At 40.8% G+C, this 70,994-nt stretch overlaps 6 protein-coding genes across 6 annotated transcripts; 2 read left to right on the top strand and 4 right to left on the bottom strand.

The window, feature by feature from the left end:
- Positions 1–11,969: 11,969 nt before the first annotated feature.
- On the top strand, positions 11,970–16,485 carry LOC4345074 (probable receptor-like serine/threonine-protein kinase At5g57670). Its single transcript, XM_015793452.3, has 11 exons — positions 11,970–12,610; positions 12,776–12,867; positions 13,632–13,750; positions 13,965–14,086; positions 14,168–14,569; positions 14,761–15,015; positions 15,104–15,261; positions 15,378–15,457; positions 15,590–15,725; positions 15,822–15,971; positions 16,092–16,485. Exons 1-11 carry the CDS (start codon positions 12,439–12,441, stop codon positions 16,209–16,211), a joined length of 1,806 nt encoding a protein of 601 aa, XP_015648938.1. The 5' UTR covers positions 11,970–12,438; the 3' UTR covers positions 16,212–16,485.
- A 1,350-nt stretch (positions 16,486–17,835) lies between these two features.
- On the bottom strand, positions 17,836–19,231 carry LOC4345073 (zinc finger protein CONSTANS-LIKE 3). The gene has a single exon (XM_015793232.3). It carries the CDS (start codon positions 19,108–19,110, stop codon positions 18,199–18,201), a length of 912 nt encoding a protein of 303 aa, XP_015648718.1. The 5' UTR covers positions 19,111–19,231; the 3' UTR covers positions 17,836–18,198.
- Positions 19,232–31,246: 12,015 nt separating this feature from the next.
- LOC4345072 (ADP-ribosylation factor 3) lies at positions 31,247–36,150 on the bottom strand. The gene is made up of 8 exons (XM_015795194.3): positions 35,862–36,150; positions 35,729–35,767; positions 35,567–35,629; positions 34,192–34,210; positions 33,035–33,146; positions 32,424–32,471; positions 31,871–32,001; positions 31,247–31,597 (listed from the first exon to the last, which is right to left on the bottom strand). Exons 1-8 carry the CDS (start codon positions 35,962–35,964, stop codon positions 31,564–31,566), a joined length of 549 nt encoding a protein of 182 aa, XP_015650680.1. The 5' UTR covers positions 35,965–36,150; the 3' UTR covers positions 31,247–31,563.
- A 5,682-nt stretch (positions 36,151–41,832) lies between these two features.
- Positions 41,833–46,077, top strand: LOC4345071 (aspartate carbamoyltransferase, chloroplastic-like). Its single transcript, NM_001422511.1, has 5 exons — positions 41,833–42,327; positions 43,707–43,846; positions 44,529–44,702; positions 44,807–45,043; positions 45,693–46,077. Exons 1-5 carry the CDS (start codon positions 41,895–41,897, stop codon positions 45,798–45,800), a joined length of 1,092 nt encoding a protein of 363 aa, NP_001409440.1. The 5' UTR covers positions 41,833–41,894; the 3' UTR covers positions 45,801–46,077.
- A 967-nt stretch (positions 46,078–47,044) lies between these two features.
- Positions 47,045–48,634, bottom strand: LOC4345070 (transcription factor MYB36). Its single transcript, NM_001422512.1, has 3 exons — positions 48,379–48,634; positions 48,040–48,169; positions 47,045–47,949 (listed from the first exon to the last, which is right to left on the bottom strand). The coding sequence occupies exons 1-3, from the start codon at positions 48,512–48,514 to the stop codon at positions 47,265–47,267; spliced, it is 951 nt and encodes a 316-aa protein (NP_001409441.1). The 5' UTR covers positions 48,515–48,634; the 3' UTR covers positions 47,045–47,264.
- Positions 48,635–57,558: 8,924 nt separating this feature from the next.
- Positions 57,559–67,656, bottom strand: LOC4345067 (protein Rf1, mitochondrial). The gene is made up of 5 exons (XM_015795593.3): positions 65,883–67,656; positions 59,237–60,173; positions 58,803–58,857; positions 58,394–58,713; positions 57,559–57,779 (listed from the first exon to the last, which is right to left on the bottom strand). The coding sequence occupies exons 1-2, from the start codon at positions 67,422–67,424 to the stop codon at positions 59,310–59,312; spliced, it is 2,406 nt and encodes an 801-aa protein (XP_015651079.1). The 5' UTR covers positions 67,425–67,656; the 3' UTR covers positions 57,559–57,779; positions 58,394–58,713; positions 58,803–58,857; positions 59,237–59,309.
- Positions 67,657–70,994: the final 3,338 nt, after the last annotated feature.

The raw sequence follows: 70,994 nt of genomic DNA, 5'->3' as shown, positions 1-70,994 counted from the left end.
CACACATAGGAAGAACATCATTTGCATCCAACACCATCATCTCTTTGCGTCCCATACAAAGAGAGGCAAATCAGGGTTTTTAGAAGTAGATGTTTGCTCGCAACATATTCATTGTTCTTCTTCACGACCTACGCGTTGTGACCGTTTTCTCCTCGAACTCGACTCTACTTCACGTATCGTCAGAGCACTCCTAGGTAAGTGATTTTAGTGGTTTGACTTCTAGCATTATTACTATGCCATTTGTGGTTTCAGCGATTTGACTTCAAACTTTGTTTGTTGTGTTGATCGTGTTGTTAGTGCTATGCAACTGTCTTGGTTAGTTATCACCTTACTAGAATAGAAATTATTCAGGGAGCAGGCCTTTTTAGTTTTGTTTTCAATTTTTGGTTCAATTTTATGTATGTGATGATTTGAAAACAAATCTCTAAAGCTAACTGCATATGATAATTTTGATATTGTATTAATTGTAATCAATCTGTTCCCCGAACATTACTAGTGTATTTCTCCTCTCGCTATATTAACCTACTTCTTAAGTCTGTGTTTCTAGGTTATTCCTCCTTAGTGCGTGCCACACATAGGGAGATCATTATCTCCATCCAATGCTATCATCTTTGTGCGTTATACACAGAAAGAAGTAAATCGGGTCTTTTAGCCATACATATTTGCTCATGACATCTTCATTGTCTTCATTCGCAACCTACGAGCCAAAACCATGTACCCTCGTTGATTTAAGCTCTACTTCAAACATCGTTAGAGCACTCCTTGGTATGTGATTTTAGTTATTCGACTTCTAGCATTATTAATATGCCATTTACGGTTTTAGGATTTGATTTCAAACTCTATTGGTTGTGTTGATCATGTTGTTAGTGCTATGCAGCCATATCATTATTTATCACTTTATTAGAATCGAAATTATCCTAGAAGAAGGCTTTTTTTACACATTTTTTCGATTCAATTGTGTATGTGATAATTTGGAAACAAATCTCTAGAGTTTATTTTATATGGTAATTTTGGTACTATATTAAAGATAGTCAATGTTTTCCCCAAATATTATGAATAAAATTCGAATATATACTTTTATTTTTAACGTTTTGCTTTTATATACATGCATGGAAAAGAATTGTGAAAATATACCTCTACCGCAGAATGGAGATGCGGGACCGAGGCAGTGCCGCTCGCTCCCGCGTAGCGTCTGCACGGCACCGTCGCTCCCGCGGAACGTCCACGCGGAACCGTTGCTCCCGCACGCAATGCCTAGCTCCCGCGCGCCACATACGCGCGACCGGCGCGGTCCGGTGCAGCGGGGACGCGTGACAGGCGCGGTCCCACGCGCTAACGACGCGCGACCGGCGCAGCAAAGCAAGCAGCCCATGCAGCGCATGCATTCACGTTGCATGCATTCAACGGCGCGGCGGTTCCGCGTTTCCAGGCTGTGGGATCGATCGGTCCCGCACTGCTGTTTTGCGCGACTGCCGGTTCCGCGGAATGGTGGTGCGGGACCGAGACAGTTCCGCATGACCCCTATGCAGTAGAGCTATATTTTTGCAAAATTTCATTGCATTGGTATATAAACGCAAAATAACGAAGAAAAAAAATATATTTTCAATTTTTTTTTTCGTTTGTCCTCTCTCTAGATTAGACCACTTCTTATTACATCCTTCTTCTTAGCGTGCACCTCACGTAGGGAGAGCATCATCTCCATCCAATGTCATCGTCTCTTTGCATGTTTTATAAAGAGAGGTAAATCGGGTATTTTAGCAATACATGTTTGCAAGCGACAACTCCATCAATTGTCTTCATCCACAACCTATGCGCTATGGTTGTTTTCTCGTCGAACTCAAACTCTTGTTTAAACATCGTCAGGGCACTCCTAGTTAAGTGCTTTTAGTGATTCGACTTCTAGCCTTATTAAAATGCCATTTGTGATTTTAGTGATTTGACTTCAAACTCGGTTTGTTGTGTTGATTATGTTGTTAATGCTACGCAACCATGTCATTAGTTATAATCTTTTGAATTCAAATTATCTAAGAAGTAGGCCCTTTTAGTCTTTTAACACTTTTTGGGTTCAATTGGGTATCTGATAATCTAGAAACGAATCTCTAGAGCTTTTGGCATATGGTAATTTTGGTATTGTATTTATTATAATCAATATGTTCTCAAATGCTACTAGTGTCTTTCTCTCCTCATTAGATTAACTCACTTCTTGTGTCTAGGTTTCTTTGGTACTCTGTCCCTCTGCTTAGCGTGCACCACACTTAGGATGAGCAGCATATCCATCCAACACCATTGCCTCTTTGCGTCTTTTACAAATAGAGGCAAATAGAGTCTTTTAAAAACATGTGTTTGCTCATGACATCTTCATTGTTTTTGTCCACGACCTATGCACTATGACAATTTTCTCCTCGAACTCAAATTCTACTTCAAACATCGTCAGAGCACTCCTTGGTAAGTGATTTTAGTGGTTCGACTTCTATTATTATTACCGTGGCATTTACGGTTTTAGCGATTTGGCTTCAAACTATGTTTACTACGTTGATCACCTTGATACTTCTATGTAATAGTCTCATCCTTTATCACCTTACCGGAATTGATATTATCCAAGAAGTAGGCCTTTAAAGGTTTTTTTTTACACCTTTTCTAGTTCTTAGTGAGTATTTGGTAATTTGGAAACAAATCTCTAGAGCTAAGTGCATATGGAAATTTTAGTGCTATTAGTTATAATTAACATGTTTCCTAAAATGTAACTATTGTCTTTCCATCTCTTTTCTTAGCGTGCACCACACATAGAGAGAACATCATATGCATCCAACATCATCTTCTCCTTACGTCCCATAGAGAGGCAAATCGAGGTTTTTTAGAAGTACATGTTTACTCGCAACATCTTCATTGTTCTTGTTCGTGACCTGCGCGCTACATCCATTTTTTCCTCGAACTCAAACTCTACTTCAAATATCGGCAAACCACTCCTAAGTGAGTGATTTTAGTGGTTCAACTTCTAGCACTATTACTATGCCATTTGCAATTTTAGCGATTTGACTTCAATTTAGTGAATTGACTTCAAACTTTGTTTGTAGTTTTGATCATGTTGTTAGTGTTATGTAACCATCTTGTTAGTTATCACCTTATCAGAATTGAAATTATCCAAGAAATAGGCAATTTTAGTGTTTTTTTACACTTTTTTCGGTTCAATTGTGTATGTGCTACTTTGGGACAAATATCCGGAGCTAATTGCATATGGTAATTTTGGTAATATATTCATTATGATCAATATGTTCCCCAAATGTTAATGCATTTTTCTCTCCTCGCTAACCTACTACTTCTTGAGTCTACGTTTCTATGTTATTCCATCCCTCCAATTAGCGTGCACCAAACATAGAGAGATGATCATCTCATCCAATGCTAGTGTCTTTGCATCCCATAAAAAGAGAGGCAAATTGTTTTTTTTAGAAATACATGTTTGCTTGTGACATTTTCATTGGTTTCATCTGTGACCTACGCGCTAAGATTGTTAACTCGTCGAACTCAAACTTTACTTCAAACATCGTTAGGGCACTCCTAGGTAAGTGATTTTAGTGGTTCGGCTTCTAGCATTTTTAATATGCCATATGCAGTTTTAGTGATTTGACTTCAAATTTTGTTTGTTATGTGTATCATGTTGTTAGTGCTAGGCAACTATCTTGTTAGTTATCACCTTATTAGAGTTGAAATTATTCGAAAAGTAATAATTTTTCTAGCAATAACAGTTAAGTGGCAATGGGATGAGAAATGGAGAGATGAGAGAGATATGATAAGGAAGAAGAAAGGATGGGTTGATGACATGTGTGCCTGTTGCTTTTCTTTTTGCTAGGTTTGTTTGGTCGCCATATGGTCCGCACACTTTGTCATCAAGATGAAAATGGGCCTGTGCGGCTGCCCAGGCTGCACCCGGCACGAATAGTGCCGCACTCACTGTGCGCAGCCGCAATTGTCGGCCTGCCAAACGTGCCCAATATAAGTCTGCCCCTACTTTAATTGGGTAAAGCTAATGATTTTGAACTTGAAGGGTAAGTCTGGTAGGGGTCAAGCTCGAGCACGACCAAGCCTGACTAGTATGCTTTTTCCTAGGCCTAAGCCTGGCCCAAGTAAAACATCGACACTGCCTAATTTCAAATAGGAAAAAAAAATCTTTGATGTGAAAAGAGATGAATGTGAAATAAGGGTTAGGTAGAACTCACCCACCGGTGACAACATGGTTGGACTCCTAGTCAGAGACTTCGTGATGGGCGACGGTGAGAGGTGATTGGCATTGAAGGAATATGCTGCGCGTGTGGCCGTCGCATGCAGACTACACTAAGCCAAAGCGGAGTCGAGGGCGAGGCATCTGATTTCTGATCAGCTAATGTACGTGCAAGAAGTTGAGGCATCAATCAACGGCCTTGTATGATTCCATTGTCTCTGATGGGTTGAGTAGGCTTCTATCATTAGGGGGGTTTCCCTGGGATTGAAGGAATGACAATTTTTTTTTAAATTCCCCTTCCCAATCATTTCTAAAACTCCTATGTTTACCAACCAAACAAAACGCGTCATCATCATTCCTCAAACTCTCATTCCTTCTTAACAATTCTCTCCAATCAAACGCGCCGTGAGAGTCAAAGGCAGGGCAGATCACGGACTATTTGACTCTCATTCATTTTTTTCTTAAAACAAACTCCTTCCGTGATTACATGTAGTTGTTTCAACTGGATTTTTTGGGGGGCCGGGTTTTGACGTCTTCTGAAATTGAAAGGAGCTGTGTTCGTGATTGCAATCACGGGAGATCGAGTTGGACATTTAATTACATATCGTTGTTGTTTGCAGCTAACCATCAACCTCTTCGATCTGCCTGTGCTGCAAGCCACATCACCGTCGAGTTGACTAAAAACCAAAGATATTTTTGCCATCTGGTATTCCCACAAGTACATACACAAAGCCTCTGATTATTTTCATTGTAACACAAGTTCTCTTGCATTAATGAAATGTATCTGCTACATTTTGCTCTCTTTTTAATTTTTTTATGGTTTTCTACTTAAAGATGCATATTATGGACAAAATATGCACACTGCATTTATAGAAACACACTCAAACCCCCCCCCCCCACCCCCCCCAACTCCCAAATAAAAAAAAACCTTATATCCACCTAATAATAAAACTAGGAACTAGACACATACTGATGAATATTGCAAATCTTGAAGCCAAACATCTCAACCATTTTCCTTCACAAAATAAGTAAATGTGTGCACCACGCAAATTAAAATATCATGTATATATCCTTCCTCTAACTTCAAATACAAGTCATGTTATGTAAAACAGTACAATTAAGGAAACGACTCAAATAATTTTATCGCCCTAATACATTAAAAAGTGACTTATTTATTTATTTATTTATTTGTAAGAGTGACACCATTTATTTGGTAAGAACAAACCAAAGCAAAATGATGAAAGATTGAAGGTTCTATTTTTTTATGAGAGGTTGTAAAACTAATTAACTTAAATTTTGGAAAATAAGACGTAAAGTAGGATTAAAAATTACATTTATAAGCAAAGAAAATACTACACAATTACACATTACCACAAAACAGAGGACAGTACTAAATCCTCTATTTCTATTTAAAGAGAAAATGAAAAATAACTGGTCGATCCGCTCTAAAGAATTTCTCTCTACAATACAAAAATCATGGCTCTTATTACAACTAATAGTAATGCTACACATACTTAAAACTTCCTTACAAACTTATAACAAAAATCTCATTATAGAAGATTCAACCATAATGTGACAAATCCGTATTTGTAAAAAGTTTATAAAAAAAATAGTACACGTATATCGTTTCCCTACTGCTAATTAACCCTCTATAAATGCATGCCTCTCACCACTCTCCCTCCATTGCCATTTCCCCTACTCTCTCTCTCTCTCTCAACTCTCAAGCCAAGAATTGTCAGGGACACGTAGCCATGAGGACGATGGTTGCGGCGCCGCCGCCGTCGCCGGCGATGGCTGTCTCGCCGTGGCACTCGCCGGTGCCGTACCTGTTCGGCGGGCTGGCCGCCATGCTGGGGCTCATCACGCTCGCGCTCCTCATCCTCGCCTGCTCCTACTGGAAGCTCAACAGCTACCTCGGCACCGGCCACTCTTCCTCCGCCGCCGCCGCCGCCGCCGCCGGAGATGGAGGCGACGGCGATGGCGGCTCGAAGTCGCCGGCGACCGCGGTGGCCGCGTTTCCGGTGGTGTACGGGGACCTCGTCGCCGTCGTCATGGCAGGGGAGAGGATGCCCACGTTCTTGGCCGCGCCGATCGTCCGTCGACCGCCGTCCACTGACACCTCCTCCTCCGCCGTTGCCGAGGTGGCCTCGCCGGAGAACGGATGCGACGCGGCGGAGGGAGGCGCGGCCAGCCGGCCACCTCCGCAGCCGGTGGCGGCGAGGCAAGCCGTACAGCTAGCTCAGCTCTGAACTTCCAACTGTAAAAAGGAGAATTTGTGGGGGCCTTTTCTGATAATTTTTTTGTCTCCTTTTTTCCAAATCGTACTCTTTTTTTTTCCTATTTTCATCTCTACTAGGATTGTAAATAATATATTGGTGAGAATTCAGATGAAGAATAATTTAGTTGGAGATGAAAATATGATAGGAATGTTGTAGATTCTCGTCGAGCAAATATAATTAATCTTCGAACAACCAGCATAAAAAAAACACGACAGCATGACACTCCCACACAAACCATGCATATTCTACTATTCTAGGATATGTTATGCGCAGTGCTAATTGAGCATTCTAATTATGCAACCTCTAATTCTATCTATAAAACCTTCACGTACCTTGAAAATTATTTTCCTCACTATCGAAATATGAGTCGCGTCTAGGTTTTTTAAAAGGACGGTTTTACATGACTTCTATATAAAAAATTAAACGTATTCAAAAGTTACAGGCAAAATAAATCATGCAACTCTCATATATATACACTTATATGTTTGCTTAATTACCTTTTTCCCCCTTTTATGTGAACTTTAGACTGGATTTCATGGAAAAGATGTCCTAGCTTCATGTCCAAAGGAAAAACCGGGCGGGAAAGCTGGAGTCGGTTGCTTCCGGTGATAAAGTTGCTTATTTGGTTGGCAAAAGGACACCCTTTTGCTTTGTCACGTAGACAACTTTGTCTCATCAAATTGAAGAGGAAGCCCTCGTACTATAGATGTTGGGGATGTTCATATAAATGTTGGATTTTGATCAAATTTTGTTAGAAAGTTGTTTTTCTTTTTTTTTCCTTTTGGCAAATGGACACCTTTTGCTTTGTCACGAAGCTAACTCTGTCTCATCAAATTAAATAAGATGGCTCTAACTCATATCAATTCTGAAGCTTGGAGATGTTCATCTAAATATCGGATTTTGATCAAATTTTGTTAGTAATTTGTATTTCCTTTTCTTTTCAGATCTGATTAAGTTTGCAGTAACTAGCACAGGTTCGGTTGCTGACAATTGAGCTGTTTGTGGCTGATTAACATTGGGCCCTGTAGGCCCAGTACTAGTTCTTCTCTTGAATCACCAGAACCACAGAATTCAGATCGAATCCTGCCAAAGTGATGGTCGTTGTAAGCTGTGATGCATGAATAATAAATTAATAATCAAGTCATTTTTTTTAGGTATACATTGACCACAAGTAGCTCTCTACAGGTTATTAATGAAAACTATGTATATATGTTTGACTATACATTGAGAGAAAATGACTGCTACATGGCAAATGCAGAAGAAGAAAGTTATAGAGAAGATAAAAAGAAAATTAAAGGGAATATGTGTGTGTGAGAGAGAATTCAAGGAGGAAATTAAAGGGGACCGACCTAGCTACACGAGTGGGACAAATCCGATGGTACATGGGACTAACTGTACCTACACGTCGTCACATACATATGCGACACTGAGACGACATTGCAAAATGAGCTGTCTGTTTAACACCTGGTTTAAGTTCACAACCTACTCTTCTATTGGATTACATTACTCTCCATGGAGTGATTTTGGGACTGCTCGCTTGTGGCTGCCGCAGCCGCGTCCTACCGATCAGCGTCTTTAATTACCTTCTCTTTCAACGTATGGGGAAATATATAGATACCCTATTTTCATTGTAAGCTAGCTAGTGTATTAAGTAGCTCATTCGTGCGACTATAGTCATCAATCATGTTATAAATGGTGTGTAAGAAAATATATTAATGATAATATGAAATTAAATGATTAGTTATTCAAAACGTATAAAACATCTGAATTTGTTCGAAACTTAATTAGTTGATATAAATTAAATTAATTACATGTATATACACTTGTATAGATACACAACTTTGAGTATTCTTAAGATTAGGAATACTCATGTTTAATTGTAGAGTTTAGAGTACCATGTTTACACAGTTTTTACTTTGTAATTAATTATCTGAATTTAAAGATGTATTTGTAATATAAATATAGGCAAATGAATGATTTGTACATTATACAATTTACTATATTACTAAGTGCGAAAATAGAATCACATATCCTCTCTACATCAAGCTCCATGCGTCCACCTGTAATCACTTTGTCTCCTTATATACATTATGTTTTGATTAAGTAAGCGGTTATATCTCTATTTGTAAATAATAATACCTTTTTACCATCTCAAGCAAGTAGCTCTTCTATTGCCAGAGAAGGGTCACACCCTATGTTTGTTACTACTACTTTGAGTTTCATCCTATGGTCAAAATTGATTCTTGCTTTTAATCTGATGGCTAATATTCATTCGATGATGTGGCACACTCTAGTTGTATGTTGGGTTTTACTTTCATTAGATAACATTTGACGTACACCTTCTATTGTCGTAAGTATCACCAAATTTTACATTACCCTTTGATACTTTTAAGAACCACAATTCTTTTTTTTTCCCGCCTAACCCAATAGCGCACCGCCACTATTGAAGAAACATCGATAGTTGTGAAGATAAATTATTGGCTCTTTCAACATCAAAGATGGCTCTCGAGTACGGTTTTGGGAAGATAAATGGTTGGGGAATGCCTGTTTAAGAGAATAATATCCTTCTCTCTATAATGCTGTTAGGCATAAACATGTAACTATTTCAGAAATTTTACAGACCAGTCCTCTAAGCTTTTCTTGGCGCAGGGACCTTACTAGCTCTAAGTTAGTGGCGTGGAATCACCTTGTCTCACGCATCGCTATATTATATTATCTCACGACCAAGATGAGTTTAAATGGAATCTAACCACTGATGGCAGATTCTCAGTTAAATCTCTTTATCTTGCGTTGGTGCAGACCGATGTTCCCAATATAAACAAAAGAATCTAGAAGATCAAAGCTCCCCCTAAAGATTAATATCTTCTTATGGTACTTACGCCGTGGAGTAGTCTTAACAAAAGATAATCTGATTAAAAGGAATTGGAGAGGAAACAAGTCTTGTTCTTTCTACCTCAAAGATGAAACTATTAATCATTTGTTCTTTGATTGTCGTTTTGCCAGCGCGGTTTAGTCTTTAATCCAGATTGCTTCGAATATTAGTTTACCTAATAGTACAACTCATATGTTTGGGCATTGGATAAGAAGACAACCACGCATTTTGAGAACTTTGGTCTTATTAGAGGCAACTACCACTATTTGATCAATTTGGCTTTACAGAAATAATGTGGTTTTTGAAAGGAAAAGCATATCTTCTCCTTTGCAGGTTATCTTTTTGACTACACATTGGCTCTGCTCATAGGCTATCCTCCAGAAGATCAATTTGCGGGGTACTATCATTGCGGCTTGTCAACAATTGGAGCTAGTGACCATGGAGTTTTCTACCCCGGCACATGGGTGGCGCTCTAGGCTACGGTTAGAGAGCTCCTGAAGTTCTTTTTGTTCATGCTATTTTGGATGATGAGTTTATCTTTTGTTTCTTTCTTGTTGGCTGTGTGCACTCTTTGGGTGTAGAAGCCAGAGGTGCTCTCAGAATAATTGTATCACTTGATGAAATTTACTAAGATTAATAAAGCTTCCATTATCTAAAAACTATTGAAGAAACAATTGGCCTCCTCTCAAACACTATATTTGACCATTTAAATATGTGATGTTGTTAACTTTTTAATATGATATTTGATCTTTCATGTTATTTTAAAATTTTGTGCAAGTACAGAAAAATATAAGTATGCTTAAACAAAAGTACTTATTGTGAACCTTATTGAGAAGGTTAAAATATTTATGACCGGGAAGAATACATTATACTGATCTTATCCACATTGCATATGAGTACGTGATCCCTTCCCTAATCAAGGCGTCACACACTCCCAACAAACACCCCAACAGTAAGTGTGTGGAACATATATAGGCCCCCCACAAGATCGTTGTGCAAGTGCAGCTAATGATCATCTCCTTCTAAGTGAGAGAGAAGCTAAGAAACCTCTCTAAAAAGAGATGGATGATGAATCACACACAATCACCCCCAATAATCACCTGATCTGCTGATCCTACTATGTGGGAGCCAAGTGTCCCACTGCAACAGCAGAGTGTGATTAGATCAAACCAGATGCACTAGCTACATGGATGCATATGTGTTTGTGTGTTTGTGGATCTTGGCCATGATGGTAGGCTAAGCTAGACCTGTACCCTGCACTCATGTTTCCCCTGACTTCACTGCCAAGAGAGACTAGCAACACACAGGGGATCCCTACACTGCCTTTCTTTCTTTGCTTCCACCCTAAACAAGCCTCTGCTATGTATGCTACCTTCTCTTGGTCTCTACCAACCAGCATTACTGTCTCAACCAATGGCAGTTCCTTCAGTCACTAACTAATTGTCATCCTGGTTACAAGATTAGTGTGAATCTGAAACCTAATAATTGAACTTGTATGTTTTGTTGTAAATGGATATTGGATAGCATGCCTTGGTTTTAGTGACAGCATGTGTGTACTTGCAAGAAATGAGTTGGTTTTGGTCCTTGGAAAAGATCATCGATGATAGAAGATAAATGTCTTATTGGAGTAATTATTATTAGTTCACCGAGCTACAAATGGGAATTGATTCTTAATGTTGAGCTGAAAATTGGAGAGACCAATAAACCCCAATGGAGGGAAGTGGACACTGACAAATATGCTATGGTGATTTATAGTCAGTGAAAATCTTATTCAATTGATTCTTACGAATGATTGAGGAATTCAACAGGAAACTCCAGATGAATTCAGTAGGAAACAATTTTATTACCATGGAAATCATCCAATTCCTACATTGGTAATGCATGACCTGATTCACTATTAAGGTTGATTAAAAGCTGTTGATGTAACTCGTCTAACAACTAGATTTAACGGTTCATAACCGAAAAACGGTTGCTTTTCTAGAACATGTTGATTGCATCAAACCAGTCAAGATTCTTTTCAGTGGACAGCATCATATGCTTTACTACCAAACTACCAACTCAAAATTGACATAATAGAATGTACATGTTTCTGTACTAATCACTCGAGATAAAATTAAGGACCATGAATTAAAAGCAACTCTAATTTTGTGTGTACTACATCACAGGTTGCACTACTTCTAATGGTCCATGATTTGGCTAAAGCATCAATTCTACCTGTTTTTTCCCATTGTCATGTAGGTAGGTGCAGCACTGGAAACACAAACATGTATTGAAAACTAAAGACCAAAGGGCAGCAAAATTCAGCATCTAGGCCAAATTTCTTTGTAAATTCCAGATTTAGAAGTTGGGAAAAAAAAGTGAAAATCCATATATCATCAATCTTTTGCCACAACACTAACATTTTTATGGTTAAATTTCATTGAATTTGTTAACATGTAGATCCCTCAAAAGTTCTTTAAAAAAAAACTCTGCAAGATCAAACCGGGCAACAGTCAAGTACACCTGAAGGGTAACAATACTCTGCAAGATCCAATCAGAAGCAGCCACATTTCCTAGGTTGGCACTACTCTACAACTCCCATGCAAACTCTACCTATCTCTGTACCTTCACGCATCTTCAGTCCCAAGCAACCCCAATTTTTCCTCTCTTTTTTTTCTTCTTCTTTTTGGTAATGCATGCCATGGCCATTACCATTCTGCTGCTACTGCTCCTCTCCTTCCATGGTGGTCGCCCACATGGCATAGAGCTCACAAGCTCGATCAGCTAATGGCCATCACTACCTCCAACTAACTAACCACCTTTTCTCTCCACTGCACAGCAACTTCATCAGTCCCATATCTATCAAGGCTATCACCATGAGTGTGCAAAATATTCATCCGGCCATGCCTCCCCTACAAATACAATCCCTGTCCTTGTCGTGGCCGTCGACATCGCCGGAGTCGGAGCGAAAGAAAGAACAGTGCTGGCACTAGGCCACTAGCTAAGTAGCTAGCTAGCTAGCTAGTAGCAGTGGTAGCTGAAGAGGAGGAGCTAGTTGATCAGCTGAGCTGAGCTAGAGGTAGAAGAAGAAGATGGACACCATTGAGGAGTGCAGTGTGGACGATGGACGCCGGCTGATGCTGCTGGGGTCGAGGATACTGGTCGGCGTGCCCAACAACTCCCGGGGATGCTCCGAGCTGCTCTCGTGGGCGATCCGCGTCGTCGCGAGGCCCAACGATTCGGTTGTCGCCGTCCATGTTCTTGGTACGCACTTGAATTAATCTTTCTTTCCTGTGTTTGACTGTGTGTTTGTGATTTGAGTTGTTCTTCTCCTTTCTTTTTGTTTGCATTGATTGATTGTTTGATTGTTAATTGCTTGATTGGTTTGTTGTTTATGGTTGTGGTGATTGATGTTGTGGGTTGTGGCAGGAGGGAGGGGGAGGAAGAACAGGCTGCAGAAGGCGAACGCGTTTGTGATCTACATGCTCGGGGAGTTTGTGGAGACTTGTGAGGCTAAACAGGTGAGATTTGATTGAAATCAAAGCGAATGCAGTTTGGTTTGGATTTATTGAGTTGTATGCACTGACCAGTTCAACCCAAAAGCCTACACTGATAAGGAAAGACAGACAATTCACTTTATATTCTAACAGGATTGTGTTCTCTTTTTTATTTGTTCATGCATAGGCGGTCAGTTTCTGGTGAATTATTTTTTGGTGCATTGGCTATGCAAAGATGGTACTAGTGTTCTGTTCTTTCTTTTCTCGGTTTATATTAATCTTGAATACTTTTCTTTCTGTTGGCATTTCAAAAAGAAAATCTTTTCTTCTTCTTTTATGTTGATCTTGGATTCCTTTTCTTTTTGGCGAACACATTGCAGTGGGAACTTGAAAGCAAAGTCTGTGATCATTAGTGTTAGTTTGGTGCCCCTCTCTGTCAGGTTTGTCATGTCTCTTGTCAGCTGTTAGTGTTAGGTGAAGTTGTGACTACAGTCTAGTACAGGTCATGATTAGCACTGTGCTCTGAGTCTATCTCTTCTCTCTCTCTCTGATTTTGTTTTTTGAAAAACAATCTAGTTTCAATTTTCTCTGTCTCTGATTTTTCTTCATGTAGTTGTCAAGTCTTATCAGTTGGAATTTTGGGAAGATGTACTATCATTTGAACTTGTAGGATTACTTTTGAGTGAAGCTGAAACTAAGGGTTACAGTTATACTGAATACTGAATTTTTGGTCGTACTAATTATCTGAATCCCTATCATTTTGGTTTACCTTTTATTTATGCTGTCAGGTAAATTTGGAGGCCAAGGTGGTTTGCAGCCCAAGCATTTGGAGAGCACTTACCCAGGAAGCTACATTGACTGATGCAAACTTCCTCATTGTTGGGAGATCAGGAAATGCATATCGTAGGTAATCTCAGGAAGCTGCTTCTTTGTTCAGAAAATGAACTTGGATTTTCTTTTAGTTGATACTCTCATTAACGTAATCATGTATTATCTAGTTAGTATTCATCTCAAACGTAATTATGGATATTCTTTATCTTGATAGAAGTACTGTACAAAATATTTATCCCCACTGTTAATTAGGCCTAAAGCACTAAATGCTACAATTGTCATCATAACAGGAATCATTTTGAGGTTGCAAACTACTGCTACATGAATGCTCCAAGAAACTGTTCAGTGATTGCAGTTGGAAGGGATGGTCTACCACAGAGCGCCGCTCGATTCAAGTCTCGATCATTTGATGGTAAAAATGATCATTTTTTTCTAACTTTCATCACTAGCAAGTTTCATTTACAATGTACTAATTCTGAACCTGAAATTACAGACAGTAGTATCTTCTCAAGCTCAACATGGAGCAGGAGATTTCCACCACTTCAGAAGCTACTCAGATCAAACTCAGCGCGAAAACCGGCACAATCAACGGGTGAAGCCACAGAGGACAAGAGCTCACCAAGGGCAGTTCTTGATGGTCCAGAGGCAGGGGAGCAACATGTCACTGAAGAATGCTACAGCACAACATCTAGCAATGAGGTGAGCCGGCGTGGTCAAAATGGCATCTGGAGGAGGCTATCTGACATGAAGCTCTGGCTTCCATTCCTGCGGTCCATCGACGATGAAAACGTGAAAGGAGGTGATAATTCTTCGAATTATACTGAAGATCAGAAGCCTGCCTGGAGGTGTTTCAGCTACCAGGAGATTTCAGTTGCTACCAATGACTTCCATCCAGGTAAATATTTCCATCACTTAACTATGCATTTTTAATTTTAGTCACCTCGAAAATTTCTATTTCAGACATGAATTCTGTTAAAAAAAAGGTTGTGTTTGGTTTTATAAAAGTTAGTCTGAATTTGAGAAAAATACAAATGCAGAAGCAAGTTTAGTACTAAGATTTGCAATTCATTTGATGGTTTTTCATAGATAACATGGCTGGGAGAGGAGGCTATGCAGAAGTATACAAGGGTATCCTATCTGATGGACAATGTGTAGCTGTGAAGAGATTGGCACAAGGTAAGCCAACTGAACAGAAGGAAAAAGAGTTCCTGACAGAATTGGGAATCCAGGGACATGTCTGCCACCCAAACACAGCATACCTTCTTGGCTGCTGTGTTGAGAATGGACTCTATTTAGTATTCGAGTTCTGCGAAAACGGGACACTTGCATCGGCACTGCACGGTATTGAATTTGATACAGTAGTAATTTTCAAGTATGCGTTGAAATTTTTGTTGGTAAACATGTAACAGTAGGAGATGAACTTTTGCAGGGAAGAGTGCCAAAATCCTTGAGTGGCCTTTGAGGTACAAGATTGCGGTAGGTGTCGCGAGGGGCTTGCAGTATCTGCACATGTTCTGTAGGCACCGGATCATCCATCGCGACATCAAAGCCTCCAATGTGCTACTTGGTGATGATTTTGAGCCTCAGGTAGCCCCCCATTTTCATGCTGAAAAAATGGTTTTGGCCATGCGCTTTGCACAACAATGGAATCAAATTGGATCAAACATGTTAAGATTTAATAAGAACTGTGGCATCTGTAACAGATATCAGACTTCGGACTGGCAAAGTGGCTTCCCAAGCAGTGGACTCATCACTCTGTCATACCTATAGAGGGCACATTTGGGTGAGCACAGTGCTAATGTCTGAAGACGTACTATAAAAAATACAAAAACATGTGTCAATTAAGTACTATGAAGATAAAATTGCATTATGTCAACTGAATCTTTCCCTTAAATGAATTCAATGATTTGAGCAGGTATTTAGCACCAGAGTACTTCATGCATGGCATTGTCGATGAGAAGACCGACATTTTCGCATTCGGAGTTTTGCTGCTAGAGATTGTCACTGGAAGGAGGCCTATTGACTGCTCCAAGCTGAGCCTTCTTCAGTGGGTGAGTACTGAGTACCACTGCAACAATGCAAGTAGTGTAACAATTACTAGCACCTAACAAAGCATATATAGAACTCATTTTCTTCTACTGCTCCAGGCAAAGCCACTTCTTGAAGCTGGACAAGTGACTGAACTTGCAGACCCGAATCTCGGCGGCGATTATGACAAGGATCAGCTGAAGAGGATGGTCGCAGTCGCGTCACGCTGCATTATGCGACCGGCGATGTGGCGGCCCTCCATGGCTGAGGTAGAACAGTTCATCAATCCAGTGGTTGAGCAGATCAAACTATTACAACTTCTGAAACAAAAATGTTACCTATGAGCATATGACAAAATGTTCCCCCTACTGTGCATTGTCAAATTTCAGGTGCTGCATTTCCTGTCAACTGATGAGTGCCTGAAGGAGCCGGAGAAGTGGAACATTCCGGAAGACGAGGTCGACGACATGGATGATTGCACTATGTTTTCTGAATCTTTGTCTCCATGAAGACAGGCTCTGATATTATTTGGTCTTTGGCATGGCTGTTCTTCATGGTGATGTCAAGTGCTACCTTTTATGTTTCTTCTCTTGGTTTTGGAATGTTAGGTGCTTGGTATGTAATCATGCAATTTAGGGAGAAGATTTTGAAGATATGGTTCGAATTTATCTTTTTATGGATGAACATAAAAAGATCACATTTTCCTGTAAATTATTCATGAGAAAATTTGGTGCTGTTGAGCCAAGCATATATCATGTGCACTAATAAACAGCTCATTTGTAAGTATGTCTCCAAACAGGCGCTGACAAGTAGATCCACTTTTCGCCAAAATATTCATGCACATTTTAGGAGGAATGAATAATTTTGTATGTAGTAAAATCGTACAGCAAAAAATAAATAAATGGTGACAATCTTCAGAACCATACACACGTAGGACTGAAATAGTTTCATCGTAAAGGATGTAATGTGAGACCATTATAACCAGGTCAGAAACAACATGAATGTGTACAAATTATGGAATAAATGGTAAATGTGTCACATTATGCCCAGGGTTGTCTCTGGGCATAGCTAAAAACAGAATGAACATTCTGTAAATTGGAGAATGGGATTTATGCAGGCAAAGTTGTGCAAGAACTGCAAATACACAGGTTTGAAGTTGCATCCGAAAAGAGTGCTGCTCCACATCAGAGATATACATATTTCACTTCAGCAATACCGACTTATCTATAAATCCTCCAAAAAACATTTTTGAATTGGAAATATAAATAAATCAGGAAAAATCCTATAAATGTTATAACCATGGTTCTACGTCCTCTACTATGTGGCATCAAACCATAAATAAACAAGGGTCAAATTTATATGAATTCTGGCACTTCAAAACAATCAGATAACTAAAAAGAGAGAGAAAATTATTCTTTTATATTTTATTGCAATTGGAACGAAGTGGAGCATTCCACCAGAGAACCGAATAACTGAATATTCCCAACAAGGATTCCTGATAAGGAAAACATTCCACCGGCCCAAAACAGATAACTCCTGCATGCGTCATGCCATCACCACCCAAAAACCTAAACAAACCACCATGATCAGGCACCACCCTCAATGCTCAAAACCCATTGATTAAAAGAAAGCTGCAGTCATCATGCTATTATTAATAAGAAATGACATAGGATTTGTTATCTTAGCAATGATAATTGCACCATGAAAACTACAGGTGAACAACTATATACAAGCTACCTTTGCAATACATTAATCCGCTATAATTCGATGAAGGAGATGAGGATCTACCATTGGAAAGTAGAACGGGATCGCCGAATTCTGCCATGAATGTTGACTGCAACTATGACACTTTTTTTTTTTAGATAATGGGAATTTATAAAACCACAATAACTATGACGCATAACATAATTCTGCAACTACGACTTGTAAGATAGCATCAATAATTCATCATTTCATTAGCAAACAGTATAAAATGACCGCAGAAACTAAATTGACCTCTAATTCATTCATGGAAATGGAATTTTACCCAATGAAAACCTACATCATCAGTTAAAAACGACTACGGATCATCACCGTCGAATTTGGATTGCGAGTTATGTGATGACACACAATTGTTTGTGCTAGTACAACTCATAAGAGAAAAATCACATTGGATTTTTTTTATTATTTCAGCACTGAACCATAGAAATTAACTACATGAGTTATCTTACAAAAGTCACAATGCATTAATAATAATCCCCCTAATTTTAACCGATGGAATTTGGAATTCCACCCACCGAAAACCCGCATCAGCAGTTAAAAATAGTGATGCGGGTTTCCACCACGGAATCAGAAAGCGACGGCGAAGAAGACGACGACATGAACACCATGCGCCACCATTAGCATGACGGCGAGATTATGACATGTTGCCCTTTTCTTAATGTTTGTCTTAAGACGGGCAAACGCCATTGCCGTTGCCGCGTTGGCGCCCATTGGGAGAGGGGTTTCTGGAACTTTCTAGAAGGTTGGCACGACGCCGTAGGCCGCGGTGGCAGCGGTGGTGCTGTCCATGTAGAACCCTACGCCGTCGGCGCGGCCGTCGTCGGAGAAGGAGAGCCAGAACTTGGCCTCCTTCGTGGCGGCGGCGCCGGCGCCGCCGGCGCCGCTGACTCCGGCGGCGGCCGTGCTGTCGTCGTCCGATGACGAGGAGGCGGCGGCGGTGGTGGCGCGCTTGACGAAGCGGCCCTTGATCCTCGGCCGCGCCTCGGCGTAGGCCTTGCGTGAGGCGTAGCGGATGGTCTTCTGGAACTTGCGGTTCTTGCGCTTCTCCCGGTAGCGCCTCACCCTCTCCTCCCTCGCCGCCGCCGCCGCGGCGACCGCGCCGGCCGCCGAGGTCGGGACGACGACGGAGTCGGCCGGTGACCACGGCGTCAACGCGGCGAGCTGGCCTGGGTGCAGCCACAGCGGCGGCGCGGCGGCGCCGTCGAACGACGACGCGAGGCCGCCGCCGCCGCAGGACATGATGTCGACGTCGGAGAGCAGGTCAAAGAGGCTCCTCTCGGCGCCGCCGCCGCCGCCGCCGCCGGCGCTGTCGTTGGTGAAGCTCGACGAGCTGTCGTTGGGGCTCCCCTGCCCCTGCCCCTGCACCGCCGCCCCCGCCGCCGCGGCGGCAGCCCATGACGAGGCGGCGTCGTCGTCGGGCGCGAACAGGTGGTCGTACACCCCGGAGCTCGCCGCCGCCATGGCGACCGCGAGCGGCACGCGGTCGTGGCGCGACGCCAGCGGGTTGGCCGCGTGCACCGCGGCGTCGCACGGCACGCAGAGCGCCGCCGCGTCCGCCGCGCAGTACACCGTCGCCGCGCCGCCGCACACCCCGCACGCCGCGCCGCCGCAGCTGGCCGGGCTCGCGCTGCCGTCGCTTGCCATCATCTCCTCAACAAGATCTTGCTTGCTTAGTTAGCTTGGCTAATTAATGGCTTAATCTTAAGCTAATTTTAAGCTTGAGCTTGAGATCAAGTGGCTTAAGCTAAGCTAAATTGTGTGTGTTTGTGAGTGGGAGTGAGGGTGCTGAGCTGTATAAATAGGGGGAAGAAGAGACGCCAAGAGAGGTTAAGGGGAAGGTGGAGTTGGTGAAGTGCCTAAGAGGACACGTGGAGCGCTAATGGCCAAGAGAAACTTGGCATGAGAGAGAGGAGGCCAAGTGTGATTTCAGGAGAAAATGGTAGGTGTACTATGGTAGGTACCCTTGTTTCTCGGCCTAACCAAACTGTGCATATGTCTCGTTGTCTCGATATTACGCGATACAAGTAGATTCTGTAACAGGACGATTAAGATTATTTCGGTCCTGTACCATATCACATCGATTTTTCTCTAATCGGGACGCTTTTGACTTTTTAGTTTCAAATAAAATTCATGTAAATATTGTAACTAATCTTGCAAAATGTGTAAATATATGTTGTCTTTATGGTTCGATTAAGATACTTTAAATATAATTGGCATGTATAAAAACTAACAAAATCATAGGTGAGGTAAATAGGATACTTACTAAGATCGATGAAAATTAATATGAACTCAAGAGGATTGTTCACCATTTTTTTTCTAGAAATAACCATTGTAGGAGTATCTTGTATCTTGGTTGCTAAGTAGGTTGGAAGGAAGCATAGAACAACATGTGATTTTTTTTAAAAAAAAGGGATTTATGCAGCAACCAATTACAAAGGAAAATAATGTGTTAACCAGACTTGGCATTCAGGACTGTTTGTATAAGGAGTTTGCCTGATGGACCCATAACTACAAATCTACCAATTAGTAACTTACTATTATTTTCAGCTCTATAGTTTACTTTTACAATTATCCATAATATAAGTTTATATGAAGAAAATCAAAATAGAACATCATTAAGTAATTTTCAACCAGGCTACGTAGAGAATAGCCCGCACATCAACCTCTTACCTATCACTCAGTCATCGCTACATCTATGTGAAAATCACTTGGCTACGCCGAGAACAGCGCATCCACCGCTGTCCTACGTCACAATCACCCCGTTAACTGTGTGCAATTCCTAGTGGACCTACGATTTTTCCACTAATCAAAACCGGGTGATTAAGCTTAAGTGATCAAAGGTGGAGAGATGAGGGTAGAGAGAGCTGTCACACTTTGGTCTGTGCCGACGTAGGGCCCACACCACACCAGAGAGCGCAGGAAATGATCCCTGGCAGATGACGTGGCGTGTGCAATCATCCAGGATGTTATATTGTGGTGGGGCCCACCGGAATTTCAACGCGCATATATAATACTGCGCTCCGATTGGTTGCAGCATGCTTGGCTTGGCTTGGTCGTCTTGATCAATCAGCTGTTGACGGTGGGGAAAACTCGGTTTGATTTTCAATTTTGTTTAATTTGGCTATCTCTTTGCGAAAGGGCCTATAGCCTGGTGATTACAAGAGCCTCAGTAGCACCTGAGGTCCTGGGTTCGACTCCCCTTGGGAGCGAATTTTCCAGGATTTAACGGCGTTGTGCTTTTAGTGGTAGGCGACGTACCCGTCGACAGCGAAGCGCCTGTAGTGACTTCATCAATCTCTCCAGGATTTGTCGGCCCAGTTTTCAAAGATGCTCTTATAGGGGTAGGGTTTGCGTGCATGTGTTCACAGGGGTGAGTGCACGTGCATTGTGAGTGTCTGCGTGCGTACATGTGTTCACAGGGGTGAGTGCGCGTGCGTTGTGAGTGTCTGCGTCATAATTCTCAAAAAAATTTGGCTATCTCTTTCTATCTGCACTGTTTAATCCTGCCGTACAAGCTAGAAAAACTTGAAATCTGGTTTCTATCTGCACTGTTTAATCCTGCCGTACAAGTGGTGGTGGTGATGGTGTAGTAATAACTCTTTTCCTTCCCAAGGGAAAAAGAAATTGGTTTTGTGGTTAGGGGAAAATGGATTTTCTTCTAAGAATAATTTAGATAAGTACTACTGCAAATTAAAGACGTATTGAAGCTCATGAACCCTCTAGAACGTATGAATTTGGCATAATTAATTTGTACATGAAGTAGATGACACCCGCGCGGAAAATTGTATATATGGATAAAAATCAACTATATTTGATTAAGGGCATGTTCACTTTGATGAAAAAAAAAATTACTAAAATTTGGTATTGCTAAAATTTTGGCAACTTACCAAAAATTTGGCAAGATTTTTTATATAGGGCTTGTTTGGTTTGGAGCCAATTTTTGCCCTACCAAAATCTTGATAGTACCAAAACATTGGCAAATTTTGGCACTACCAAATTTGGTAGTATTCAATTTGAACTATGGTGGGTAAAATTTGGTAGCAAACCAAACATCCACTTGCTACTATTGAAGTTGCCAAAATTTTGGTAGGGTAGTAAATTGGTATCAAACCAAATAAGCCCATAGTTACCAAAACTTGGCAGCAAACTAAATATAGCCACTTTTTTGACAACTTTACTAAAATTTGGTAAGGTTGAAAAAGACATTAAAGTGAACAGGGCCTAAATAGCTAGAGTATGATAGACAAGAATAAACAGAAACTGTACCGGTTATCACTATTGGTGTTGAGTTTTTTTTTTGGTGACGTGGCCTTATACATGGGTTAATAATTTATTTATAGGAGTAAATTCTTAATGTGTTGTAACTAGGATTAGTTCAATTCCTACTGGAAATTGGAAGATTGCTTTTGAGTGTTGTATAAGAGGCACGGATCTTTATTTTGAGATATACTCAAGCTTACTGACTCCTTTGGACCTACCGAATTTTTGCAGGGTTTCAGTATAAATAATAGTTCAATTCCAGCATTTAGATGAATCCACATGTTCTAAATGAGGCTCAAGGCTCCATTTGGAATGCATAAATGAGATTTGTAAGAAATAATTTAGTTTTGTAGGAATATATACAAATAAGGACAGCTTGAATGGAGCCTAATTATTATAATTTAATCGCCAATCTCTTGCAACGGATTCTCTCTTAAAGTGAAATCGAAAATAGTGGTGGAGCCAACGGCGCCATCGAGTCTAAGCAACTAATAGTGTTTTCTAGTGGCCAATCAATATTTTCATATGTTGATGGCTATCTACAATGGAGATGCCAGCGTAGGGCTCAGAATGGCACCCGACCAACCCGCTGTGTCTGATTGAAAAAGATATAACAAAACAATATGGCATAAGACCACTTGTTATTGTCCACGATACATGAAAGAATCTCTTTTTAACGTGCCAAAAATACTTTATGGGCATGATAAACAATTCCATAAAATCCAAATTACTCATTTTGTCACAAAATATAACTGCAGCGAGTAATATATATTATAGCCTAAATATGTACAGTCAAAATTCTATAATATTGCCACTATATAGTGCAAGTCGTTCATAGATTCTATACAGAACTGGAGACAAGATCACAAGATTTGCCATGCATGATAAAGGCATTGATGTCAAAACGGATTAACATTGTAATATTTGGTAATTTTCCTTATAAGCATAACGTTAGAGAATACCAAACCTGTACATTACAAACTATGTCGATCGCTTACAATGACTACTAAGAAAACATAGATACTACTAAGTATCTTTCAGTGAAAATAAAATAATTAAGGATATACTTCCACGAGCGAGCACATGTTAATTTTTTACTCTCCCTATTGTAGTATAAATTAATTCCCCATTAACCACGTACGTTAACACTGGAGGTAACTAAAGGTACCACTTAACTTTTGCCATTATCATACATACAAACAAATCAGCTGCATTACCATCCGGATAAACTTTTTTTTTACACCAAAACAAACCGAGAGCAATTGTTCTTGGTTTGGTCCAGCTAGCTAGCTAGTGGACGACGACTACTACAAAAGGTAGTATGAAACTTTTTCTTCTTGCCAAAAAATAAAACGAAAGAGAGCAAAAAAAAAATTACTGCTCTACTTTAGCTAAGCCTGTAGCTTAATCATGGCTTAGCTAGATCGCACTGATCTCTGATCTGATGTTGCTCCACACTGCACTCCATCATTGCGTATATTTTTTGCGGCCATCGTTATCTCCTCTCTCCTCCATCGTGCTGCGAAAAGGCGGCCACTCGAAAGTCAACGGGGTCGCACGCGTTGACATTTTCGTCGAGCGCGGAAACAAAAGCCGGCTCGAGCGCACGCACGCACGCCCGCCCCGCCCGCCTCCTTTCCCGCTTCGCGAGCGCGCGACACGTGTCCTTCTGGAACATTCGGCCAGAGATCATTCATAGTACAGCAACTGATAGCGGTAAAAATTGATAGAAGTATTATTTGTAGTTAATCTAATAATCTAAATTTACAATAGTTTTATATAAATATATACAATACCATATGCAACTGATACACATACATTATTTTAAAGCTCGTGCTATAGGTCTACAGGTGACTATATATATGTATACCATTTTTCTTATCTTTTACTTCCTCCGTTTCTAAATATTTGACGCCGTTAAATTTTTTAAATATATTTGACCATTCGTCTTATTAAAAAATTATTAATTCTTTTTCTATCATTTAATTCATTGTTAAATATACTTATATGTATACATATGGTTTTATATATTTCACAAAAGTTTTTTAATAAAACGAACGGTCAAACATGTGCTAAAAAGTCAACGGTGTAAAATATTTAGAAACTAAGGGAGTACTATCTTTTTTCTTTGCTTGTAGATGGCTTATAGCCTTCTACCCCCTATGTTTCATAATATAAGTTATTTGAAATTTTTTTCTTAGTCAAACTTTTTTAAGTTTTACCAAGTTTATAGAAAAAATATAATAATATTTTCAACACAAAACAAACATATTATCAAATATATTCAATGTTAGATTTAATGAAACGAATTTAATATTTAGGTGTTGCTAAATTTTTCTATGAATTTGATCAAACTTAACATAATTTGACTAGAAAAAAAGTCAAATGACTTATAATATGAAACAAAGGGAATAGCATTATACTCTCTCTATCCTTCACTAAGTTAATCTAGTACTACATATGATATATCTTAGTAATACGAATTTGAATAAGAGTCTATTCAGATTCATAATATTAGGATGTGTCATAATACTAGAGTAATTTATTTTGAGAAGAAGTGAATACTTGGTTAGAGCAAGGATAATAGTAAGTTATAAACTAACTACAAACTTACGTGGAGGAGAGAGGTAATAAAAAAATGAATGGTGTGGATTGACTCATGGAAAAACTAGCCAATTTAGTGAAAAATTTAGCAACATCTATTATTATATATGTTAGCTTTAAAATAGACTAATACTTCCTCTATTTTATATTATAAGTTGTTTGATTTTTTTTCCTAGTAAAACTTCTTTAAGTTAACCAAATTTATAGAAAAATATACTATTATTTTCAACACGAAACAAATATATTATCAACTATATTCAATATTGTTAGGTTTAATGAAACTAATTTTATATTTTAGATGTTGTTAATTTTTTCTATAAACTTAATCAAACTTAACAAAGTTTAACTTAAAAAAATATTGAACAACTTATAATATGAAACGGAAGGAATAGCTCACAGTGAACTCTATACTACTCCCTCCATTTCACAATGTAAGACTTTCAAGCATTACCCATATTCATATAGATGTTAATAAATTTAGATAGATATATATTATATCTATATTCATATTCATATTCATTAATATATATATATATATAAATGTGGGTAATGCTAGAAAATCTTATATTATAAAACGTAAGAAGTACTAAACTTGCTCTTAGAGCAAGTTTAATAGTATAGCCCACTACTAGCTCTAATTCACCTATAGCCAAACTAATAGCCAATTCATACAATAGTTAATTACTATACTATTAATATATGGTCCCACATGTCATACACACATTGCGTTTTGGAGTCCACGCTGCAGCTGGCTATAGATCTGTAGCCCGCTGCTCTTCTCTTTCATTTTTTATCTCATTAAAATATGTTTATAGTTGGCTAATAGTCTGTTATTGTACCTGCTCTTAGTGGGCTAGTGGGAATACGGGGGACTAAAGCTAATTAATCAATAAGCTGCGGGCGTCGCTGCCTCGCCGGTAGCTATAGTTGGCTCCGGCCTAGGGGCCTAGCTAGTGCCACGTCGGACTGCTTGATGCTGACGTGGGCGGCGGTTGCTTGCGTGTACATACAATTCTTTTTATTTACTAAGCATATAAAAAACCGGAGGAGTATTATTTTTGGTTTTCTGTTTTCTCTGCGTACGCTGCATCTGGTCGTGTTTGTATCTGCTGTTGTTGTTGTTTGGTTAACAGAACAAACCGTCCACGAGTGGATTTATTTATTTATTTTTGCTCTGTGTATTTGGTTGACTGAAAATGACCGGTGTTCTTTGCAAACCAATATATAAATCCATCCGTGTTAGTTAAGGTGTAAGTGCTGGATTGGTCCAGAGATGCATTTTAATAATCATGGTGCTATAAACGAGAAAATGTCTCACGAAGCATCTTACGCATATTGTCGATCTATGTGGTTTTCTGATGTACTAGTATAATAGAATTTAAATTAGTTTAGATCGTAGCATAATCCAGAGCTAACTAAGCGGTTTGCAACTGTTAATGGATTCACATTGTTTGATTCGACGGCTCAAGGCTACCCATTGCCGTCATCTTCGTACGGATTCAAATCATCGACTTTACCCTTTAAATGCAGTGGAAACCAATAATAAAAATGAGTTTTAAGAGGGTGGCTTGTAGTGATTATTATAACCGTTGGAAATATAAGCACAATCTATTTGATGTAATTTATATTATGTAAAGACATTAAACATATGGACATATCAAATATGCGAAACATCTTGGCTACGTGTATTGGCAGTCAGTGGCGGACCCAGCGTTAAAATTTAGCTATGGCGGACTAACGTGCCATATCGAACATCATTGTAATTTCAACAAATAAACTAAAATTTGTTTATACATAAATCACACTATATTTACACTCATTAGCTAGAAAATATAGCACTACACACAATTAACAAAGGCTATAATCCTGAATTTTTTTATGTAAGTTTGACGAGTGAAATAATTTTCACAATGTGTTCCCCATTTTACAGATGTGTTCTTACTCTTGTTTTAATTTTTTTTTCGTTGTTGCTTCCTGTTGTGCCTTTTGGTTAGAGCATTGGACGGTCCGTCCAATCAACAGTTATGCTTAAGAAAAAGAATGCAGTAATCTAGTGGGTATTTTACTAGAGGTTGCACTTATACGGGTTAATATTTTGTTATTAGACAATTCATTCATTTTTAGAGACACAAGGCAATTATACTATAGCCCTTACATCCAAGTAATCAAACAAATAGAGTTTCAACCAAACCAAATAGTCAATTAATCATCTAAATGGCTAAATGTTCAGATGTGTTACTTAGTTTGGCTGTGGCATAGCTACGGCAGCTGCCATACCATGCCACAAGAGAGGGTCCGCCACCGTCGACAGTCCTGACGAACTGGATAAGTTGTGTGTAGGTCGTTCACATGTCGACAATCCTGAAGAACGGGATACGTCGCACGTAGACCGTTCACACATATGTCACGCACGTGCACCATTCTAGGGGAGTCAAGCGAGGTGCGAGGCGAGTGCATGTTTTTCTCTAGTTCTCTCTACCACACATGTCTAAATTAGCTAAAAGAGATCACTCTCTCTTCTCTTTTGAGAATGTATCTCTTTTAGAATAAGTAAGGTAATAATAAAGGTGGGTTTCTGTGATTTTTTATAAAGTTAATTCTTAACACATTTATTAATTTCAACAATAACTCAAGTTAGGTATTTTATGGTATTATAGATCTCTTATTTTTCACGAATAAGCGATCCGATGGGGCCAATAGACTTGTAGAGTGACAATCAAATCCTCTCCATATGCACATGCGCACGTGAGATTCTCACGATTAGAGTTTACATATAGTGATTTTCTTTTCAATGAGATTTTTTTCTTTTCCATAATTGTAAGGCGTTGTGCCTATGCCAAGGCTAAAATATCACACACGTTTTTTGGTTGCCCAACAAGATTTTCTTCCGGAACCGTGTGCGTTGACCTTGAAATTAGCTGCTCGATCAGTCACATCATCATCGATCGATCTAGTCCTAAATTTCACTGTGCGGCTCACAAAAAAGACGAACAAAAAGATCTCACTAGCTTTAGCTAGCGTGTAATTTAGGCATGTGTGGCAGCAGCAAGTGGAATGGGTGACAGTGTCAAGTGGGGGGGGGGGGGGGAGGGGGCGGTGGTCATTAGTAAAGAGATCACACACAGGAAAGTAGGTGATTGATACTTCGACAGCGATAAATCTTGCCAGTCAGCAATATGATATTACTTAGGACTCTCTTTAGGTCTGTTTGAAATTATACAGGAGACCGTTGATATAAACAATTTCTTATAACAGTCTATATTTCGATCATCGATATTATGGTAACCGAGTGGGTACCAACTTGAACAATTCTTGTTATTTTTTATTTTTATAATAAATAGCCGTTTTATCAAGTAGTTCCTAAATGTGGAGTGTCTCGGTAAAGATGATAATGAACTGAGAGACTATCCACGCATATATAAACCTTACTTATACATACATTCTCTACAATATTTTCTTAAATTTTCGTTGAGGGAGAGATTAATTACTTTGGGATGAAACTGTCACTTAACTTAAAAAGGTCTAACAACGTAAACAGAGAAAATGTAAAGCAAATGATGTATTCAGTCAAAGCTAAAACCTGTTTTAAAAGTTGGATGGTTTTCAAGCTTTCCTTAAAACTTAAGGTTCTGAAATAATTTTTTTCCCCTTGCAGATAAGTGCGTGCAAATCAAGCTCAACTCATCATCAACGGGTTACCTTTTCCGGCACGGTCGGCTGCTCATCCAAGCACTAGAAGGTTTCTTCAATTAGGAGTCGCCCAGGTTTTCTGTTCATTTGGACTTATCATCTTATCCTCTTTTTTTTTTCTTCTCATGGTTCCAGAACCTTCCAGCCACGTAGCCTCCAAACAAACAGGACGACTGCTATCTTTCGGCTTGATGCACAATCACATTCTGAGACACTTTCCATTGTCTTCTAGTAGCACTTGGTAGAAGCTGCTCTCTTGTGGGCCATCACACCAATAGATATTTTTTCTTGAGCTAGTGATTCTTGTCAAGCTGGTGTTCCATCCAATTCAATTGATTATTAATTAGCTCATGACTAGTGTGCATTTGGGAAAAGTTGACAGCCAGTTGATAACCAATCAGTTCAATTCCTGGCATGCTAATCCTTCCCAAGAAAATTGACTAATGCCCGACTAGTGCAGTTGCAATTATAAGCATCTTAAAACACAAAAGGCGATCGACAGTGAAATGTAAGATAACAAAATACGTGGAGTACTTATGGGCGGATCCAACATGGGCGCTGGGACTCGAGTTCTCCCTATCGTGTTGGATCCCCATGAAGAAGGTGAGGAGAAACGGAAAAGATGAGGAAGATGGGGGACTGAAAAAAGGATGAAGAGGATGAGTACCCCCTTCATATAGGATCGATCCTGAATCCACTCCCCTATACTTGTGAACATCACTTGCAGATTATTTATCGGATTAGTTACTTCATGCTATGAAAAATGTATTTTCTTCTTGAAAAAGCATTCTTCTACTGCACTGCAAAAACTGTTGTCTTAAGCTATTTATTAAACTTATTTATGAAAATATTAATTTATCTCTATAATCAAGTAGATAATCAATAGCAACAATCTAATTAATAATCCAAATCAAACATGTCTTAGTATGCATCTGCCAAGTAGTCTAGTGCTAAGTTGCTTGAGTGAAGGCTTCTTGTTATTCTTGACATCTCGGCATGTCTTAGCCGGTCTCGGAAATGTTCATGGTGATCTCTCGAGAAAATTGTGAGATGCAATTTTGTGAAGGTTTTGGGTTATCTTCTGGAGTAGAGAAGAACTACCGCTAAAGGGCGCTCACAGATTTCATGGCCATGAGAGGAAGTAAAACTCTCACTTATAGTGCTCCAAATTAGAGTACTAGTGGAGATTGCCCAATTTTCGATATCTTGGGAAAAAGTCTCAGCATCTTGTTTGCTTTTCCTATCTCAATCTCTTTACCTCTCGCATTTTACTTTCATAGATTGAATTAGAATTGAGTAAAACTTCAACTCAGTTGCAAATTTTGGGTCACAATGGTTGTCAAACATAGGAACTTAGGGTAGATATAATCTTCTGTTATTGAGTTCTAATTTGGCCTTGTACTTAGAAAATCCTATTCACCCCGATCCTATACACAGATAGATTTTTTTTCCTACAGATATTTTTTCCGCAACTAGTGATTCTTGTCAAGCCAGTGTTCCATCCAATTCAATTGGTTATTAACTCATGACTAGTGCGTTTGCAAAAGTTGACAGTCAGTTGATAACCAATCAATCCAATTCCCTGCATGCTAATCCTTCCAAAAAAAATTGACTAGTGTAGTTGCAAGTTGCAACTACAAGTATCTTAAAACACAAAAGATGATCGATGGTGAAATGTAGTGAAATAAGTGGAATACTTGTGAAGAAACTTGTGCAGATTATACAGAAACACTTCTGATGTAGTGGAGTTATGGCTGTCCTGGTACCTATAATTACATAAACGCAGAAACATTTTTCATAGGAATTCAGCCTGATTTACTTAACGACTTTAATATCTTTTAAAGTTGTTAAAATCGTGATCCTAAATCGAAAGGTATAAGTAAGATCACAATCATAAAATCGTGTACGTAAAAATCATAAATTCTACCTACATGGTAAAATCATAGAATCAAACACCTTAATTAGAATCGTAAAATTATATAACAGAATCGATATATTTTAACAACCTTAATCTCCTTCGTGCAATTGAAAAAACAAATCTCCTTCTTTGGGCAAATGTGATTACTGACTCAAGTATTATATGGACACTTGGCCTTGCCTATATCTAACGGAATCGGAACTGTTCGCCGCAAACGCGATGAATTGTCGGCACAACACGTGTCTGATGTTTAAGGGGATATTGTAGCAACCGTGACATTTCTATGGAACAGGATGTCGCCGTAAACAAATTAATTAATTAATCCTCCTAATTCCATGTCCAAGTTGTTAAGGCTGTGTTTAGTTCACACCAAAATTGAAAGTTTAGTTGAAATTAGAACGATATGATGAAAAAGTTAGAAGTTTACGTGTGTAGGAAAATTTTGATATGATAAAAAAGTTAGAAGTTTAAAGAAAAAGTCTATAACTAAACACGGACTAGGCGACAGTGACTATTCGCGACGACGGTTGAACAGTCGTTGCAAGAAAAAACAAACGGCCTGCCCTGGTCCTGGTGTTCAGCACAAGTTATCAGATGACGTCCCTGCTGACGTCAATTCGCAGCTGGCTTTGTGCTGGGCCAGGTCTATCTAGCTCCTTTTGTTTACCAGCAGCAAAGTCGCTACATCAATTATTACTAGACGCTATATTAATTAGTGGTATGACTAATAAGCCGTCGAAAAATAAACAAAACGATAAAAGTAATTCGTAGATAAATATTAATCTGTATATTATTGTTGTTTTAAGAGTCAATGCTAGAAAATAAGCCACGGTGAGAAAAAGAATCCCAAAATCAAATGCAAATATCATGATGTTTTGGACTTATGGTAGTGTTTTCTTAAGAGAAATATACATATAATATCAAAGGAAGATTTTAAAAACATATAACTCAAAAGTAAGGTTTTAAGATGTGCTTATCCAAGAGTAGAGACGTATCATACTTTACTACTTTACCATCCGTACCCTTGTGCTTATGATGTTATTGAGTTATTGTGGTAACTTTCTGCGAATTATGATTTCATAGTTGTATTACATGTCATCAGAATTGCTACCAATTGAACAGTGATCATAAAGATGTATAGATGAGGTCAAGAGTAGATTTAATTTAGTTACAGAGGGTCAAGAATCAAGATCACTTCTTTCATTCATTTCAATATAACATTATTAAGAAATGACTAGTGGATAATGTTCCCAAGCATTCGTATCACCAGAGTAAAAGAATATGTAGAAAACGACATGAAACTCGGCGACAAGGTGGAAATTAGGCGTGTTCAATCATCGGAAAAAAATGTCACAATAGAAGGGATTTACGGGTAAAGCCACCAGTGACCAAGAGTCCTGACAGTTTGCTCGTCATTTTCTACAAATCTATTCTTGATCTCAATATGGAGGTACATCTAAAGTCGTATCCGAAAACTTTAACAAGCACTTTACAGATAATCGATGGTATAAAACTTCTGGAGTTAAAACAAAGAGAATGGGGGTTCTCACGCAGACTTGTGAGGAAAAGGGAGCAGTGTCCCTGTTCTTTACCATCAAGCAATGATCCATGGAACAGAGGCTCCTAAATTAGCTGCTTTTGGATTTCAGTGCATTACTGAGCCTGCAGCAAGAATCAAACCAGGCTTTTGTAAGTTAATTCCATCAGATATTCCCATATGCATTCATCAGGGAGGAATTGCAGAATAATGTGTTGTAAAACAGAACTGGAAAAAATGTAACATGGGAGTTCAGTCTAATCATATTCACAGGAAAACAAACCGTCCAGTACTCACGTCACTACAAGAAACAGGATAGTACAGGATTTTACCAGCATAAACATTTTAGCCATTATTTCATTTGTTCCGTAGAGAAAAGAAAATTTCATGTGACTTACCAGTCCAAACCTTCAAAAAGGCCCTCTCCTTTTATGGCAGATGTTTTGAAAATCGCCCATTGACGGCTCTTAATCTTGTGGAGTTCTAATGATTCCGTTATGGCAGCATCATCAAGTGCACCTGGAAGATCCTGCATTCATTGTAGGCATGACAGCACATGAGACATCATATTGGGCGTCTACATTGTTGCCATAGAATAAAGCATCTCCAACTTATTTGTATAGAAAATGCAAGCAACAAAGAATGACAATTGACAAAAAGACATTCACATTTGAAACCTAATGTCCAAGTAACATAATGGAAAATCATAATAAATAGGCTACGTTTGTTTGGTACAGAGAGCGATATATTTTATTAACCAAAAAAAATGCTTAAATAGTGCAAGTTCAGAACAGCTAGAAGTAACTTTTGTTTAAGGACTTAAGATGCCATGGGCTGTCAAAATCCAAGTGAACCACATGCAGAAAAATGTAGCACCGGAGTACGTTTGAAACCAATTTAAGCACACAAAATTAACAACAGTGTATGAGACCCAGAATGGTTTGGTTTTACCTGTTTATTCGCATATACAAGGACAACTGCACCTTTTAGCTCATCCTCCTGCCAGTTGAAGGCAAGCAGCCAATAAGCAAATGCACCTAAATGAAATCAATTCATGTGTACTGCTATAGCCTTAAAATCATTAGGATATTGGATTTATGTCTACACAAGCGTAACACCATGCTAACGAAATGCTGCTAATATTTCTAACCATAAAAAGAATGAAAATAGCAAACTAGATAGGGATCCTGGCCTCCTGTGGTGCATAAACACTGTTAGTGTTCATGAACAAACGAGCATGAGATATTGATTTATCAAATTTATAACAGACCAGTTGTTGGGATCAAAATTAAACTGCAAAAGGAGGCATAGCCTGTGAATCACAAAGCGCCTGAAATCCCCTGACAAGTAAGCAATCCGTTAAATCCTGACAAAAATACATGGATTTTTTATTACCAATTAATGATTTTAAAGAATGAGCAAGCAGCATGCTTCACTAAACTTGCAGTCATAATCACCCTTTGAGAAATATGTGCAAAATCCCATTTGTTTCTTCCATGTAATGGTTACATATGACACAGTAAATATATATACCGAGTCCCTCAAGCACAGGTGGCCCATACCTCAAGGATAGCATGAAACTCTTCTTTTGCCGTTACAAGCCTATCTGTATCACTTGAATCGACAACATAAATGATAGCCTGGGTATTTGGAAAGTAGCATCTCCAGTATGGCCTAAAAAGGTGAATATGTTAATGGCGTAGAGAAACGTGTCATGCCTAGTCTTTAAAAGGAAGGAAGTCAAATAATCTAAGAGAATCCATGCCTAACAAAGGAAACATACTTGAATACAAAAGAGTAACAGAAAGGAATCAGAAGTAGCAAGACATAAGTGAAGGTTGACTATAAAGTTTAAATATTCTTGTGAATCCTGAACTAAACACGTAAGTATAAGGTAAACAATTACAATTTCATTTCAATGAATGGTCGCATTACGCTCATTTGGACACCTATGTACTCCACTGTGCAGATCTATATATGTTTGTTATGGGAAAGGTCAAGTGCTGTAGTATATGGAATATCATAAGCGATAGTATTTAGAAAGCTGTCTTAGCCCCGGGGTAAATGTGTAGCCCCCATTTCTTGTGGTAAGCATCTATGTCCCTTCTCTATACATATCCGGCTGAAGAACAGGATGACCAAGTAAATTTTATATATATCCAGTTGCCTGCCTCTCAAACGCAAAAACTCCATGGAGAATAATTAGATATTTGAAGCCCAAGGAAAAAAACAAACTAGCCATATTTACACCCAATAAAAGTACTCTTACAAAAGCTTGGATTATTTTTTACAACTATGATATTCCCCAAGATCAAACCATATCAAATTAGGGGTTTGCAGTAAAAGCCTATGTCTATAAAAAACCTTATTGCAGTAAAAATCCTAGCTAGCTAGCAGTGCAAAAAACTAGAGAGGAAATATATTTCCAACTTAACCCTTTGAACCCTAAGAAATTTCTAGCTTTAGGATTTTATCAGAACATTTCAAGTAGTATACATGAGTACTATTATTAGCTTGTAGAAACTTAAGTAAGAAGGTTCAACCAGGTCATTGTATTGCACGCGCAATACTTCCATGATTGAAAAGAAAAGGTAGTCTAAATGTAAGAAGGCAGAATGGGTGATCCTTTTCGAGGATGATAAAAATTAAATGGCTACTATATAAAGGCATGAATGACTTGACAGAAAAAACTTTGATTGTGATGACATAGAGATGGTACCTGATGCTTGTTTGACCACCTGTTGAGAAGAAAGTGGTGTTAAAAAAAAATTGGATATTTTAAAGTGAAGGAACATAAAAATATTAGGCAAACAAAGTTTCACTAGCATAGAGAAGCAGAAACTCATCGCAATTTCAGATGTTTGTTTTAAACTATATAAGCATTAAATCACTACAGCTGTATAATGCATTAAATGTGAGTAAATATGCTTGATATGTGAATAACTGCCCAATTAAGCATGCGTTTCCAAGCATAATATTCTTGCAGATTTCAATTAAATGACATGGAAAATGGAATGCAATGTGTAGCTCCCCAGTGTTCCGGTGATTACAAGGTATTGCTACAGTAAATCGTACATGTAATGTTACACGATGGTGGCAATTAAAAAAATATGTTTCTTTACTAACCACAGGAGACAACTAGCTTTGAAATGGTGCAATCAAACGCTAAGCAAATGAATCCATATTTCGAAAACCAGGCCACACTTTTCCGAGATTGGAATATTAGTCAAAGCTATATGAGTTTCGGAGATCGAAATACTAGTCAAAGCTATGTGAGTTCCATAGTTATCAATGTGCTATAAGCTCTAAGCTCTAACGGTTTGGGGGTACAGTAGAATGGCTATTGTTTTTAATACAAACTTTATTTAGCAGTGATAAAAAAATACTCATGGTTTTACTTGCCCACCATACAAGACTCTTGTTATTTCGCAAATGAACATGCTGACTAAAGTCTGATTTGAGCACGTTCTCCTCATTGTTTTCCACTATTTTTTTTATTTCTTCATTTCTACTTCCGCAGGAATTCTACATCATTATTGTTGCTGTGCAAGAATCCAAGTGTTAGTGTATTACTGCATATGAACTTCCCCTTAGGATTGTGAAATGCTAGTGAACCAAATACTTCTTATACTAAGGCTTGGCGATCAGTGCCAAAGCAGATGAGAGGATAGTATTTTAAGAATAACCACATCAGCCTTCAAACATAGGAAAAAACAGGTCACTGAATTGCTTAAGATGCTCAGAATGGTCATTTTTGAACTCTTTGCAGACAAGCCATGAAAGCCATTAGGCAACAACTCATTTACTTCAACACCACATAGAATAAACAGAACCCCATTTTGATTCAATTCAGGAACTCAGCATACAAGTAAAAAAGGTCACGTTATACTAAAATTCCCTCAAAACCTAGGACAGAATCAGAATTGTAATGGTCAAACCCTAGTCAGCTAGGTCTCAACCATTGGTCCACTCAATCATAAATTGTAGTACCCACAATTGGCCTCATGGATATTGTCGTAAATTGTACTTATAAATTGTCTCGCGGAAAAATCTAAACCAGTCCTCGTGAATCAGAGACTTGGGGGCACACTCACCGAGATCCCAGACTTGGAACTTGATGTTGTTGTACTGCACCGTCTCCACGTTGAACCCAATCGCTGCAGCAACGCAACAACAACAAGCACACACGTCACCAAACCCGCGGAGCAAACCGAATGGAAGAAAAAAAATGAGGGAATCGGGAGCGGGGAACCCACTTGGGATCGTGGAGACGACCTCCCCCATCTGCAGCCGATCTGCGAGGAAAAAAAAACACAAGCACCCAGATCAGATCCGAGGTGGAGACGGCGAGATTACATTCGATGGAGTCGGGGGGCGAGGTGGGCTTACATAGGATGGTGGTCTTGCCGGCATTGTCGAGGCCGAGGACGAGGATGCGGGCCTCGCGGTTGCCGAAGACCGACGAGAAGAGCCGCGTGAAGACGATGCCCATGGCGGCGGCGGCGCGGAGGTCACCCCCGCGCGCGCGGCGGAAGGCGGGGGGCTGGGCTAGGGTTTCGGCGGCGGCGGCGGTGGAGATCTGAGACGGGGAGGAGAGGAGGGGGGAGATCTGGGAGTGAGCTGGCGCGCGCGAGTACCCAAGACGACGAAGACGACTCACCGAATGGGGAAGGTGGATGGATGGATTTTTTGTTTGGAGGGGAAAAGGGGAGAAGCGGTTTGGTTTGGTTTGGTGGATTTAGGAGAGATTCCAATTGCAAAGGTTTTTAGGTGGGTTTGTATGGTTTTTCTATTTCCTAAGAAAAAGATTGCAGCTACAAAAGGTTTTTATGTGGGGTTTGTATGGTTTTTTTATTGGGATTATCTAAAAACTACTGTAAGATTTTTTTATGAAAAACTTTCAAATCTAACTATAATATAATTGTAATGTAATTCCACTACAACTATGTATATAAATATTAAAATAATATATATAACTTTATATCTAACTTATATAGAGATTACAGTACAGTACATTGTAACTATATTGTAGTTACACTATAACTATACTATAACTACATTTGAAAGTTTTTTGCAAAAATAACTTGTGACGGTTTTTTAACAATTCCATCCTCTATTTTACCTAAGAAAAAGACATGGTTTCTCTGGGTTGGTTTTAAGTTCAGGTTAGTTGAAGATCAAAATGTAAATGGAAAATTTTAGGATATGGAATAAATACTCCATCCATTGTAGAATACTAGTAATCATGCATATACTAGGCACATTTTCTTTCATGCTCACTGAATTGAGAAACGTTGCAAGGACACGTTTATACTCGCTTAATTCAGGTAGTATATGCCAAGCAAGTTAAAACAGAAATCTGGATTTTACAAGTATATGTCTTTCAAATCCAAATTCAAATAGTTTCTATTCATCATTGTATAATATTCAGGTTCCGTTTGGCACAGCTCTAGCTCCTAACTCCAACTTCCCTAGAGCTGGAGTTGTGCCACACGGTACAAATTCTTCATTTTTTTAGCGGAGTTTGCAGAGTTACTCCCCAAAATTGTACTACGGGGTAGAACTGGGTTTTTCTACTTCACAGCTCCATTTCGTCCCTAATGACCCACTACCCTTTAATTTTTTCATGTATTTATGCGATATGCCACTGAACTACCCCTTCACACCCCCTCTCCTCCCTTTCTCTCTCATCCACATCTTCCTCCCTTGACGGCGGCGGCAGGCGTCGGTGGGGGCGGGTGGCGTGGCGCATGAGAGCAGCAAGGCCACAAGCGATGGCAGCGGCGGCAAGAGGCGCGTGGGTGGCGGCGCAGGGTCAGCATCGGCAAGGCGACACGCGTGCGGTGGCACGTGGGTGGAGCGGCGACTACGGCAGGACAATGCCAACAAGGGACGTGGTGACACAATCTAGCCAAACACTTTCATACCCACCTCAGCTCATATAGGAACCAGTTCTCACTGAAGTTGAAGGTTAGAGTTGAGAGTTGGAGTTTGGAACCCTACCAAACGAGGCAAGAGGAATTTTGTTACAATAATTGATTCACCAAAAAACCATGCTTTTTTTGTTGGCCAACAACATGGTGGGGTACCCAGCAGGTATAAGTAAAATGGCATGTAATTATGTTGAGATTGAGCAGAGGAACAATCAGTGTACATAGATAAAATACAAACTTTAGATGATTTACAAATAGTCAATAAAAGGAAAATGATAGGGAAATGTGCTTCAACAATATGGCATCCTCCATTTGAGTCATTTGCCTTGACTAATGTCATCCTTCAAACCTGTGGTCAGTCGTATCGCCATGCTAATTAGGTTTGCCTCCTATTGAAAAGAAGGAAAACTATAGTACATGCCTAACAACTCAAAGGGGCAAATACGTCTTTTTTACTTTATAGTTAACGGTCAACACACAATCAATAGGCGGAGTCAATAGACGGGAGTGGCATGAGAGGGTGCACAAATTTGGACCGATGGCATGTAGGGGAAGAACCGATTTTCACTGGCATATAAAGGATCAGACAATTCTTAGTGGCATATAAGGGATTATCTCTACATGTTAATATCCAACCATATCCCAAAACCTCCATCTATTTGTTGGTCATGCCTTACCATCAAGGCACTATACTGTTAGCTGAATTTATCAGCTTTGAACTTTTTGCGTTTATTAGCCAATTTCAAATTTCTTTTTTTCTTTTTCTAATGACATTTCGTATATTCGTCAGTCTGATATTCAATGCTACTTGATTTGCGATGCATGTATGCAGCAGTTAGTAATGTCCTGATGAAGCTCGACGCCTATTCAAGAAACCTAATGTTAATTTCCATGTTCCTGTGCGGCAACTGCAATGGACTAAACATGATAAAGCGGTACACCTACAGATCGGACCTTGCTTACTTGCCATTAAACCACATCCATCCATCGTGAATGTATCCAATTGATTCTGGCCGTTTTCCAGAGACTTATTTTGCTCCTGCTAAAAGAAAATGGTTTAAGTGAACATCGGGTGACCAATGTATGAGTATTTTTTTGGTTGTAATGTTCAGTTCAACCATTATTTTCTAGTTTTTTTCTCAAACATACAGGAGGAGAGCTGTGTATTTTCTTTATAGTAAAGAGAGAAGAGAATAAAACTCTTCTCATGTTTTGATTTTTGTTGTGTAGGCCATACAGATGATCAAATCTAGCATGTGCATCTTTAATGGAGTGCTTGTGCAGATATTTTACTTGTCGAAATTGATCCTATTGTACTAACTTTTGACCTCATTGTCGAAATTGATCCTATTTACTAACTTTTGACCTCATGTGACCAGAATGACCGTTGACAAAATGTCATCTCACCCACCATGCTTATATAGTTATATTTATGGTTTAGCCTTATCTGTAGTCATCAAATATTCAAATATATAGTCAGTATATAAATAGATGCATGCCAAGTAACATTTGGTCTAGTGCTGTAATATGTGTTATTGAAATAACAAGTTTATGGCCTTCTACGGCATGTTTTCCCCGTCAAGACTGATAATGTATTTCATGTTAAATCATATATGTTGAACTGCACTATAGTTTAATACTTTGTTTTCTATATCAGTGCTTAAGCTCACGATTCCTATTGTCATACAAATGCAGAAAGCCTCGGAGAAAGATACAGAGACAGCTTCGAAAAAGGAAACTAAGAAATAAGTCTAAAGGTGTCATGTGCATTTTAACGGTTTGCCAACAGTAATTCCATTAGCATTAGAACTTGTATTCCTTCTCTTTTCCTAATCTTCTACCCAACAAATTAAAATCAAACATACTTATATTTCAATTAAAAAGAGGCACTAAATTAGTTTCATTACATCTAACATTGAATATATTTTGATAGTTTTTTGTGTTAAAAATATTATTATATTTTTCTATGAATCTAGTCAAACGTAAAGAAGTTTGACTTAAAATCAATATGACTTATAATATAAAATATACCCTCTTTGTCCCCACAAATAAATTAAACCTTAGGTTGCCAATTGGAATTAAGGAAGAAGATAATGAGCCAAAATGTCTCTAATTAATAGAAAAGTTACATTGGTGGTGAATAGGTAGTTGAGGGGTATTGATGGAATAAAATTTTTTGATTTGCGGACCGATGGTAGAAAAGTTACATTGGTGGTGAATAGGTAGTTGAGGGGTATTGATGGAATAAAATTTTTTGATTTGCGGACCGATGGTAGATAAGAAGGTAACTGTTGATTTATTTTAGGACAAATTCAAATTAAGTTGATTTATTTTTGGACGGATGGAGTAGTAGTAATTTTGTAGTTATTGATTATGTTGGTTTTTTAACGTAGTTTATCTTACAACATTTGCTTTTGAATCACTAAGGATATGTCTATAAAAGTTTTACTTATAAATTAATTTTAATCAGTAATAAACGGTTCGGAAAATGAAGGTAATTTTCGGTGATCATTAGTATTTTGACACATTTGTAACCAAAATTAATAAGATCTTAACCATTTTCACTATCAAACTAATATGTTATTTTTTTTGTTTCTTTACCATTCAATATCTTATTATATATTTAGAAGTTAAATTATTTAATGGATATCACAAAAAGCTCAATACTTAACTATCTAATGAATAAAGGAATTTTTTTAATTGTGTGCTAGTTATTGTCTCTCATTGTAGCTCATCGTGGTACTTAGTATGGCTTGCCCTAAGTGACGCACCACAATCCATTTATAAGACTATTTTTAGAGTTGTTCTTTTTGCCAAATGGCATATAATCTAACCGATGCAACCAAATATCTTCTTGTGTGCATAAAAAAGATATAACAAATAACATAATTAGGTATATGGAATTCCTGAGTCAACAAATAGATTGTTTGAAAGTGCATCTAGACCCCCTAGCTAAATTTTGGCTAATTAATGACAAATGAATAATGTAATAATGTCTTTAATGAGTGATACGGAGGCATTAAGTCCTTTGAAGTGGAAAAGTGAGCCAAAACAACACTCAAAGCAAATGAGTTGAAGCGAAAGTTAATTGGGCAAAGTTTGGAAGATAGAAGATCAATTTGCCCCAAAGTTATAATGGATTGGACAATCATGTGCGGTATAGGAAAATTCGGGTCTAACATGGACCGGACAATCTAGGTGGAGTCGGAAAAATCTAGTGAAGATGATCACGAGAAACTAAGTGAACTAGATTGTTTGGGAACTTTCGGATAATCATGGTCGAACAGTCCGATGCGGTACCGGACTATCTAACACGCTCTGGACGTGGCTAGATGATTGTTCATCAGATGTTGAAGAAGCAGTGGAGTAGACAATATGGTACTATACCGGAGTGTTTGGGAGAAGCAATGTTGAACAATCCTACAGCTATCGGATCGTCCACCTCTTTATGGCCCAATGGCTTGTAGTTCAATGAATGTTGGAAAAGCATAAAGTGTTGGACAATCTGGATCCTATACAAATTTTGGCAGACTCTATCAACGGTAATAAACAACTAGTTGAAGGAGTTGGGGCTATAAATGGGTGGTGCTATGGACTCATTTAGAGACTTTTGGACCCCTCTTCACCCTTAGAAAGCCAAACAAGTGTCCAAACGGCTAGGAGTCAACCTCGAGACACCGATTTGTTCGTGGTGTGCTGAGGGAGTATGTGAAGGTCAGATCTCACCTCTAAAAGGGAAGAGATACCCTTAGTGGAAGGAGTGTATTTGTGCAATCTCACAAGGATAGGGTTGGAAAAGACCCGACGGAGAGTAGAATCCCCTCAAGGATTTGAACTTTAGGAACACATTATCTCATAAGAATCCCGATGATATCTCTCTCACTCATCTAGTTTTGCTATTTGGTGTTGCTAATAGTTTAGTTGCTATTTGTGCAATTCTTTCCCTAATTATGCCGAACCCCTTTTTGCTTGACTTGCTAGTTTGCTTGTAAATATGAGTTTTTCTAAAATATCCAAAAATATTTTAGAAATATCTGAAAATACTAGGAAGTATCCAAAACGTTCAGCTTCCGCATTTTCTTAAAAGTTTTAGATGCCTGTTCACCCCCTCTGTAACATCAAGGTCGTTTCCTCAGGACACAAAACTAGAGTATTCTCTTCGAGCCAGCATCAATTTCAGACTACGACAATTTTCTTGCTAACCATTTGCAATATTCCCTACTAAGAAAAATATTCCCCATCACCTTCACTGGTCACTGTTTCTATCACAAGAAAAAGAACAAGAAAAGAAAAAAAAACACAAGAATATACTACTAAAACAAGTCTAGGGAGGTCCAACAACCAAGTCCAAACCGATCAAACATCCGACGAAAAAACACACGAAAATCCAAAATTAACAATAGAAAAAATCCTCCTCCTTAAACCCCCTTAAACCCTAGCTCCCGCCGCTCCGCACAGTAAGCTCACTTCTCCTCCTCCTCCCCCATCCATGGCGGCCGCCCGCGCCACCCTCCCGCTCCCGCGTGTCCCCGCCCCCTCGCCGAGGCCCCAGCTCAGGCCCTTCCCCTCCCTCCCCGCTCGCCGCGGCGCGGTGGCATGCGGCGCCGGCTCGGCGGCGGCGGGGGTCGCGGCGTCGCTGCGGCTCGGGGACGTGATCGAGGCGCAGCAGTTCGACCGGGACGCGCTGACGGAGATCTTCGAGGTGGCGCGGGAGATGGAGGCCCTGGAGCGCGGGTCCTCCTCCCGCGGCGCCGGGAGGAGCCGCGTCCTCGAGGGGTACCTCATGGCCACGCTCTTCTATGAGCCGTCCACGCGCACGCGCCTCTCCTTCGAGGCCGCCATGCGGCGGCTCGGCGGGGAGGTGCTCACCACCGAGAACGCCCGCGAGTTCTCCTCCGCCGCCAAGGGCGAGACCCTGGAAGGTGAGTTCCTGGGTTCAGTGCGTTGAGTGATGTAGTGACTGAACCTTTGGTTGGAGCGGCAAATTTCGAAGTATTGGGATGAAATTGGAGTGGTTTTGTGAGTTGTCGATAGTGAACAGGTGAGGAAATGCTCATTCTGTGCCTTCTGGGTACATGTTGGTTTTGCATTGTCGGAATTGGTAGATCTTGATTTGTCTCTCGTTGTGCAAATGGCCGCGAAACGGAGTTGAAAATTATGGGAGAGTTTGAAATGGTTTTGGATCAACTGTGGTATGGAGTGATGTGGATTAGTCAAGTTTATTTGGAGCGGAGTGGGATGACATGGAGTGTCAACTAGAAATTTGGTATTGTTTGGAACAGTTTTAGTCTTGTCGTATTATAGGATGTCATGGAAACAAATGCTAGGAATAACTAGTTGTACAGTGAACTCTTTGGATAGTTTCGGCGTGCTCGATGACATTTCAGTTGGATATTTTTGCTTGAATCTGCGAGATAGAAAATTTCAAGGGTAGTTCTTGACTTTCATTGTGGAGCGAACATGAGTTTTCTGTCATTTGCGCTAAGGGCATCAAAGAATGGTGAGATATCTAGGATAGGTTGATTCATGGGATGTTGGTGTTCATCACATTTTTTTTTGTTTTAGAATCACGGTGGTATCTTCAATGCCTTGGAGTTGTGATGTCGAATGCCAAAAGAAATTATCTTGAAATGTGTTGTTGGGATTAATGATACTAGTTCAAGTACCAGGGCGCTGGTATTGCTGCCAGTTGGCTACTATGTTTGTATAGTTGCATCAGTAGTTATTCCTTCGAGGAAGATAGGGAGGATCTAAGGACATCAGTTTGCATCATTTGTGGTAAACCACGAATAGTACAAATATAAAAGGTTTACCCATAAATTATTTTTGTTGTCCTAAATGTTTTGATTGTGATGTTGGGTGGCATACTTGCATTTAGGACCTATATATTCAATTAATATGTTATATTAGTATTGTGTGGGAATATAAATTCCCGGAATAATCTCACTATTTAATCTGGATCTGACAGTTGACTGGTGCTTACCTCACAAAACAGATCTAAAACTAACATTTTCAAGTAAAAATAAATCCCTCTGAATCAAAATATATAAGTTTCTTTTAGCCTTCTCAACATTTTTAAAATGTTACTGTAGAATTACAAGGAACTTTTGTTTCTTTTTCTTTGTATGTTTCCCTTGCTAAATGAATGTACTCGTGAACAAATATTCATTCTCTCCTATGTGGGTATAAATGAAGGACCGCAAATCATTTGTCTATTTTGTTTATTTTTATGCATGTCTGATATGACTTATTTTTTGGACCAGAGGATGTAGGTTGTTAACCATGTGTATCCATGCTGCAGATACCATAAGGACTGTTGAGGGTTATTCTGATATTATTGTTCTGAGACATTTTGAAAGTGGGGCTGCAAGGAGAGCAGCCGCCACTGCAGACATTCCAGTTATTAATGCAGGCGATGGGCCAGGGCAACATCCAACTCAGGTAATTGTTCTGCCCCTGACTCCTTTTGAACTCTCTTGTTTTTACCAATAAACAGTGTCATCATGCTTGGATTCCTGGAAAAGGACAGTTTTAGGCAGGTGATTGCTGTTTTCTTAAGGAGCTAAAAATGCATTTTAACGAATGATGTTCTGACCAGACTCTGGATGGATCATTCAATAGAAATTGCAGTTTTGTTGCCAATGTACGGTGTTGATCAGAATCACATATTACCGGCTGATAAAATAGACTGTATAGTGATGTGGATGCAGATTTCATTTTATTATTAAGCTTTCTCTGGAGCATTTATAGTTAATTCATGACACTGAATACTCCATAGTAACAACACCTGTAAAATTATCAGTGCTCCTCTTGGGGATATACAACATTTTTGTTGTATTGCTAGTGAATAGGATGAAATGAATGGGTGTCAGTGAATCAGTGTTTCTAGCTAGTCTGGTATTCCTTTAGGCAAGTAAGAATGTTGCAGCTTTATAAACACATTTTCAGCTTAATACTTGTGGCAGCTTTATAGGTTTGTCCACTGTATCTCTTTATCTCTGCCATCATGTTGATAACTAAAATCAGTTTGGAATCTAGTTTCTGTTCTTACATCCTGAATCCTGATGCAGTATGATTTATGTACTATTTTATTTGTAATTGATAATTTTGTTCTTTTGTTCAGGCTTTATTGGATGTCTATTCAATAGAGAGAGAAATTGGCACACTAGATGGAATAAAACTTGGTTTGGTTGGAGACCTTGCTAATGGAAGAACTGTTCGTTCTCTAGCCTATTTGATTGCCAAATACCAAAACATTAAGATATACTTTGTATCTCCAGATGTTGTAAAAATGAAGGTATTACTCGTCCTATCAAATGTTAACTGCATTCCGCTCTTTTGATGTCTGTTATGGCCCAGATAGAACAGATTGGATGATGATTTTTTTCTTCTGTCCCATAGGATGACATCAAGGAATACTTAACTTCTCAAGGTGTTGAGTGGGAAGAAAGTTCAGATTTGTTGGAGGTGGCATCAAAATGCGATGTTATTTATCAAACACGCATTCAAAAAGAAAGATTCGGTGAGAGGATAGATCTTTATGAAGCAGCTCGTGGTAAGTACATTGTGGACAAGAAGGTCTTAGATGTGCTGCCAAAACATGCTGTTATCATGCATCCCCTTCCAAGGCTTGATGAGGTTAGCAATTATCCTTTTAAATAAAATCATCTAACAGTATTCATTTATCAGTGTTTTACATTCAATAGTGTCCCAGATGAGATATTATTGGTTATATTTAGCATTAGTAAAATTGTTTTATATTGCCAAAAAAAGGCAGGATATAGTTTCTGTTACATTTGCATATCATAATATCCAATATGAGCTTTCAAGTTTCAAAGCCTTAATAGTAAATATGTCTGTGAATGGATGCACCAAAGTGATATGTTTTTACTAGTTACTTAGTAGTTGCTGTGTCCCAAATGATATGGCTTGGTGCAGGCAGATGCTGAGCACCGCTTTTCATTTAGTATGTAAGCGTGCTGTTTCAGTCAGCTATGTGAAAAGTCAATTGTGAACTTGGGAAATGGGAACTCCTTACCAAAAGTGTGTCTAGAATAGGTGAGAGTTAACCCAAGTCAACTGTCAGCTATGAGAAAAGTCATCAATGAAATAACAGAGGATGTATTTATCTAGAATAGATGAGAATTGCCCAGGGCATAGCTTGATGCCTTGATGAAACAATTGTTGTCATTTACACATCTGGGAACTAGCACTAGCAGTCAGCATGCTTTCCTAGGCCTTATGGCGGCCCAAGATCTAATCACATTCAAAATTTTCTGTTTTGCAGATCACAATAGATGTTGACAGTGATCCGAGAGCTGCATATTTTAGACAGGCCAAAAACGGCCTCTACATCAGAATGGCGTTGCTCAAACTTCTGCTTGTTGGTCGCTGACAGCTTTCTTAGTGCGTGGCGCTGTGGTGTTGATGGGGGTCAAAAAATGTTTGTCTTAATCAATGGCTCCAAATCAACTGATTAGTATTGTACTAGGCACCATAAGTTAGATCCTTGCAAGGATTTAACCATGTCTAGAACTCTAGATGCATAATTTTCGATGTAACAAAATATTCTGAAACAGAGATTTGTTGCTCTCATATGTTCTTGTGAATCATTATCACCGAGGACTGCACTAATTTTCCTACAGTGTTGTTGCAAGGACTGCAGTGATTTACCGAGTAGCTCTTTCTGCCCTCTTTTGTTGACCAAGGACAAAGAACTCAATGTAACTGGCTGGCTATCAGTACCAGACGAGCTCTGGTATTTTCCCCATATCCTGTTTTAACCCTAGGCGCTGACACGTTGATTGTTTTTCTCTTGTCATGTGTAGGTATATGATCTATTGATCTATATGATTGGCACTTGCCAAGGAATAGCATGGTTGTCACCTTTCAGAGTATGACAGATTCCTGACTGAAGCATAATCCCATTGGCATCGCTTTCTGCAATTCCAAGTTTCCATATCATGACTGCAGGTGAAAATGACTATCATGACTTCCAGGGGTGACACATTCAGGGTTTGTGATGTATACTGGTAAATTGTCATGAGAGAGAGGTGATGGTGAGCCCACACCAGCAATCTCAAATGGTTGGCCAGACAGAAGAAGGTTTCAAAGCCCTTCATGTCAGCAATATGACACAATGCATAACCGGCCGGCTCACACATTTCATGCCTTGGGACCCCGGTACGGCTTCAAGATGTTGACCTAGAACCTGCTGCATTCTAAAGCCTCTGAGAAGTGAATTAGTTAGCTTGATTAATTGGCTTGAATTCAGCATCACTCTCACTCTCATGATGTGTAGTGTTGGCATCTCCGAATCAAAACCATGGTAATTTGCAGTCAATTAGGGTCCACAGACAGTGACTGGTCCGATACATGACAGTGGAAATATACATGGCTGATTGGCAACATTCCCTGACCATCTTGTTCTAATTAGATTAACATTGTGTTTAGGCTCAAGAGAAGCTTCTTTCTCAGTCATGAGTTGCGTCAGAGTTTCATGATTGTAACACCAGGGAATATTGTCGCAGAGGCCATGCATGAAAGTGACTATTGTGAGGATATAAAGTCCTTTTTCTTCTTCCAGTGAAAGCCACCTTGCATTTTTATCTGAGCTCATCAGTCCTATCTGATCTTTGACAGAATGGTGCCAAGATTACATCATCTCTTGGACCTGGTATATATATTTTTTACCATACCTTTTTATTTATCCCTTGCTACAAATTTCTTACAACAAACTCCTTACAGTTTGGTTTTAGGTGTCACTGATCAAAGAACACAAAGGCTAGACAATCCCTATTTATATTATTATTATTATTACCTCCCTAATTAACATCCTTATCAAACCTCTTCACAATTTTCAGATGTCATAAACTGTTGCATAATCCTGGAAGATGGAGCTGGTTTCAGGGGTGAAATCCCAGCAAGTCACAGGTGACTGCTTTCCCTGATCATAGCTCCACCAGTCCACATCCCCCTGCGGCGGCGCGCCGCCGTCGACGATCGCGCCGCCGCCGGCGTAGAGAAGCTCCTGGAGCTCGGCCTCGATGGCGACGACGACGTTGGAGTTCTCGCCGCCGCTCGACGGCGACGCCTGCTGCATGGCGGCGGCGCCGGCGCCGCTCTCCAGCTGCTGCCCATCGAGGCGGTGGTGGTCGCTCACAGAGCTTGACATTCCATGTTCAGCCACAGTGACATTGTTGTGATTCTGATCATCAATGGTGGCCTTGCTTGGCCACTGATGAGAGAGCAAGGGGTTGTGGTGGATGGACAGTGGGTTCTGCAGCTCCTGCAGCTGCATGCAGAGCTGGATCCTCTCCATCGCCGACGCGCTCAGCGACCGCTCTCCGCCGCCGCCGCCGCCGTCGTTCATGCCGCCGTCACCACCGGCCGGAAGATCGTCGGCGGTGCTCTGGCTGCGGTGGTGGTGGCCGCCGCCGCGGTCCTTGCGCCGGCCAAGGAGTCTCTTCTTCAGCTTTGTGTTCCAGTAGTTCTTGACATCGTTGTCCGTCCTCCCTGGCAGCTGTGCTGCTATGATTGACCACCTGTGGTTAATTATGTCAAGTTTAGTGTGATTATGATGATTGATTGATAGTTAGTGAGAAGGGAGAGTGGTTAGTGGTGTAATTATGTACCTGCTCCCTATGCTAATGTAGAGGCTGCAGATGATGCTGTCCTCCTCTGGGGTGAAGTCCCCATGCTTTATGTTTGGCCTCAGGTAATTCAGCCACCTTAGCCTGCAGCTCTTGCCACACCTCTTCAGCCCTGCAACATTACACACATAAACTAAATTAACTACACATGAACACACAAAACCAGAAGATACATTTGAAAACATTTCTAGAAAGAAAAACAGTCACATGAAAAGCTTGATGATGAGCACAATTTGCACAGATGACAATCTTAGCATGTCTGAAAATTTATAATCTCTTCTGAAACTATCAGTGATAAGTAAAAATGGTAATAATTGCTACCAATCTTGTGAGGCAGTGCAATCCAGTTGCCACCGGTGCCATGCTCCTCAATGTAGTTCTTGAGCATTGCATCCTCCTCAGGTGACCATGGCCCCTTCTTCACTGTTGCCTTGTCACAGCAAGGTGCCCTCCCCATCTCTCTCAGTCTCTCTCAGAACCTCTTATCTCTTTCTGCTTCTTCTCTCTGAATGTAGTAGTATCACCTTAGCTTGAAGCTGCTATGGATGTGTGTATGGAATGTGATGAGATGAGTTGTGATGGGTTTGGTCATGGTGCTGGGATTTATAGGAGCAGATGAAGAGTGCATTAAAATAGTACGGATATGGTTTGACCTTTGATTGCTGATGCTGCTGAAAGAGCATGACACACATACCGGCTCTTGTTCTGGTCTATTGGTACTTTGGAGATGCATGCATGGCCTTTTTGTTTCTGCATTGCATGAATGCATGCAGAAAGGTGCATGGAATGATTTGTTGTGCTTTTTGCTAAACTTCTGTGTCATCCATGCATATATATGTCCTCTTTTTTGTTCTCTGGGACATGGATTTCTGTCTCCTAACTGTTCTCTGCAAAATAATCATTGTTTTGGGTTATCTTTGTTATAGATAATCTACATTAACTAATTAGTTTGATTTAAAGATTATAATTTTTGGTGCTATTACACAGCTTAATTTCGGGAAATTGTGAATTTTATGGCAAAGTGGTTGATTATAGCAAAATTAGTTATTTCGACGGTAAGTACGGTGTAATTTGCCTCAAATTCAATGGATGTGGTCTTGGTCCTTTCCTGTACAAACAAGTCTATGAGTACATGAAACAGTAGTGTCCCAGTCTGTTAGGGGTAAAATCACCAACCTTACTCCTGTAGCGTTGTCGAAGTACAATTGAATCGTCTTGTTTTCTTGAGTTTTTAAGTTGAACTGGTTGATGCATGCGACTCAATAAATCTAAACGGTGGATGCGAGAAAATGCATTCAAAATGGCACTATATATTTAGAGCTACATGTGGGTTTAGGAGAGATTAGGAGTGCACAGATCACGAAGAACAGTAAGTACTCTGAACTCTGCGTAGGTTTATGGGTATCGCAGAAAGATGAACTTATGCTCTCAAGTCAAGAACTCTAGCTTCAGGCAGGTCATGTGGCAGATGAAGCTAGTGTTACCACCTGTACATTGCAAACCAACTGCCATGAACATAGTTAAATTCAGTTAGGATTTAGAGCCTAGATGGTTAGAAGAAATGAAGCCTTTACTGAATCATTGAAACGTGCCAAAGGATAAGCATGGAATGCAGTCTTCTTGTTTCCTTCTTGTCTCCATGCATCCCTTAGGATCACACCGCATTGAGATAAGCAACATTGATTGATCTTGATATTCTATTAATTTTTTAATTATAATAATGTAGTAGTAATAATAGTATGGAATATAATGTGAAGCTGCTGGAAGCCTGAAATTAGTGTAACTCCAACTCTGAATTTTGGCATCATAAACAGGGCAATAGTGGAACTAGAAGAATTACTATCAGACTTTCAGTTAGGGTTTCTCGTAATAAGCAGTAAACAGGCCATCACATCCAAATGGATTCCCATTTCTGAAATCAAATAGTTTGTGCTATTTTAAAGTATGATAGTTATTCAAAAACTGTTTTTTGTGATATTAGCAAGAACCTCTTGCAGCTTTCACAATGAACTGTGCACATGAAGTATCATACCAAGTACTGCAATAAAGCTGAATACGCCAAAAAAAAAAATCGGCATACGAAAAAATTCCTCCTTTTCTCAAAGAAATAGAGAGAACAAACGTCACCAATAATGTAGTTACCAGTACTTTGACAACAAGTGTACTCTACAATGCAGCGTACATATAGATCAAGATTCACAGCATGGGTATGCATGACCAGTCCAAGTCCTGCATTTTCAGTTATTGCTGTACCCTTCTCTCAAGTCAAGAACTCTAACTCAAGGCTGGGCCATGATAGAAAAAAAAAATGTTCATAGCTAGATGGAATACCAAACCATGCTGTTTGTAAGTAACTCTCTTTGTAGGGACCCCTATTGCTGGCTAGGCTGACCTGCCAAAAGTCCATGGGCAGTTACAACTGACAATGCAGCAGCATCCTCCAATGGTGTCATCATTTTTGACCCTCAAGACTGGTTCCTACAAGTTCAGTTATTCTATACTTAAGAGCAAATGTTAAGTTCCTTCTTTTGTCTTGTCATTTCTTTTGTGTGCAATCATGGTTAATATGATATTGGAGGTAATATGATACTGCCTCTATTCGTAAATACATGTCGCCACTCATATTAAAACAAAATTATAAACACTTTTTTTATTTTTTAGATAATGGCATTTTTTACTCGGCCTCTACATCCTATCGGATATACAAAATCATTTAAATTGAGAATTTAGCTCCACAAACAATCCAATCTGAAATTCACTCCTATGGAGATTTGAACTCGGACATTTGGGTGCTATTCTAGTCACTGCAACCACTAGGCTACATGCCCTTTCGCTATTAGCTATTTAAAAAATTGAAATGAGACCATATTATTGAACTTGCCACATCTTAATATAAACACTAAGATATTGTTTATTGTAGGCTAACCATTTAAAAATTATTAGCCGTCAAAGTTCAAACAGTGCTAGTCAACGGTGACATGTATTTTTTTTTCGGGAATACGAAAAAGGATTGCGCACTTTTGTATTAAGAGGAATAAATTTACACAAAAGGCAAAACAAAGAAAAGAAGGGGGGTTTGGGAAGAAAAGGAGGAAAAAGTGGAAAACAAGGACTTAAGCCTATTCTCGCAATTACAATGTGATGACCAAACGACCTAGCACGCTAAGAAGGAAGCGTTGGCGACAGGCAATGGGCAAGATACCAAAGGGCGGCCTCTTGCGCCATGCCTACGATCACCTCGGACCAGGGTCGAGAACAGTTGTTGAATACGCGGTTGTCCCGTTCCTTCCAAATGGACCACGCGCCAAGGGTCACGATAGTGTCGAATCCACGACGATGCTCCCTCCCAACTTTGAGCCGGCAGGGGTGACATGTATTTGAGAACGGAGAAACATTGGGCTTGCCTTATGTTCTGTGGTTGTGTGTACTCTTTTTATCAGCATATCCAGATATCATACAATGCACGCCGTGTTGAACAGTGCTGTATGCGCATTGTGCAATGAGGATCAAGTAGGTCTTTTGTTTGGAGCATGGACCTTTGTGTTTTCATATTACTAGATTATTGACTCTTTTCTTGTTTATGTTCTCCCTTTTTGTTAGAGAGTAAAGTGACACTGCATTTTGGGGTGGTTGGTTTTAGATTGATTGCTATTGAATTGTGATCAGCCGCAATTTGGATAAAAATATGGTACTAATGAGACCCATCTTGTGTAGTTTTGTGATAATATAAGATGAACATTATGGTAAAAAGAGGTAGTTTGATATGCATTGAAGAACAACACCAGAAATTGCGATTCTTTTCTTGATTTTTTTGTTGGAACTCACAAAAGCCTTGCGTGTCATTCCATTGGACATAGGAAAAAAGAAGTATTTATATTCTAGAAAAGAAAGAAATTTTTTTCCTAGAACAAATTTCACGTTTGAAAGTTACTGTCTTGTTAATTTGTTCCTTCATCAGAGAACAAAGAGATGCTCTATTTCTCGGATTCGACTTACTGGAGCCAATTTTTTTTTTTTGAAGTTACATTTCACAGATTAATTTTCCATGAAAGCTTGGATTCTAGAAGAGTTAAAAGAGGGCTGTTTGTAAATAACAGTTAATTAACAAACTGTTTATCCATGCAGAATTTCAGTCAAAATTAAGTACTAGCCAACTATTTTAAATGTTCAGTCCTGGACATGAGCCACATGTTATTTTCTTCTCATGATTATTCATTTCATTTTCGTCCCCTTTGGTATCCTAAGGGGAATAGTACCGTATGTGTACCATTTTTGTGGTACCGGTTTTCCAGCACTGGCTGCCTTGTTAATATGGAGTATGTACATTTGTTCAGTATACAGTCCTGTCAGAATCCTCCTTTGGTCAGAGAGAAGCAGGTCTGGGCATTACAGAGGGAAGAGGTACACTTTTGACTAACTGTATGAAGTTGTTGCAGCTTCAATATCCATGGTGATGTATAGTAGAGTAGTGTGTATCATGCTCACACTACCAGAAGCTACCAATGAAGATATCTGTAGATCACAATGCCATTAGGTGTGTCTAGCTTAGTATTCTACTATCATTATCACACCAGAAGAAATCTTAATCGTTGATTTATGAGTTCTACTATAAGTTGAAAAAAATATTCTACACTGTAGTGGTGGTATAAATAGATATGATCCGTTGGATTAGAAAAAAAAAACATTCTAGATTGGTTCTACTACTAATAGAGAGCAATGTAGAACACCTTGTCTAGTTATGTACTACATTGTTTACTTTGATCAGGAATGAATGCATGCATCCATCTTGGTGGTGTTAGTTGTTGTTTCAGAAGAGATATGGTTTTATCCAAGATGCTGCCCTAAAAGAAGTGGCATTAGTAAGGAAGACAAGCCCTAAAAAAGGAGCAAAGCTAAGACAGAGAAAAGGGGTGACTTTGAATGATATATGCAATTAGAAATCCATGTCTTGGGCAAAAGAGATTGCATGGCCAACTTGCCACTTTGTCAAGCACAAAAGAACACTTAAGTAAGTAGCAGGGCATGAAGCATCACAACTCTATCAGTAGGATCCAAGCAGAAGCAGGTTAAACCATCTGACACCATGGAGTAGACTCACCTAAACAACTTACAAAAATAAGGTCATTAGACCTTCACAAGTCTAATGATTAATCAAATTAAGTAATGTGAGCCTGCCTGTTGCTTAATATTTTACAGGGATAAGGTTGAGTTGACCACATTATTCAAGGATCCCAGGAGAAGTAAGATAAGCTTATAGTGGTGTTGTTGGCAGATCAAGTAAGTAAACTTGAAAAGCTGATTAGTATCTCAGTGCAATTAACTTCTTTTTTGTCCTAGGAAGAATATTTTGCATATGTTATTATTTTTGTACCTTTTGACTAGTGTTTGCTACTTCTTTTCTTTAATGATGGATGACAAAAAAAGGCTGAACAAAAAATGTTTATTATGCACTTGCACCCGTGGATAGACCATGACATAATCCTGGATTTCTTGTGTCTGAGTTTCTTAACTAATTAGGTGCTACTGCTGGGAGAAAAGTTTAGTACCATTGTACATAGCTTTGACAGCTGTTCTACACATCTCGTGCCATTTGGTAAGAATAAAGAATTTGCATGATAGAATTTGAGTATTATATACACAAAATGTTTGGAACTTTGATTTTGTCTTCAAAGTTGAACTCAACATTAATAAATGATAAAAGAAAGAGTAAATTTCACAAAACTACATATACTTGGTCAAATTATCACAAAACTACAGATTTAAGAATGCGTATCACAAGACTACAAATTTAGCGTCAAACTTTTCACGGAATTACAGATTTAATATACCATATACAAAACTACAGATTTAGTAATGAAGTTATCAAAGAACTACATATTCTAGAGTTTAGATCATAGCACTATTAATTACTTAAAGTTATAAAGTCTGTAGTTTTATGATAAAATAGTTTTAAATGTGTAGTTTTGTGATAAAATAGTTGTTAAATCTATATTTTTTGATATAAATCCTTAAATATGTAGTTCCGTGATAAATTTGACACTAAATCTGTAGTGCTGTGAAACACATTCTTAAATCTGTAGTTTTGTGATAATTTGATCAAAGTATGCATAGTTTTGTAAAATTTACTCAAAAAGAAAGGATAGAGACGCTTTAATTGTTACCATTTCTTTTATATAAGCCCGTCTGCTCTTTATTGTGAGCAGTGAACCGAATATACATACTTATAATTGCATGACGCGAAAAACGACACATGTTGATTACTAGCAAAAACTTGATAGGAACATGTAGTACACAAGCAAGCTTTATATTGATTAATATGGTCTAATGCACTAACATTTTCATGTTGATTACTATAAAGAACTTGAGTCAATTTCATAAAACTACATATACTTCGGTTAAATTATCAGAAAACTATAGATTTAATATGATGTATCACAAAACAACAGATTTAACACTAATTTTATTATAGAACTATAGATTTATGGTAAAATATCGCAAAACTACAGATTTAGTAACAAAGTTATCACAAAACTATAGATTTAATATCAATTTAATCTTGGACTTTTGTAACTTAAACATAACACTAGTGCAAAAAAAATTAAACCGTAAAATCTATAGTTTTGTGATAATTTTATCAATAAATATGTTGTTTTGTTATACTTAGTCTTAAACCTATAGTTTTGTGATAAATTTATTGCTAAATATGTAGTTCTATGATATATGAATATATAGTTTTACGATAATTTGGTTAAAGTATTTGTAGTTTTGTGAAATTTACTCAAAGAACTTTATATAAACATCACTGTGTTCTTCACCCTATTTTCCGAACTCACCTCGCTCGTTTTTCGTGCGCATGCTTTTCAAACCGCTAAACAGTATATTTTTTAGAAAAAAATTCTATATAATAGTTGCTTAAAAAAATCATATTAATCTATTTTTCAAAAATAATTTTATTAATACTTAGTTAATCATGTGCTAATGAACTCATCTAACGAACATAGCCTACAAGCAAACTTTATATTTATTACTATGGTCTACTGCACTAACATTTTTTACAAAGAAGAGTATGAAGTAACATGCTCACAAACAATGCTACTGGGAATCGATCATCTCACGGTTAAAGGCTTCAGATGAGCTAGAGTTCAATGATGTTTTCAACTATACACAGTTAATATGATTACACGGTAAATACACTACAATTACACTGTAAATACACTATAATTACACCTTAATTATATTGTAATTACATTCTAGTGATGTCTATTAAAAACTTTTTCAAGTGATTTATTGTATATTTTTGCTTTTAATCATGTTCATTAGTTTTGTTTTGATCCTATGGCTGAAAAATCGTGTGAGACGTAAGGAAAAATCTGTCAAATGATATCTAGGTAGTTTCTATAAAAATAATTCCAATATTCTCTCCACATGTTATATGGAAATATTTAGTTTATTTGTTTCACCCCAGTATCTCATGAAGTAAACACGCATTATGCTAGAATAAGGCGATATGTTAGGACGACACATGCTAAATATATATAGCGAGAGGTGATCACAGGCTGGCTTCTCTTCTCGTCATTCCACTTTTTCCTATCAGTCACGCATTTAGTTGATATTCTTTCCCACGATTCTTCTCGTTCTGATTAACTGGGCGCTGTTTTGTGTGAAGGAAATACTACATGAAAACTATGTGAGAACATCATGCAAAAGGAAGGAAAGGAGTGATCTAATCTCCGTTTATACTGGTATTAATCCGGTGCGACGGTTGATTGGTAACTACGGTAGTTACATTTTTTTTAATAAAAAGTAAATTGTGCCGAAGGCATAACGCCTTGGCCGGTGAGTGTACTGAGCACAACAACCTAAATTTCAGCATACAGGTACAGCAACTTAGTTCTGGGAGTATTGACTTTCTGACCACATTGGCAGGCCATGGGCCTCCAACCAGTTTAGGAAAAAAAAACCTTAATAATCCTTAGTTACTTCCTTTTTGTGACAATTACTCATCTTTTATATATCGTATATATAATCCAGTCTTTGCTTCAACATGACGTACTTCCTCCGTTTCATAATGTAAGTCATTCTAGCATTTTCCACATTCACATTGATGTTAATGAATCTAGAAAGATATATATATCTAAATTCATTAACATCAATATAAATGTGGGAAATGCTAGAATAACTTACATTGTGAAACGGAGGAAGTATATAGAATCATTTATTACAAAATAAAGTCCTTAGCTTAAAACCAAGCACATAAAATATCTAAGCAAAAACGTTTGGAACTTTGATTTTGTCTTCAAACTTTAGTGAAATCAATATTAGCTTAAAACCAAGTATGGAAAATATCTAAGCAAAATTGTTTGGAACTTTGATTTTGTCTTCAAACTTTAGTGAAATCAATATTAACAAATAACTAAAGAAACAATAAAGGCATTCCTGTGGGAGAGGATTATCTATTCGTTAGAGACTCCATTTTCCCATTGAGGACGAACCTCAACCTGTGCTCGAGAGATAGCTCTCCATACACTGATAAGGGATGTATGGATTCTCGAGAAGAGAGGAGCCGTACTCCTGTGGAAGAGGATTACCTATTCGTTAGTTGAAGCGCCATCACGTTGCTGTTTCTTTCTTCAATCATTTTAGAAGAGCTAGCTCAGTGACTCCTGCTTGTTTCCAAGTTTGCATTGTTTTTCATGAATGCATCATAAGCTTACACATCCCACGTTGCTGTTTCTTTCTTCAATTATTTTAGAAGAGCTAGCTCAGTGACTCCTGTTTGTTTCCAAATTTGCATTGTTTTTCTTTGAATGCATCATAAGCTTACACAGCCCAAAATTTTAGGTCCTTATCGAGCCTATAGAACCCAAAAGGCTAATTTGATAGGTGAGAACTATCCCCACCCTATTAAGTCGTGCTTCCCTATTATCAATGATTGATGTGGGACTAATCCCAACAGCTAATCACGAAAAATTTTACTTCAATGGAACAATTTTACTTTTGGATAGTAATAGATAAGCACAGACTCACAATTTTTACAGTCTAGTACTAATGCACTAGATTGTAGTATTTGTTTCTTCATGAGTCCTTCCAAATTGCAGGCCTGTAATTTTCTGAAGGAAATTAAGGGTATCTACACGCATTCTTGGTCAAAGCTGCCACATGTGATTTTTTTTTTGGTCACATTCGTGGTCCACGTCAACAACAGCCGGGTGAAACAGCCAGTTGTTGTTACTGGGCGCACTCTGCACAAGAGAAGACTCTGTTTAGGAAGGCGAATGAAAGGTAAAGTTTAGAATAATAATGACCTATTTGCTCGGACAATGTGGCAACTGTCAAAAACTGCCACTCCTGGGACATGGATTGATCACGGTGATACAAAATGTGTGTTTCATGATATCCAGAGAGGTTGAGTAAGTCATCACCTGCATTCCACTCGGCAAGAGTACTTGAGAAGATCATGATGGTCCTCTTATCTGTCCGAAATTCAAAGCGCATATCATGTTCAGTTCGAACTATTCGATAAAAGGTCTATATTTCCAGAAACCCCCCTTTTTTTTTTGTTTTCTGAAAAAGAACACCGCATATGGCTTCTTCAGAGAGTGGAGGGTTTGACAGTTCTCTTTTGGGAAATCATGGATACCCTCCACTTGCTTTTTTACCAAACCTGAAGCTTGGAAGTGACATTCTGATTGCTGGACCCATCCACTTGTGTTTATGTGACCCTGTTGACACTTTTGCATGATTAGAAAGTGAATTAGAGCATTGAATCAACAAAGTGAAGATTTAGAAGTTCCATTTTTTAGACAGATAAGTCAGGAAGTTGCTATCCAGAAGACATTTTGGAAGTCCGCATGATATCCGCCAGGCATTTAGACCCCAGCAATGAAGTCATTTGATGGATTGTACTATGAAACATGCTTACTAATATAGTACTTCCTCCATCCAATATTAAGTTCATTTCTAACTCCTTCCATTTGTCCCAAAATAAGTTCATTTTTGGAGTAATCATTGCATAAGAGTTTGTGAAAGTAAGGAATAGTTGTATTGGAAGAAGATAAAGTGAGAAATAGTTGCATTGGGATTTTATAAAGTAGGGGTATTATAGTTTTTTTAGTTTTGTATTGGTATATTTGGGATTGTTGAAAAAAAATAAACTTATTTTGGGATGGAGGTAGTATTTGGTTTTAGCTCCAAAGGAGCAGCCATTGAAACCCATGCAGTTTTAGTGAAAAGAGCCTTCTATACTAATAGATATTGAATGAATTATTTAAAATGGATATTGAAGTGAAAAACATCATGCATCGTTGATGCATTAAGCAGATAAGTTCCAACTCACCGGTAAGTGGGGCACTTGCACAAATGCCTTGTAATCTTGATCTCACGGTCATTCCCTTGCTTGGAGAAGGTCGAGCGCAACCCAAGCAAGCTCAGGAAGCCATTTGATTTCACCAATGGCTTATTTGTAAGCACATCAGTTTCAGTCTATCACATTCGAACAATGTTCATGCGATAGAAAGGTTATAGACACAGTAAACATTTGTCAAGCTTAATCATGAAAGTACACTGAATACTATTGTACCCCTACAACAAGCCATGCATGCCTTCTTTCCCAAGAATCTGTGAGAATGTAGCAACATGGCTTGGGAGTACAACTTCCTACAGGAATAAGAATGGCCTTGATCAGGGTAATTGTAACAAAGCAGATGGACAGAGCATAAAAGCAAATGAGGGGATTGTGGTGTCACCTTGTGACCGGTGCCAGCAGGCTTCGCGCTGTTCACCAGCACTCTAGCAACCCATCTGTAAATGAGTTCAGAGACTTCAGAACAAACCAACAGAACACCCACTGCAAGACCTTTCCATCATAGAATTAGACAACGTCACATCACATTCGTGTCAAACACTAAGCTGTTATCAAGCAAAATCAACACTGATCTAGTAGGCATTTTTTTATTGATTTTGCAGGGATTCGAACCTGGCACAAGGCACAGCTCGAACACCATTTTATTCAATCAGATATTGCTTAGCAACAGAATTTATTTATTTTTATAATCAAATACTGCATTCGGTGAATAACAATACTTTTCTCTTTTCTTCAGTATGGAAAAAGACAAACTAGTGCTGACCCAACAATACCCATAATTGAAATCAATGAAACGCTCTTGATTGAGATACATACCTTGGTCAAGAATTTATTCTTCATACAACTAATTTAGAGAAGGCCAATGATGTCTGCATAACTGTAGGCATTTTCAAACAGCCCTGGATTTCACAAAGGAGTGGTACTTCTCAGGGAGACCCTTCATATGTTGATTGTACTTCCCACTTGAAACCAGCAAAATCAGTAACTCAGCAGTGGAAGCTTCAAGGGAGAAGTCATTTTTATCAATTTTGGACAGATAAACACCAGCCCTGCCTATCTCCCCTTTCTGAAGTAACTTTCTGACGATGCAATTAAGCATACGGGAGTTAGGAACACAGCCATTCTTCTCCATTGAAAGAAATAGATTATCAGACTCTTCGAGCAAGCCATCTTCTATGAGATTTTCAATCATTAAGGTATAGGTCACAACATCCGGTGCTAAACCATTTGCCGAGAGAGCAGCAAACAAATCCTTTGATTCATCCTTTCTGCCACTTCTAAGCAAGGAACCAATCATTATATTGAAAGTTCTAGTCTCAAGCTTTACATCCATCAAACATAGATTCTGAAACATCTGAAGTGCCTCACCAGTGAGATTATTTTTGCAAAGTCCTTGAAGGACTATGTTGCATGTGCTAATTTCAAGCTGTATTCCCCTTTTGATAATCCTGACATAGATTTCTTTAGCAGCACGAGTTTGTCCAGTCTGAAATAAACCTTGAAGAACTATGTTATACGTGATAATATTAGGACTAACACCATTGCACACCATCTGCCTGAAAAGAGATAATGCATTCTCCATCCTACTAATTTTACAGTAGCCATTAATCAAAGTGCTATAAGTAACAGTATCAGGTTTCAACCCAACTGAGACCATGTCAGAAAGTAACTTCATTGCTTCATCCATCTTACCTGCCAAGCAATATCCATCGATGAGTGTACTGTATGTAATGACATCAACCTTCACATCAATGTTAGAATTTCAATGGTTACTCTCATTGAGAAGAGGATGGCACTCGAGATGGGGCAATTTTCTGGTTTTCTTCATTCACTAAACACAAAAGCCATGTCCTCCCAAAGAGGATTGGATACATATTTATAGCTGCTTGTAGCAGCCATGCAGCCATGCTAGTCTAAGAGGGTGCTGTCAGCATCCCAACAAACTGTCCTAGAGCAGAGCATCCCAACAAACTGTCCTAGAGCATCTCAACAAACTGCTGTCCTAACTGTCCTAGAGCATCCAAACTGAAAGTAGAGATGCTGTCCTAGAAAGCTGAAAAGCAGGAAAAAAGGCACCACAAGACCAAGACCAACCAGCCAAGACTTATTCCTACATTCTCCCCCTAAGTCTTGTGCGCCGTCTTGTGGGAGAGTTGAGCCATCCCGATCCGGGAGCAAAGCTCAAGGAACTTGATCCTCCCAAGGGGTTTGGTGAGCAAATCCGCAAGCTGGTCCTTGGTGTTGATGTAGCTCGCCTTGATGCTCCCTTCCTCCAAGTAGCTTCGGATGAAATGGTACCTCACTCGGATGTGCTTGCTCCGTTCGTGAAAAACGGGGTTTTTTTGCCAGGGCCAGAGCGGACTTGCTATCCACCCTGAGCTCCACCGCTCCAGTATCTCTGCCGAGGAGATCACTAAGCAGTCGAGCAAGCCAGAGCGCCTGGGTCGAAGCGGCGGATGCTGCCATGTACTCGGCCTCGCAGCTGGACAGGGCCACCACCTGCTGCTTGATTGACTGCCAGCTAACGAGGCACTCGCCGAGGAAAAAGAGAATCCCGCTCGTGCTCTTGCTGGTGTCGATGTCGCCGGCGTGGTCGCTGTCGCTGTACCCGACGAAGTGTGCCTTGCCAGGACACCTCGGGTAGTAGAGACCGTGGTCGAGAGTCCCCGCAACGTAGCGGATGATCCTCTTCACAGCCTGCTGGTGCTCCGTCGTCGGTCGCTGCATGAACCGACTGACGTAGCCGACGGAGAAGGCCAAGTCCGGCCGTGTGTGGGTGAGGTAGCGAAGGCTCCCCACAAGACGTCGGTACTGTGTAGCATCCACCTCCTCCGCTGTGCTGTCGCGGCTCAGCTTCAGTCTCTCCTCCATCGGAGTGAGAGCTGGGTTGCAATCGGTGAGCCCAGCCAGCTCAACGACGCGCTTGGCGTAGGCGGTCTGTCGAAGCGTGATCCCGGAGTTGTCCTGGTGCACTTCGATCCCCAGGTAGAAGGAGAGAGGCCCCAGATCACTCATCTGGAAGGTGGCCTTCATCTCCTCCTTGAACGCCGCGACCTCTGCATCCTTGGTGCCGGTGATCACTAAGTCGTCGACGTAGACACCCACCAGCAAGGCATTTCCTCCATTGCCCCGCCGGTAGATGGCCGCCTCGTGCGGGCTTTGCTCGAAGCCCATCCCCTTGAGCGTGGAATCCAACTTGGCATTCCACGCCCTCGGTGCCTGCCGCAAGCCGTAGAGGGCCTTGTGCAGGCGTAGCACCTTGCCCTCCTTGCCGGGGATCACAAATCCCGGCGGCTGGTGCACGTAGACCTCCTCCTTCAAGTCGCCGTTTAGAAACGCCGACTTGACGTCCATGTGATGGACGCCCCAGCCTTCCTGAGCAGCCAGCGCAAGAAGGAGTCGCACGGACTCCATCCGTGCCACGGGAGCGAAGGCATCGTCGTAGTCGATCCCCTCCTGCTGCACGAAACCGCGTGCCACCAAGCGAGCCTTGTGCTTGACGATGGCTCCGGCTTCATCCCTCTTCAGCTTGAACACCCACTTAAGGGTGATCGCGCGGTGACCACGAGGGAGGTCAGCAAGCTCCCAGGTGCGGTTCTCCTGAACCGCGTCCATCTCCGACTGCATCGCGGCACGCCATGCCGCGTGTTTCTCGGCCTCTGCAAAAGACCGAGGCTCACCGTCGTCGCACGCAAGGTGCAACTGCGCCTCCAGGTTGCGAGGCACCAGTCCCGGCACCGGCTGGTCGCCGAGAAGATCCTCCATCGTACGGTACCGTAGCTGCTCGCCGTCATGGTACGCGTCGATGCGCTCCCCGTCGTGGGAGAGCGGAGTAACGAACTCCACCGGGCTGCGCTCAACACGAGCTGGCGTCGGAGTAGACGTGCCCGGAGGAGTGGCTGTTGGTGCTGGAGCGTGTGGGGACACCGGCTGGGGTGGTGTCGACGAAGAGCTCGTCGTAGTCGAAGTCGTGGCCCGAGGGTGTGTTGGTGTTGGAGTCGGTGGAGGCTCGGGGACTGGGGTAGACACGCTCGGTGAAGAAGAGCTGCCTACTCCCCCAGCTCCCTCGAAGTGGACGTACTCGATGGTGAAGTCGTCGTACGTCGGAGTCGAACCATCATCCACCGCCTTGTCCCATACCCACCCTCGCCCTTCGTCGAACACAACATCGCGCGTAATGCGCACACGCTGTGTCTCCGGGTCGAGGATGCGGTAGGCCTTCGAGCCCTCCGCGTAGCCGATGAACACCCCTGGGGTGCTCCTGTCGTCGAGCTTGCCGATGTGGCCAAGCTCCTTGGCGAACGCGAGGCAGCCGAAGACCCGCAGGTGGGAGACCGCCGGCTTGCGCCCATGCCAAGCCTCGTACGGTGTCCTGCCATCGAGGGCCTTGGTAGGCGAGCGGTTGAGGATGTAGGCGGCCGTCACCACCGCCTCCCCCCAGAAGATGGCCGGCATCCCCCTCTGCTTGAGGAGGGCCCGAGCCATCCCCACAACCGTCTGGTTGCGCCGCTCGACGACGCCGTTCTGCTGTGGGCTGTACGGCGCGGTGTAGTGGCGCTGAATGCCCTCATCAGCGCAGTACGACGCGAATTCAGCTGCCGTGAATTCGCCGCCGTTGTCGGTGCGCAGCATGCGCAGCTTGCGGCCGCACTCCGCCTCTGCAGCAGCCTGCGCATGCCTGATGGCGTCCGCAGCCTCTCCCTTGCTGCCGAGGACCATCACCCACATGTAGCGGGAGAGGTCGTCGACGAGCAGCAGGAAATAACGTCGTCCTCCTGGTGTGGCCGGTGTCACTGGGCCACACAAGTCCCCGTGCACGAGCCCGAGCCGCTCCTTGGCTCGGAAGCTCGTCTGCTGGGGAAAGGGGAGCCGCCGCTGCTTTGTCACCACGCAGACGTCGCAGAGCTGCTCCACGTGGTCAAGGCACGGCATGCCTCGCACCATCTCCTTGGCACTGAGCTGCTTCAGGGCCTCGAAGTGGAGGTGCCCGAAGCGCTCGTGCCACTGCCACGCCTCGTCGTCCCGACGAGCGGCGAGGCAAACTGGATGTGCGACCTGCGCGCTGAGGATGTAGAGTCGATTAGTGCCTCTGGTTACCTTGGCAAGAAGGCGACGACGGCGATCCCAAATCCTCATGAGTCCGTCCTCGACCAACACGCGTGAGCCGTTCTCATCCAGCTGTCCCACGCTGATGATAGAATTCCTCAACGCGGGGATGTAGTAGACTCCGGTGAGCAGCCTGTGCTCACCGGACTTGGCGGTGAAGGTGACGGAGCCAACACCCTTGATCTCCACGCCGGAGGCGTCCCCGAACTTGACGGTGCCTCGGACGCTGGAGTCGAACTCGGTGAAGAACTCCCGTCGGCCGGTCATGTGATGGGTGGCGCCGGTGTCGAGGTACCACCCATCAGCCTTGTCGTTGCTGGAGCCGTCACAGAGGGAGACGAGTACCTTCGGCTCATCAAGGTGGAGGAAAGCCGCTGCGGCCGGTGCCGCTGGAGGTAGCTCGATGCTTGCGTGAGCTAGGAGCAGAGCCGGCTCTTCCTCCTCCACCCGTGCGACGTGGGCCTGGCCGCGTCGTGGCTGTCGACAGTCTTTGGCCCAATGGCCAAGCTTGCCACAGTTGCGGCAGGTGTCGTCTCGTGCCGGCTTGTGGTTGCCGGTGGCAACGCCCTGGGCGCCTCTGCGGGCGCCACCCTCGGCACGTCTTCGCGCCCACCGTAGCTGGACACCTCCCCGCGCCTTGCGCGGCTTATGGCCGCCTGTCGGGGAAGATGACTCCCCCTTCCTCCCGTCACCCTGAGAGGCCTCCCACTGCTCCCGAGTGAGATGGAGCTTCCCGCCGATGGTGATGGGCCCCGAGAGAGGCCGTGGCTCATCACCATCGACGACCTTGAGGCGACCTAACGCCTCCTCGATCGACATCGTGGAGAGGTCCAGCAGAGATTCAATCGAGCGAGCGATCTGCCTGTACTTCTCAGGGACGCAGCGGAAGAGCTTCTCGACAGCTCTCTCCTCGTCGTAGGTGTCGTCGCCGTACTGCACCATTTTCTGCAAGAGAGTGTTGAGACGGAGAGCAAAGTCATCAACATCCTCACCTGGCTTGAAGGCCAGGTTCTCCCACTCCTTGCGGAGTGCCTGCAGTGTGGACTTGCGGGCGCGGTCGCTGCCGATGCGTGCCGCAGCGATGGCGTCCCAGGCCTCCTTGGCAGTCCGCTTCTGGGAAAGCGAGAACTGCATCTCGGGCGGAACTGCAGCGATGAGGGCATCCAGTGCCCGCCGATCCTCGTCGTAGTCGACGTCACCGTACCGGACTGCCTCCCACATGTGCCGCACCTGGAGCCTCACCCTCATCACCGCGGCCCACTCGATGTAGTTGGTTTTGGTGAGGGTAGGCCACCCACCGCCGGGACCAAAATCCCTGACCACCGTCTGGACGCCGTGGTGACCATGGCGCCGGTCAGGGGAGAGGGAGCCGTGCCGCCTGCGAGGGCCGCGTGCGGGCTCCGGGCTGCCGCCGGCACGCCCGCGCCCGTCTGGGTTCCCGTCGGCGGGCGCACGATCCCTTGGGCCGCCGCCGCCGCCGTGGAGGTGGGCTGCTGCCCACCGCTCTGCTCGCTCCCGTGCCCTTCCTCTTGCCAGCTCCTCAAGCTCCCTGTCAGCGGTGATGTCGCCGGCGATGGAGCCGTTGATGCTGCTGCGCAAGGTCTCAACCTCTACCTCCGCCGCACGTGCCGCATCTTCCGCCGCCTCCGCCTCCGCCTCCGCCCTGGCTGCTGCCAACTCCGCTGCCGCCAGTCTGGCCGCCCTCGCTGCTGCTGCAGCGGTCTGAGCCGTTGCTCGCCTGCGCTCTTCTGCTGCGGCGAGCTCGGCGTCCTGCTGACGCCGAGTGCTCGAGGCGACCGAACGCCGAGACCGAGCGTCGGACATGGCGCACCTCCGGGGGGCTGCTGTGTGGAGAGGGGGAAGGGAAAGGGGAAGGAGGGGCAACCGGTGCTGCTGCTGCTGCTGCTGGCTGAGAGCTCAACCGAGCTTGGGAAGGGGTGGAACAAGAGATGTTTAGCCTACAGGAAAGTGTGGCTCTGATACCAGATGTTAGAATTTCAATGGTTACTCTCATTGAGAAGAGGATGGCACTCGAGATGGGGCAATTTTCTGGTTTTCTTCATTCACTAAACACAAAAGCCATGTCCTCCCAAAGAGGATTGGATACATATTTATAGCTGCTTGTAGCAGCCATGCAGCCATGCTAGTCTAAGAGGGTGCTGTCAGCATCCCAACAAACTGTCCTAGAGCAGAGCATCCCAACAAACTGTCCTAGAGCATCTCAACAAACTGCTGTCCTAACTGTCCTAGAGCATCCAAACTGAAAGTAGAGATGCTGTCCTAGAAAGCTGAAAAGCAGGAAAAAAGGCACCACAAGACCAAGACCAACCAGCCAAGACTTATTCCTACAATCAATACGTCCCATCAGGCCAAAGAGTTTTTCAGATTCTATAAACCTCCCTTCTTTGCAAAGATTATCAATTATTGAATTAAAGGAAATTGTGTCCGGACAGATTCCTCTGTTAATCATTTCAGAGATTAACTCCTCAGCCTTCTCCCATTTGTCACTGGTACAGAGACCATGAATCAGTGTGTTGAAAATAACGATGTTAGGGGTTACACCTTCACTAATCATCTGCTCCAAATTAAGCATTGCATCATCTACTCTGCCTGACTTACAAAGTCCATCTATCAATGTTCCGTAGGTCACTACATCCGGAGTTAATCTTTGCTGCCTCATTTTGCTGAATACAAACATGGCCACATCTACATTTTGATGCTTAGTGCATGCACATATTAGTATGCTAAAGACATGACGATCAGGTTGGATACCATTTCGTACCATCAAATCCAAGAGATCACGCATCTCAACAAGAGCTCCTTTCGTAGCATAACCATGAAGCAAGGTACTGTATGTAATAACATTAGGCTTTAGGCCCCTCTTGATCATAGAATCAAGAATCTTTCTAGCTTCTATGCATCTTCCGTTCTTGCAGAGATAGTCCATTAGAGATGTATAAGTAACAGCATCTGGTTCAACACCATCGCTGCACATCTTTTCCAAAATTCCAATAGCTTCTTTCGACTGTCCAGAAGAGCAATATCCATGCACAATACTATTATATGTGATGCAATCGGGCATGACTCCATTCTTAACCATCCTATTAAGTACATCCATGGCCTTATCCATAGCTTGAGCCTTGCACAAGGCAGCGACAATAGTGTTGTAAGTCACAACATCTGGTAAAATCCCTCGCTCCAGCATTTCATGGTATGTACTGTAAGCTTTGTCCGAATCCCCCTCTTTGAACAAGCCATCGATGATGGTGCTGTACGACACCACATCAGGAGGGCAGTCTCCTCCATCATCCGCCATCATGTGCAGCAGCTCGAGAGCTTCTTGGCTTCTGCTCTCATGACAGAGTCCCTTGAGAAGAATGTTGTAGGAGAAGACATGCGGCGCGCAGCCAAGCTCTGTCATTCTGCGGAGCACTATGTTCATTGCGTTGCTCGTCCTCTTCTCGGCACAGAGGCTCTTGAGCAGAGGAGTAAAGATGATGGGTTCCACTCTATATCCCTTCTTAATAACATTGCCCAATCCCGCGAAACCGAGGTCCAAACGGCCCGCGCGGCAGCAGCAGCCGATGAGGATGCCATAGGTGTGCAAGGTGGGAGTCACCGCGCCGTCGCTGGATCGTGCCATGCGGTTGAAGCCGGACACGGCGGCCGCGGGGCTGTCGCGCGCGACGGCGGCGAGGGCGCGGTTCAAGCTGCGGATGATCGAGGCGCCCCCGCCCCCGCCCCTGCCTTGCCGGAGCAATTCGTCGAACACGTGGAGTGCGTCCTCGGCGCCACCCCCGCTGGCGCCTGCTGCTCCGGTCTTTGGTCCGGGTCGCGCACCCTCGGAGCGAGGGCCGCCGCCGACGGATCGTGCTCGGGCGGGGACGCGGCGTGCCATGCGTGCGCCGACGGAGCTCGCAGCAACCTCCGGGTAGCGCCGCGCCGCGCCGCGCCTGAGCAACTAACTGACCCGAGGGAAGGAAACCGGAGGCAAGGAAAGGGAGGAGCTAAGCAGCACGCGAAGAATGGCGTCCGGATCTTGTGTTGGCGGTGGCGGCGGCGAGCCGGCGACGGCGACGGCGTGAGGGGACGACGGGCGCACCGGGATAATTGGCTGAGAGACTGATGATGCGCGGAGAGACCGTCAGAGTAGAGTAAAAGACGCGAAGAGATCAGCAGTTTATTAAATTTGTTATTTTGTCTTTTTTTCCCCCAAAATTCCCCCCTGCAAATTTACATTTTTTTTGCCTGTTGTTAGTGGTGCATTGTATTTCAATTGCAACTTTTTTTAAAAAAAAACTAGTTAAATAAAATGCAGATAATGAAAACCCCAAGTATCAACTATTAAGAAGTAATAAATCAGCTTAGATGGATCTGGGGAGATGGATGTGGTGGCTCCGGCGGTGGGTATGGAAGCGAGGAGGTGGCATTAGGGATGTGGATGAGGAGGTAAGGCTGTCGAAAAAGCTCGAGGCTTGAGAGCTGCTCAAGCTCGACTCGTCCTAGCTTGATTCGAGCTCGGCTCGAGCTCAAGCTTCTAACGAGACTAGATATACATATTTTTTTTGTTGTTATTTTATAAATTAGGAGATTAAATATATTATTTGTATGTCTTGTAGTGGCATCATATATTTATTTTATTCTTTTTCCTCTTCTATTAATATGATGAACCATAAATTAATTACTTTTTAAAGATTATCCTTCTAATTAAAAATCAAGATCGGTAGTCGAGCTCGAGCTTGATCGAGCTCAAACCTAGACAGACGAGCGAGCTCGTTGACAGCCCTATGAGGAGGAGAGCATCTCGTCACTGAAGCTCCATGAGGCGATCTTCGGACCTTGGGAGGAGATTGCAGCGGTGCTTGGCATGGGAGCAAGATGGTCCATTGGCGGGGCTCGGTATGGGGAGGTCGGGAGGAGGACGACCTAGCGGTGGCAGCAAGGAGGAGGGAGGAGGCGGTGGGGCTCGGCACTCGGCATGATGGTTCATTGTTAAATTTAATGAAACTTAGTGTTGTAGATGTTAATAATTTTTTTCTATAAACTTAATCAAAACTAAAGAATTTTGAGTAAGAAAAAAGTCAAACAACTTATAATATAAAACTTATAATATAAAATAGAGGGTGTACCGTACAGTAGCGGCAGTGCGTAGAGGCATTTGACAGTGTAATTCAGGCATAGCAGGGACGTTTTGGTGATTTGTCTGGCTGGACCATGCCTGTTAGTGTGCTATGTTTACAATGTTGATGCTTTCTCTGTGTTTCTACAACTTTACATGTTTTCCATTTTATTTTTCTATTGGGAGTGCCTAGCGAACCTGAATGTTTTTTCACCCATCTCACTCAGATTTTTCAGAGTCTGGATGGACGTCATGATGCCAAGTGAAAACGGACTTATAATGGTTAATTGTTGTTATGTATATGCATCTCAGTCCATGGGCCGATTGTTAGTGCAGATAAAGAGAAGCCCAGCCGGCTCTTCATTATTATTGTCCGTAAAAGCCCAAGATGCCTAACAAAAAGAAAAATATTACTAAGACATCTACTAAAAAGTTATTACATCTAGTTACATTAATTATAACTAGCATGGTGGCCCACGTAGATTGCGCGGCTAGTATCATTATATTTTCTCTTATATAATAGCATACATTATTTCTCAATGTATTATTCAAATATATTAAAATGACAACATAATTTTAAATTTTGTACTAACTTTACGAAACTACTACTCCCTCCGTTCCAAAATATAAGGCACAACCACTCTTAACCCAAAGACCAAGAAACAATTATTATCATCTCCTAGTTTGGATCACCTTAATAAATATAATGTATGCATCCAATAGAATTAGAGATATTGAGGATAGATGATTTAAAAAAGTAATAATTTAATGGGGAAGTGCTCCTAATTAATTGTATGCATGCATGCAAGCCTTATATTATGGAACATCCAAAAAAATTAGTTGTGCCTTATATTATGGAACAAAGGGAGTAATGTGTAATATGCACATTGTATTTTATATATGTTTTAGTTATTAATTATTTTTAATATCAAATTTTAGTTATTTGTAAATTATATTACTATATGGACTCTAGACTCATCTTTCAATATACATAGACTCTAGGCTCTTCTTCAAATAATATTTATTTTTAATTCTGAAACTTTATTATTTCTAATTGTATTTCTATGTGTACTCTAAACTCATCTTTTAATATTCTTTAATTTTTAATTTTAAATATCAGTTACTTCGAAATTGTATTCCTATATTGATTTTAGACTCTTCTTCCCATGTTTTTTTAATTTTGAATTTTATTTATTTGTAAATTTTATTTTTATACGGACTCTAAACTCTACTTTTAATTTTATTATGTTTATTCCGAATTTTAGTTAGTTTTAAATTCCTATATGGACTCTATACTCTACTTCTAATATTCGTTATTTTTAATTCTGAATTTCTATTATTTCTTAATTGTATTTCTATATGGCTCTATAAACTACTTCTAATATTCCTTATTTTTAATTCCGTCTTTCTATTATTTCCTAATTATATTTCTATATGGACTCTATACTCTTCTTTTAATATTCTTTATCATATCTAGCAAATCGCTTTTTGGATAATTCTGAATTTCAGCTATTTCTAAATTATATTTCTATGTGGACTCTGTTTTTCTTTTTCTCCTGTTAATATGAGAATTTCTAGGCCGTGAGAGCGAACGTGGAGGCTCCTTTTTCTATTCCTTTAATAAGTTAATAGATTGTAATTAGATAGTAGTAACAATATAATTATAGTGCAATTATATTATGATACTGTAATTTTGCACTTTATCTCTGTAACCACTAACCAGTATTTATTTTTTTTAGGAACCACTATTCAGCATTAGCTGCTTGCTCGGTGTTAATGACTTTCTAGCGGGAAGCGTAGGTCGTGTGATAGACTGATCCATCACTCGTTTTTTACTCCCTCCATCCTAAAATGTTTGACGCCGTTGACTTTTTTTAAAATGTTTGACAATTTGTCTTATTCAAAAAAATTAAGTAATTATTATATCTTTTCCTATCATTTGATTTATTGTTAAATATATTTTTATGTATATAGTTTTACACATTTCACAAAATTTTTCGAATAAGACGAATGGTCAAACATGTTTAAAAAAGTCAACGGCGTCAAACATTTAGGAAAGGAGGGAGTATTTTCTCGCCCGTACAAACACTAATCTTGACACAATTACACGGCTAGAAAATTGAAAATCTGTAACCAAAAATATTTTCCTGCCCATACAAACACGAATCTTGACATAATCCTACGGCCAAAAAAATCGACAAATAGGTAACAAAAAAATTGTCAAAAGATTAATACAAGTCCTGACGCTCAATTAACCATGAGCACGGCTATTTCAATAGGTTGGTTTTAGTCACACTGCAGTGGATGCACGCTTTTCCGGTAGTCTGTGATATGCCCAACACATGAGCC

Source organism: Oryza sativa, chromosome 8, assembly GCF_034140825.1.
Source record: "Oryza sativa Japonica Group chromosome 8, ASM3414082v1".
Taxonomy (NCBI): Eukaryota; Viridiplantae; Streptophyta; class Magnoliopsida; order Poales; family Poaceae; genus Oryza; species Oryza sativa.
Note: the sequence above shows the minus strand (reverse complement) of the source record. Positions and strands in the feature narration are given on the sequence as shown.

Excerpts from the sequence above, each read along its gene's own strand:
- LOC4345070 (NM_001422512.1), bottom strand. The coding sequence starts at position 48,514 with ATGGGGAGGGCACCTTGCTGTGACAAGGCAACAGTGAAGAAGGGGCCA. Across the intron at positions 48,170-48,378 it reads TGCACTGCCTCACAAGATTG|GGCTGAAGAGGTGTGGCAAG; the intron begins GTAGCAATTATT and ends GTAATGTTGCAG. Across the intron at positions 47,950-48,039 it reads TACATTAGCATAGGGAGCAG|GTGGTCAATCATAGCAGCAC; the intron begins GTACATAATTAC and ends AATTAACCACAG.
- LOC4345071 (NM_001422511.1), top strand. The coding sequence starts at position 41,895 with ATGGCGGCCGCCCGCGCCACCCTCCCGCTCCCGCGTGTCCCCGCCCCC. Across the intron at positions 42,328-43,706 it reads CAAGGGCGAGACCCTGGAAG|ATACCATAAGGACTGTTGAG; the intron begins GTGAGTTCCTGG and ends TCCATGCTGCAG. Across the intron at positions 43,847-44,528 it reads CAGGGCAACATCCAACTCAG|GCTTTATTGGATGTCTATTC; the intron begins GTAATTGTTCTG and ends TCTTTTGTTCAG.
- LOC4345067 (XM_015795593.3), bottom strand. The coding sequence starts at position 67,424 with ATGGCACGCCGCGTCCCCGCCCGAGCACGATCCGTCGGCGGCGGCCCT. Across the intron at positions 60,174-65,882 it reads TCTTTGGCCTGATGGGACGT|ATTGATGTGAAGGTTGATGT; the intron begins ATTGATTGTAGG and ends TGAAATTCTAAC.
- LOC4345073 (XM_015793232.3), bottom strand. The coding sequence starts at position 19,110 with ATGATGGCAAGCGACGGCAGCGCGAGCCCGGCCAGCTGCGGCGGCGCG.
- LOC4345072 (XM_015795194.3), bottom strand. The coding sequence starts at position 35,964 with ATGGGCATCGTCTTCACGCGGCTCTTCTCGTCGGTCTTCGGCAACCGC. Across the intron at positions 32,472-33,034 it reads AGTTTCATGCTATCCTTGAG|GAGGATGAGCTAAAAGGTGC; the intron begins GTATGGGCCACC and ends TTCAACTGGCAG. Across the intron at positions 31,598-31,870 it reads CTTTTTGAAGGTTTGGACTG|GCTCAGTAATGCACTGAAAT; the intron begins GTAAGTCACATG and ends TTCTTGCTGCAG.
- LOC4345074 (XM_015793452.3), top strand. The coding sequence starts at position 12,439 with ATGGACACCATTGAGGAGTGCAGTGTGGACGATGGACGCCGGCTGATG. Across the intron at positions 14,570-14,760 it reads TACCAATGACTTCCATCCAG|ATAACATGGCTGGGAGAGGA; the intron begins GTAAATATTTCC and ends GGTTTTTCATAG. Across the intron at positions 15,458-15,589 it reads CCTATAGAGGGCACATTTGG|GTATTTAGCACCAGAGTACT; the intron begins GTGAGCACAGTG and ends TGATTTGAGCAG.